This window comes from Glycine max, chromosome 14, assembly GCF_000004515.6.
Source record: "Glycine max cultivar Williams 82 chromosome 14, Glycine_max_v4.0, whole genome shotgun sequence".
NCBI classification, from domain to species: domain Eukaryota; kingdom Viridiplantae; phylum Streptophyta; class Magnoliopsida; order Fabales; family Fabaceae; genus Glycine; species Glycine max.
The window spans coordinates 13,418,532-13,490,620 of record NC_038250.2 but is presented as its reverse complement, the minus strand read 5'-3'; the positions used below and the strand labels follow the sequence as shown (position 1 = coordinate 13,490,620).

Below are 72,089 nucleotides of genomic sequence, written 5' to 3'. Positions count from 1 at the left end.
TTTTGTGTTGATTTTAGGTTCTATCATTTTTCAGTCATAATCTTCTTGTGCTGAACCTTTAGATCTAAATTTTCTTCCAAAATATTGATTAGAAAAAAAAACACAAAAGTCTAAGTGTAAATCACTTAATCCATGTCGTCTTAGAGTCATGTTTAGTCATAATAATTGTCATATTATGTTCTAAGTTTGTGTTGAATTTTGATTTTGTTGATTGAATTCTAGACACGTTTGTTCATGTATTCTTTTCATTCTTAGCCTATCTTTTGAATTTCGAGTCTAATTCATGCATGTTATTTATTTCATAACATGTTCTAAATTAATTCCTAGAAGTAGTCTTGTTGAACTTTGTTTTGTTTTCTAAGTTTCCTATATGATGCCTATGAAGAAATTGAGTTGTGGTGCTGAGTTGTGGCTGGATTTGTGAATCAAAATAAGTCTTAAGCTCTCTTTAATTTTTTTATTCAAGACATTTGAGCATAAGCAAACAAAAATTGTAATTATCCAAGCCTTAAGCAACATAAACACTACTCTTGATTTCTAGGTTGAAATCGTTGGTGTTGGTAGCTTGAACATACGAACTTGTAAACATTACTGGGAATTGGTAACTTTGAATTTTGAGCTGAAATTTATACTTACTTTTCTAGACATCTGGACCAAAATTACAAAAAAGAACCAAGTGATTTGGATAAAAGGAAAAAATACTATAAATCACACAAGTTGGCAGGAAAAATCAGTGTCCACGAAAAAAACGTGAAAGGGAAGTGTGCTTTTTGTTTTGGCTCGAAATTTGTTCTATAATTGGTGTTTATTTTATACCAATCTTAGTTCTGAAATTTCAATTGAAAATTAGTGTGGAAACAAGTGCCAAAACTAGAGGTTTCTTGAGTCTTATTTTTTTAGTTTTTTTTGCTCTACTCTAAAGCCATTCTAGGTTTCTCTTTGAGTCCTAGCTTTCTTTTGTGTGCTTTTTATTACTTTAATTGTTGAATCAAAAGGGAAGACAAAATGATGCAATCCTGCCCCCTAAGGGCATTGGATAGAAGACTCCAAGAAGATTGAGCCAGAGATGCAAGAGAAGGCCCTAGGGTTCTCATGAGCCTTAAGGTAGATTTCGGGCCATGGGCTAAGTATGAGCCCACTTATCTTTGTACATATTAAATTAAGGTTTCATTATTTTTAGGCCTTGTATTTAGGGCTCCATAATGTAGGTAGGGTACCCTAGAAATGTAGGATTTTTCAACCCTTGCATTTTAGGGCACATAGACTAGTTTTTGTATTAGGGGTAGTAGTTTTGTAATTTCACATGCATTAAGTGAATATTTGATGTGTGTGTTGGGAAATAAATTTAATTAAATTGGGAGAAGCCCAATCCAATTAAATTTTAGAGGGGGAGGTGAACATTTGCTTGCTACACCTCATTGTCACATCATATAGTCACACTTTGTGCATGTCCTTCATGATTTACATGCCTCATGACACCTAAGCACACTTAGTGGAGAATCTTGGACTTGATCTTGGATTAGTGGGCTGAATCATAGCTAAAATTCACTAATCATAATTAGTGAAATTTTGGCTCCACAAATTCAATTTCAAAATCAAGTGAAATTTGAATAGAAATTTAAATTTCCCTGCAATTTTGTGTGACACTTAGGTTGTAAATAGAGGTCATGTGTGTGAATTTTTCAACTTTGATCATTTGAGAATTACACTTCAAAGTTCAAACCTCATTTGAGGCACAAAATTCCGTGCTCCTTCTCTCCCTCTCCCTTCACTCATCTTCTCCTACCTTCAAGCTCTTATCCATTGCTTCCTATGGTGGTGAGCTTCTTCTTTACTCATATTCTCCTTGAAGTGGCGTCTCCAATCATCTCTCTTTCTTCTCCATTCCACTACCATGATCTTTAAGAAGTAAGGGACTCCATTGATAAAGAAGATCCAAGGCTTACAAGCTCCACATGGAGGTACATCACAAAAGATCTCCAGATTTTACAAAGAATGCACAAAAGTGCAATAAGGATTAATGTATAAGGCAAAAGGAGTATAGCCCAACCCAAAAGTTGAAATGAATAAAAGTACAAGTAACACTCTTGAGGTTCTTACTCAATATAATCCTTAAACACTCTTTGAGACTCTCTAATCCATTCTTTCATAGCCCTTTTACCCCTGACCACGTTACAAGCCCAATAAAGCCCATGTGGATCAAGGAATTATTAATGTTGCTTTAAAGTTGGATCCGCACACTCTTGTGATTGTTGCAAAATATATATATATATATATATATATATATATATATATATATATATATATATATATATATATATATATATATATATATATATATATATAAGTGAATCCTTGAGGTTCCGCACTTGCAAATTTGAGAAGAAAATTCATTCGACCAGGAGCTCATGAAAAATTCCCAAAGACAATTGTGATAGTAGGCTTATGCAGACTCCTTAGGATTCTTTTTAAATCCAAGGGTGGTCTTTTTTGTATAAATTCTTTTGGGATCAACCCATGTCATCAAGTTTCAGTGGGATCGACATACCCTAGGCATCACTCTATGACTTTAAATCAGGAAATTTTCACTTGGTCATATACCAAAGTGTGACAATCCATCGCCATCCATCAATGGGGTGCACGATCGATCCCAAAGCCTTATGTTTCCTTGTTGTGTAGAATAATAGAAGGTTTTAAACAAAAAGAAAGGGACGAACCCTAGGATCAATATTTAAATTAATTGATTAAATGTCAAATGGCTCCACTACCGTCATCCAAAATTGTCAAGTGATTTAATCAAAACACACACTTTGAGGGAGTCTCCGAAGATATTTGCAAAAGATAGGATGAGGTTGCATGAGTTATCACGTCTTTTATAAAAGACAGTTAGTCTGTGTTTTTTCACAAAGAAAAGGAAGAAAAAAGAAAACAAAATTAAGACCACCCAATTAGGGAGAAGTTTGCATGTCCATGCATTCCAAAACCCATTGTCGTGACCTACCCTTCGGCGGAAGGGCGACACGAGACTCACGGGAGCATCTTCCAAGGAAGGAAAACGCACGGAGTCGCCACCAACGTTTATTCGAGGAAAACGTCAGAAAAACCGAAACAAGTGGTCTACGAACTTTAAGTGTGAAAGGTTCAGGAGTTATTTTTACGCACGGGGAAGGTATTAGCACCCCACGCGTCCGTCACAATGGACGGCAACCTTTAATCAAATGTGCAATTATGACTTCAAAACTATGCATTTTCCCTTTTTATGTTTTTTTTATGTATTTTACTTTTGTGTGTTTTTTATGCTTTTTACTTTTTTGTGGTCGACAAGGGTGTTTCCCTTGCTCCTACTTATCCTCGAGTGTGATGAGGAAATCAGACCTACGTAGTTCTTTAGTAAGAACTGAACGTTGGTTAAGTTGTTTTGATCTCTTTCCATTAGATCGATTTTAACCGAACAAAAGTCGTTTAAGGCGTTGGACTTTTAAACGATCTTTTGATTTTTGAAAAGGAGAGAAATGTTATGGCGTTGGACCATTAACGATCTCTTGGTTTTGAAAGGAGAGAAACATTAAGGTGTTGGACGATTAACGATCTCTTGGTTTTTGAAAAGAGAGAAACGTTAAGGCGTTGGACCATTAACGATCTCTTGGGGTGGTCGACAAAAGTGGAGCTTTTGCTCCTACGTATCCTCAATTGCAATGAGGAACTCAGGCCTACGTAGTTCTTCGTGATTTTGGAAAAGAGAGAAACGTTAATGCATTGGACCATTAACAATCTCTTGGTTTGTTTGAAAAGGGGTGGTCGACAAAAGCAGGGTTTTTGCTCCTACGTATCCTCAATTGCGATGAGGAACTCAGACCTACGTAGTTCTTGCCAAAAGCGGTAAAGTTATGTGTTGATTTTATGATTTTGAACGGTCCATGTTAACCGATAAAAGCAAAGACGACCATCTAAGGCGTTGGACCTTAAAACGGTTTTAAGTGAATTTTGCGGACAAAGCTTGGTTTGGGAGTTGATTTTAGCCTTAGTTTCTCTTTGGTTATTAATCAATTCATTCAAGGAAACTTTCAAAGAAAAACGTCTCATTAATTTTTTATTATTATTTTATTCAAAGATATTTTGATCATTTTCTTATATTTTTTCAAAGATGTTTTGATTATTTTATTAAATTTTTTTCTAAGATATTTTGATTATTTTATTATTATTTTTGCCTTTTTTGATTTAACCGAGGTTACAGCAAGAACGATCGGTTAGCTTTTATTTCTAACACTGATTAAACGATATTACAACACAAATGATCAGTTGAAATTCATTTTATCAATTATTTGGCGAGATAACGGCTTAAATAAATGGTCAAAAGCTCGTTAAAAGCGAAAGAAAAGAATACTGAAAGTAAACGAGATGAAGAATGAAAGCGAACAAAACAAGAATGAATTGAAAGCCTCAGATTCAAAAACTTACTGGTTGAAGACCGAAGAACAAATGAAGAACGAACGAAGAACGGCGGAAAATCTTCACGAAATCGCTCATGGAAACATCTCAGAAGCGTTACAGAAGCACCTCGACTTGGATTTCCTTCCTTTTTCACTTCTTTTCGCTAAAAACAACTAAAATACAACGCATAGAGGTCAGGGGCCCTTGAAACTCAGCCTCCTCCCCCTATTTATAGGAGAAAATGGGAGGTGGTTGCCGCCCAGAGGCTTCCTAAGGAATATTTTTGAGCGCACCCCCTTTTGATAAGTTCACCCCCACCTTCAAGAGTGTTCTAGATAAAGTTTCTTGAGTGCACCCCCGCGTGTTTGATAAGTTCACCCCCCACTTTTGTATTTTTGGCTGTTTTCTTTCCAAAACATCCCGAAACTTTACGGATTCCACGGTAATGGGTATTAAACATTTTGAAGTGGTCAAACGGAGGTCACATGCTGACAAACAATGGTCCCTAGACGAAATTAGGGTATGACACCCTTGTTTCACATCAGGCTATGAGTCCATAGATTTCTCATTATATACCAATTGCCAAAATCCAATTGCATGATTCATAAGACTCAACGTCCTTTATTTTTTTCATAGGACTTAACATCCTTTGCTTTATCTACAATGTCTTTTGCTTTCATGTTTTCCAAAACTACAATGTCTTCTGCTTTATGATTGCAAAGACTACAATGTCTTTTGTCTTTTACGCTTTCAAAGACTACAATGTCATATGTTTTATGATTCCAAGACTACAATTCTTTTGCTTTATGATTTCAAAGACTACGATGTCTTTTGTCTTTCATGCTTTCAAATACTACAATGTCTTCTGCTTTATGATTCCAAGACTACAATGTCTTTTGCTTTATGATTTCAAAGACTACAATGTCTTGAGTCTTTTATGCTTTCAGGGACTACAATGTCTTCAGTCATTTACACTTTCAGAGACTACAATGTCTTCAGTCATTTATGCTGCCAGAGACTACAATGTCTTCAGTCATTTACGTTTTCAGAGACTGCAATGTCTTAAATCATTTATGCTTTCACATACTACAATGTCTTCAGTCATTTATGCTTTCAAAAACTACAACGTCTTCGTTCATTTACGCTTTTAGAGACTTCAATGTCTTTCGTCATTTTCGCTTTTACAGACTTCAATGTCTTCAGTCATTTACGATTTCAGAGACTACAATGTCTTCAGTCATTTACGATTTCAGAGACTACAATGTCTTTAGTCATTTACGCTTTTAGAGACTACAATGTCTTTAGTCATTTATGCTTTCAAAGACTAGAATGTATTCAGTCTTTTTCACTTTCAAAGACTACAATGTCTTTAGTCATTTACGCTATCAAATACTACAATGCCTTTAGTCATTTACGCTTTCAGAGACTACAATGTCTTCAGTCATTTACGCTTTCAAAGACTACAATGTCTTCAGTCATTTACGCTTTTAAAGACTACAATGTCTTCAGTCTTTTTACGCTTTCAAAGACTTCAATGTCTTCAGTCATTTACGCTTTCAAAGACAACAATGTCTTTAGTCATTTATGATTTCAAAGACTACAATGTCTTCAGTCATTTACGCTTTCAAAGACTACAATGTCTTTAGTCATTTATGCTTTCAAAGACTACAATATCTTCAGTCATTTACACTTTCAAAGACTACAATGTCTTTAGTCATTTACGCTTTCAAAGACTTCAATGTCTTCTGTCTTTTACATTTACAAGACTTTAATGTCTTCTGTCTTTTACAAAGACTTCAATATCTCTCGCCAGTCATTTACGCTTTCAAAGACAACAATGTCTTTAGTCATTTATGATTTCAAAGACTACAATGTCTTCAGTCATTTACGCTTTCAAAGACTACAATGTCTTTAGTCATTTATGCTTTCAAAGACTACAATGTCTTTAGTCATTTACGCTTTCAAAGACTACAATATCTTCAGTCATTTACACTTTCAAAGACTACAATGTCTTTAGTCATTTACGCTTTCAAAGACTTCAATGTCTTCTGTCTTTTACGATTTCAAAGACTACAATGTCCTGAGTCTTTTACACTTTCAAAGACTTCAATATCTCTCGTCTTATGTTTTACAAGACTACAATGTCTTTTGCTTTTTCGGTTTCACTTCCTCTGTTTCCTCTGGCGTCCGGTTTCAAATAGCAAGATTGCTCAGATGAAATTAGTGTCCTTATTTTTACTTACCTTTTCATTTTCAATAAAAGATAAATAAAGAGGGGCAACTATCATACCCTAATTTCGTCCAGGGAATATCGTTCGATATGATATTTTGATTTTTGCTAGTCGAATTACAATATTTGGCACCAGTTACAGTGCGAAGCAAGGAATCACTCAGTGTTTTGATCAAGAAAACAAAACCAAGGAAAGGGGCAAAAGGGTCTTTTTTTAGATTTTTCTTGACCCTAGCTCGCTCAAGCTAGCATCTGGCTTGCCTGGGCCATGAAATAGCTTCGTGCCTAAGCAACCAGCTTGCCTAGGCAAGCTCATTCCTTTAGAGCTAAGCATCAGCTCGCCAGGGCGAGCTTCAGCCGCCCCAAAATGGATTTTTCCCTATAAATAGCCATGTTGGGGGCTTTAAGGGGTTCCAAGGTTCAGGAATTGAGAGAAAAAGAAAGAGAAAGAGAGAAAGAAGAAGAAGAATGAAGAAGAAGAAATGAAGCTGAGGCATTACTGAATCGCGACCGTGGTCATTCCCTACATTGTTATCTTGTTCTGTATTCCTCATGCAACAGTCGATTAGTTTTGTTTTTAAGAGTTGAATATAATCTATGTACCCTTAGGGGTCCCCTCTGTTATTACGTGCATATTCATCTTCTCCATTTATCTTCGATGATCTCGTTCTTATTTGTAAAGTTTAATGCTAACCAATCACTAGTGCCGTAAAAAAAATTGTTGTCTTAAAAAGATTGAAAGCTAATAAACAAAAACCAAAATTAAAAAAAAAAAACAACTCATAACTAACTTCTCTCCATCAAATATCACTTGAGATCGTTTCAAAGTTCAATGCCTTAACGATCTTCTTGTCAAAAGTATAAAACCAACTCATAACTAAACTTTTCTCCATCAAACATCACTTGAGATCGTTTCAAGGTCCAACACCTTAACGTCCTTATTGCTTGTAATAAACATGAATCTTTCAAAAGCATAAAACCAACTCAACACACAAACTTTCTCACTTTAAAGAACTACGTAGGTCTGAATTCCTCATCGCACCTGAGGATACGTAGAAGCAAGGGCATCCCCCTTGTCGACCCCAAAAAAATAAAAAATATAAAAAGGGAAAAAATAAATAATTTTGAAGTCATGTTGTGTACACTCGATTAAAGGTTGTCATCCCTTATGATGGGCGCGTGTGGTGCTAATAACTTGCCCATGCATAAACAACTCCCGAACCCTTATTTTCAAAATTCGCTTATATAAGATCCTTAGTGTGAGAGATTAGATGGTTCAATTGGATGAGGACACACAAAGTTTAAGGAGACTAGCACACGCAAGATTTCTTTTGAGATGTTCCTCTATCCAGTCATTCATGTATGTTACAACCATATGAAATTATGGCGAAATATACAAGGTTAGAGTGGAGGAAGAGCTAAGTAGCCTATCTTATGGTTATGTCAGCACTAGGATCGAAATAGGTGATTAAAGGACCCATTCAATGTATGACTAAATCCTCTTCTGAAGCCAATTCTAACAAAAAAGGTGGATTGAGCAACCCTTCTTTTTGTTTCAACAACAATATTCCTTATGCCTATATAAAAAAAACTATGATAAACTTATCATTTTGAAGGATGAAACTAGTGATGTGTGTCAAGTGCGGAAGGTGGGATAGTAGATGGGTGTGAAAGTAAAAGGTATTGGTGATCATGTTGTTGAAAGGATTACTCTTTTAGAAATGAGGGATATAGAGGAAGCTAAAGATGACAAAAAGAAGCATAAGAAGGGAAATGATATTTGTGAATTATGAGAATGTTGACATATAATTTGAGGTGATTAGAGGGTGAATTGGAAATTTGTAAAAGAAGTGGTGGTTAGGGAAGATGTACAACTATTGTGTATTCAAGAGACAATGAGAGAAACTATTTCTAAAGAGATTTGTCAAGCTTTGTGGTTGGATCAAGAGGTGGAATGGGTCATGAGTTCAACCGTCAATAAAGTAGGAGGTCTACTATGTTTGTGGAGTTATGAGTATTTTTAACTCAATAACTCTTTTATTGGTAATGGCTTTATTGTACTTGAAGGAATGTGGATAAAAGATGATGTTGAGGTGGTAATTGTTAATATTTATTCACCTTGTGACTTGGGGTCAAAGAAAAGGTTATGGAAAAAGTTGGTTGAGCTTAAAAGAAGTTTGTGTAAGGTGTGGTGTATTTTGGGGGACTTCAATTGTGCTAAAAGATGTTGTGAAAAACAAGGGGAATGTGTTGTAGATGTGGGGAATGGTGAAAAAGGGAATTCAATCATTTCATTGGAGACATGGAGTTGGAAGATGCACCGGTTGTTGGGAGGAAGTTCACTTGGTTTCCTCAAAATGGTAAAGCTATGAGTAGAATTGATAAAATTCCTTGTAATAAGAGAGTGGAATGGCATATGGGAGGGATGTTCACAATATGTTTTTGATATAAATGTATCTGATCCTTGCCCATTAGTATTGAGGAATGAAAAAGTAGATTGGGACCTAAACCTTTTATGTCACTTGATTGTTGGTGGGAAAATAAGGAGTTCAGTAGTATGGTCACTACTAAATAAATAGCTTTCTATGACATTCCATCGATGACGGTTGTCAACGAAGAAAACATGATAACAATTTTGTAAATAAATTGAAGTGGACAACGATGGTTTTATAAAAACCATTTATGTTGTTGAAAGATGGTTTACAGAAAAATTGTTATTATTTGTTAGAGTTCAAAGATGGTTAACTATAAAACCATCGTGGTTTTCGAAATGTTAGCACTTGATGAGGTCGTACCATCGCTCTCACTACTCGAACCTAGCTCCCTTCTCACTTGAATCTCCCTTCCTCTCTCCCGCCTCTTCTCCATCGAAGCTCTGCACCCCTTCTTTGTTGAAGCTATGCACCCCATTCTTTTTGCACCCATGGCAGAGTCAGATCTAGAGCCTCACCCATGTCCCGTAAGCATTAATAACGCCAACGAAGCAAACCCTGATGATTCGGAAGAAGTGTTTATGGACAATGTTTTCTTAGAAAAAACCCTCAATTCTAAAACCTTAACCCTCTCCCCCATCCCACTCACCCTAAACTCGCCCCTGACTAGGCCATCCCTACCACTAAGTTCCCTAACTTTCTTCGTAGTGGATGTCCTCACATCCTTCTTAGGACTCCAACTTGATGACGGTGCAAAACCCTCAACCAAAAGCTTTGTTATTTCACTCACATTTTGTTATTAGAGTTTGAAGAAGAGGAAAAGATGGATATAGATTGATAGGTTGTTGGCTAGCGGCATCACCAACGTCATTGGATTCACAATTGCTCAAGAAAACTCTAGTTCGCAGTGGTTTGTGGAATCGATGCGATGATTTTCAAGCATTGAATTGAGAAGGAAAGTGTGTTGATACTTTGCTTAACCTTAACATTATTTCCTCTTACACTTTTGGTTCAGTATCTTCTTTTTCCCTATTTTGCAAATGAGGATTCTAGGGAAATTGATGAAGCAGCAAAATAGTTAAAGCACATTCTTTTGCAAAATACCATGGATAAACAAATGAATCAGTTGAATAAACGCTTGGAGTAGAAAGAGATTTCATTTTTATAATTTGTTAATTTTTTAAATTGTATATATAATGAGTGATTGTAAATGTCTACTAGGAAAGTCATTTTTTAATCTAATTATGCACATTTTGAATTTCATTTTGAAATATGTATGTTTAATTGTTGCATAATCAGAGAATGTGAGTTAATCAGTTAACCGTATTATTTCTCTTATACACTCCCTTAAATTTTTAGTTATGAAATCAACAATTAAATCGAAACTTTTCATTTTGTTAATGCCTTTTTATCTTTTGTGAAACAGTTGGAGTCCAAGTTTGTAATACATTTCATCATATCTGTGATGTAAGTCGTGTGACTAATTAAGCTTTTGTCCCTTTGTAGCAATTTTGGGATTGGAGTTGTCAGGAATTAGCCCTGTATGATGTTGCGGAAATGATCAATTACATTAATTCAGTAACAAACTCAAAGATATTTGTAGTTGGGCATTCACAAATATTTATAATTGTTAACATAGTCTTTTTTTTTCACTTGCTATTTGGTGGTTGCTATATAGCATACATTTTGTGTTTCCCATCCTCCATAGGGGACAATTATATCTTTTGCTGCTTTCACTCAACCGGAGATAGTAGAAAAGGTTGAGGTTGCAACTCTTCTATCTCCAATATCATACTTGGATCATGTCGGTGCACCTCTTGTACTTAGAATGGTTAAGATGCACATTGATCAGATGTTTCTTACATTGTTCTATTAATTTTCATAATTAAAGTGTATCCTTGCTATGAGAAATGATTACTATTTTTGTTCAGATGATTCTTACCATGGGCATTCATCAACTCAACTTCAAAAGGTTTTTATATTTTAATTTTCCTTTTGTTCTGTTTTTATGTTATTCTCTTGCTTAAGTTATTCAATGTATTTTTAGTTTGGGTTTGGCAGTTCAATTTATATATTTTCTTATTTCCACTTTCAACGAATGAGGGGCTAGTTTTTTGGTTTCCTTATGTGATACCCGCCTAAGTTGCAACGAAATGTTTTCATCCATAAAAGGTGCATGTCTTTCAAACTGGCCTAGCCTATGTGTCTTCTGTCTTTTTAGAAGTATTTGATTTTGAATTCATATGCTAGGATGTGAGTGTTCATGCTGAATTTAGCTATTTTTAGAAAATGTTATTTGTCTTTTTTCAATTTTGAGAACTCCAGTTTATTGTGCTTTTTAGAGTGTTAAACTATCTTATCCAACTAGTAATCTCCAAATCAAGTAGTTCTCTATTGCCATTGTTCGTGGCAGGATTAAATTGATTATAATAGAAGTATAATAAAACTTTCTAAATCTATGACCATTATCGGGCTTTGCTTCTAAGAATATATTTAAGTTTTGTATTAATTCAAGATGTATTTCTGATGGTGATCTTGGCTTTCATACTATTTAGGGTGTTGTAATAACATTTTGTTTTTAACCTTGATAAATAGGATGATTATGTTGCTTAAGATGATGAAATAATTGTTGAACAGTTCAGAACTCATACAAAATTCATGATATTATATGTTGGCCCAAGCTCTTAATCACAGACTAAGGAACAACAAAATCTTAAATTTTCTCATGTGGAATTCCAGTCTTACTTCAGCGCTCTAAAACTTGAATCTCTATAATTTTAACTATTAAATGGTATGTGTGCTTTTTATTGTAGTTTGAGTAGTTTTGACTATTAATTGATCTCTATGGCTGAATCCCTGTCTTGAGTATCTTTTAGAAATATGTTTTTATACAGTGCTATCTGTTGGTCAGTTGTGTGTATTATTTGTATCATCTATCAATATATTTTGCTATCCATTGAAGTATAGTAGTTTTTTTCTAATATCTGTGTCTCTTCTCTATCTATTTCTCTTACGGTGTCAATTAATTTTGCATGTCCAAACACTTTTTTCCTATGAATACATTGAAGAAGAAAATAAAAGGATGAAATTAAATTGTTTTATGAACTTAAAATCAACTTATATAGCTTACTTTTTCAACAAGTTATATCACATGAATTAAAAGTTGAAGTGTAAGTTGACCTTATGTTATAGAATTTTATTTATTAATTTTCGTCTACCTTAAGAATTTACAAAGAAGTTTATCTAAACAGAACATTTTATTACCTCAATTTGGAAGTTAAATGCAGATAAGCAGTCAACCTAGAAATTTTGGGTCGTTATGTTTTTCTAGGGATGACAGTTTGTACAAAGGGAGAGCATTGAGGGTTTTATGTGCGACAAACATCAATGCTTAAGCTTAGGGATTCAGAGCAGTTGAATCTTCCTTTTCCATGAATCAGAAGTGACTGGGGAACCAAATATACACTGACAATATAGTGAAAAATTATATAATTGAAAAAAGAACATTAGAGAAAAAAAGAGGGTGGATTTTGAATTCAACCATTAATTTTCTTGAGGTTCTCCCCCCTATTGAAAGGTAATTAATCACTTCACTCATGTTCAACATTGTTTCATTTTCTATCACATATAGAATGTCCTATAACTAAACAATTGACATGTTTAAAGGATAGATAATATAACACACAAGTATATTTGGTTCCAAAAATATGGTATCTAAAAAGTCCCTAGTCTCGGTGACTAACATGCTCAAATGCAACATTTGTTGTTGTTGTCACACCTATATGGGTATGGAATCATCACTACATATGGAAAGAACTTGACACGTATAAGTTTTTAACCCCTAAATTCAGTATTTGAATATGAAACACTTCTACTAGTAATAACTCTAACAACCAGCCTTGTTATGTGTTAGATAGAAGTGAAGGGAAAATTAGTTGGGTACTAGAGTAATTAGTTGGAGGGGATCAATTAGATAAATATGGGGAAAGGGTGAAACTATGAAAGGATTCATTCAGACAATTAACAAGCTTGTAAGAAAGGGAGCCTCCATAGAGGAGATTTCGTGTTTATGTTCGTTTACATTCAATAAATTAAATCATTTTTTGGGTAGCTAACAGAACTGGAATATAGCTAAGCCTCTCTAGTGAAAAATTATTTTCTCAACCTTGCCCAAGTACACACATAAAAGGATAAAGTGGGAAACAAATTCTAACTATCAAACACCATACAAACAATGTTTAATAAGTTTCAATGACGAGAAAACACAATAAAAGCACCTTTGAATCCAGCACACAACTCCATAACCACATGAACTGATTGCTTATCCTCAAAATCAATTTTCAACTCCAATATGTTGGACTATCCACCCATTGTGTAATTCTAGCCAATTGTATGTATCTCATTGTGCATCTTGTCATTATTATCATGGCTGCTCTATTTGAATCTGTGGTTGGACCTGCATAATGTTGGCCATAGATTTTCAAAACCTCATACATTTGAAGTGTCAAATTAACTGTTATGTACAATACAGTTGTTGTCAAAACAATTTTCATAAAAAAAAGTTGTTGTTTATGAGCATCTTTTGAGGTACGCTAGTCTTTGTGACACTTCTTTGTTTCGTTTGTTGTGTTTGTTGATATATGAGTATTGTTTTATATTAAAGTTATCTGCATTGTGAGTGAACCTTGGTTTCCTATTTGAGATTCAATACATTGATTAATATGGATAGTTTGGTTTAATCATTGTATTGAACCTTGAGTTGTCCATTTGGACAGTTTGGGAAGAGTCATTTTTTATAGTAGATTCATATGTATAGGTAAACTCTTTTTTCTTAAATTTGATGAAATTTTGGTATGGTGCATTTCACTTTGTTCTCTAGGTGCATACTTGATTGTAGTGAAATTCATGTCACTACTTTCATGTCGTGTACTTGGAGATCAATGCAAAATACTGTTAAAATTTTATTAAATCTAAGAAAAGAGACTTAACATTTACGCATCAATCTATTATAAAAAAATGTCTTCCTAAATGGGATAGAGCCACACCTTTAATGAAAAAAGTGAGGTTTTCATGCATATGGGATAATCTTATGAGTATGACAGCAAAGGGGAAACATGGATCGAAGTTGGATGAAAGCATCACGCATTAGTGACAAGTGTGAGAATGAGGTTGAACAATCCTTGGAATTTACTAAACGTAATGCACCATGTATAGGTCGAAAATTTTTCTATCCATGTGTTAAATGTGGGAAGGGGAGATGCCAGATAGTGAATGACAAAAGATCACATATTATGTGACAGGATCATTCTGAATTATAAAAAATGGATATAGCATGATGAATTGCAAGACATGCCAACAGTCTCTTACACTGAGTCAGTGGATGTAGACATTGGAGATCATATAGAAGACATGATACCTGATCTTGGACAAGAGCGTTTTCGGCAAGTACATGCACATTTCTATGAGAAATTACAAAGTGATTCAAAGAAGTCATTGTATTTGGGGTGCACAACCTTCACACGGTAGTCAGCAGTGTTAGACTAGTCAACTTGAAGGGAAGATTTGGGTGAAGTGACAAAAGCTTCACAAAATTGCTTGTGTTATTGAAGATGTTTCCTGAAGATAACATGTTGCCAAAAAATCACTACAAGGCGTAGAAGATATTATGTCCTATGGGTATGGAGTACCAGAAAATACATGCATGCTCTAATGATTGCATATTGTACAAAAATTAGTTTGTCGAAATGCACAAACCCCACCTATGGTGTATCACGGTACAAAGTGAAGGATGACGACTATAGTGATGATGCAATAACAACCAACGGTCGTCCAACAAAGGTGTTATGGTATCTTCCAATAATTCCAAGGTTTAAGCGATTGTTTGCTAACGAAAATGATGCAAAACACCTTAGATGGTATGCAGATGGAAGAAAAACTGATGGATTACTACAACATCCGATTGATTCTCCCCAATGGAATACAATTGATCGTTTATATCCAGATTTTAAGGAAGAGCCAAGAAACCTAAGGCTTGGTCTTGCTTCGGATGGAATGAATCCTTTTGATAAATTAAGCACTAACCAAAGTTCAATATTGAGAATCAATACCAACTAAAAGCATTCATTGTTGAAAGATATGTTGCTGAATAATCTATTGAGTTTTCTTCAGAGTACACTAAAATAGTGAAACCTGTTGGGCTTCCTCAAACTCGTCATGATTGGAGACGGGGAGGTAAGGGTACATGAGAATATAATGTTGTAACTATGAGTCGATAGGAGGTCTCACAAGCTCATTTGTATATATTGAATAACACACAAGAGGTTCTTCCATATAGATACTCACAAATAATTTATGACAGCTACTCACCCAAAAATGAACATGAAGGTGTTGCAAGAGCATAATAAAACTTTCATAAATTGGTTTAAAGATGCAATCTTGGGTGATGACAATGCTTCTAAAACATTAAGATTGTTAGTTGTTGGGCCAAATCTCAATGTCCCTACTTGGAAGGGATATGATATCAACAATTATTCCTTCTATACAAAGTCACAAGATGATAAAAAAATAGTGTGCAGAACAGTGGGGTGAGCCTTGAGGCTGATTCCGAACACTTTTGTAGTGCATCAAATAACAACCCGATTCAAGAGTTCATGCCTTACTTTGGAGTGATTGAAGAAATCTAGGAGCTTGATTACATTGAATTCAGAGTGTCTTTTTTTAAGCGTAAGTGGGTTAATGGAAATACCGGTGTACATCAAGATGAAATGAGATTTACTTTGATAGACCTTCATAAGGTGGCTCACAAGGACGAGCCTTTCATCATGGCAAAACAAGCAAGGCAAGTGTTTTATGTCCAAGATCTGTGTGACCCGAGATAGTCAATGGTTCTACAAGAAAGAACAAGTGATATCAGTCACCAGAATTATAATTCAAAACTTTATATTTGTGAGTCAACTTCTTTCTCCACACAAATGCCTTCCATAATGGAAGACCATGAAGTGGATGATGTACATGCAAATCATAATGATCATGATGAAAGTTTATGGGAGAACATTCCTACGTAACTGCATTATATGAAAGTAATGTTTATGATATTACATGATATGTAATTATTTTTTTTAATGTGCATATTTACAATTTATTACTTTTGTATCTTTGTGATTGATGCTAATTTTAAATTTGGTTTTTTTTCATAGAGTCATGGCAACACTCCCAGGGTCCCCTTCCCATTCATCAGATCCTTCGGAGTCTATGTCTAGGAGGAGTAGACAATCCACACGACTGAGAAGCGTGACTGTAAGAAACTTGGATCAACCCAGGCCAATGGTTAATGTCAATCCTACCATTGGGAAAGGATTAGGCCTACATAAAAAGAAGTTCCACAACTATTTGGGGGTAGTAGCTCAAGAAAAGATTTCTATTGTCCATTTCAATTGGAAAGTTGTACCGGAATCTCTAAGCAATCTAATATGGGATGACATTTTGGTATGTCTAGTTAACTACCTATGTTTTTGAATTTGTTTAATTTAAGTTGAAAACGTTGTGATTCACTAACTCTTACATAACAATTTCTTATGCAAGGAAAATTTGATATCCCAAAAGCATCCAATGCCAAGAAAAAGGTGATGTCATTGGTGGCCACTTGATGGAGGCAATTTAAGTCATCCCTGACCACTAAATACATATATGCAGACAATAAGGGTCAAGATAATCAGGCTCCTAGTAAAAAGTATGGTTTGGATCCAGAAACTTGGGAGGAATTTGATGTAAGCCGCAAAACCCCGAATTGGCAGGTTAGATGTGGATGTCTTTTTCTTTAAATTGAAATTGAAATTTATAATTTTATTTTATTAATTTGCTGAAATTCTATGCAATTTATCACAAGGAAATAGAAAGAAAGCTCAGGAAATTAAAAAATACAATGACTGTCCACACTTACTATCTCGCGGGGGTTATGATTTTCTTGAAAAGAAGCTCATGGAGAAGAAAAAGAAGAAAAGACAAGAGGAAGCAATGCTAATTGAGGATTCAGCAATGGTCGTCGACCCTCTATCTCCCATTGCAAGACATGTGAAGTGGAAGTTGGCCCACACAAAGTTATATAGGCAGATGACATCTAAGGCGACACAAGAAATTTTTGATAAAATTATGAGTTCATATTCAGTTTCATGTGTACTTTTTGTATAATAACAACCTCATTTGATCTATGTACATGTCGTGGTTGTTACAAGACTCCCTATAAGAACAAATGACACAAGGCAACTTTGTTCCCTATGGTCGTAAGGGATATACTCAATACTGCCATTGGGTGACTGGAACACCCAAGTCGTGTTTGAGCTACAAGAAGTGGGGTGACAATCAACCAATACTTTGGACAGGCATCACATGCCTCCAACAATTTCTTTGCATTGATCAGCCCACAACAGTTGGTTGAGATAATCAAAAACCTTAAGGAAGAGTGAATGAGAGCAGTAGAAGAGGGAAACAAACAGAGTTTGGAGAAAATGAAAGAAGAGTTGAAGAAGGTCATCAAAATGGAATTATCCCAAATGGCATCATTGCACTCAACCCCTATTGAGGCAGATATCCAAGTATTTGATGCATGTGTGAGTACAAAGGGGAGTTGTGCTAAAACTGTTGCCAATCCATCAGGGGAAGAGCATGTCGCTAATGTCAAGCCAACTATGGGGTTACACGTTCAAGATGATCATTCTACCCGCCTGGTGGCCTTGGGAAAAGTATATAAGGAGGTGTCCACCATACACAACATGCCTTATGCAGATGATGTGGTCAATGTGAGTGTTGCAAAAGTTTACGACGATAACGCTCAAGTCCTTTTTCCCACATCTGAGGTTCAGTATGTGAGGCAGAACCTGGACAAATTCATTGCATGGCCGAGACATCTTGTGAAACTTGTTTACTAACATTTGGTTAATTATTATGTTTATTAACTAAATGGGATTCACAAATTCATCCAAAGAAACAGGATGAACATGTTCAAAGGTTGAAACCTGTTGGTGGAACTGATCCCTTAGTTAATTTGATTTAAAATTTGTATGATCTTTACAAGAAGCCTCTTGAGTTGTTGTGGAATGGGACTAAATTTGGGATTCTGAATGTAGAAGCATTCTTTTTCATAACATATTCTGATGTAAATGAAATAATATCAGGTGAAAAATGTTTGAACATATTTATACTACATTTATGGATTATGTAAGTAAATTTTATTTGAAGGTGTACTTTCATTAACTAATAATTAATATTCCTTGTGATATATATGATAAACAATTTTCATTTGTGATCTTAAAAGTAGGTTTATGGATGAGTCAAGTATAAGGTTGGGTCATGGTTCCATGTATGAATTCCTTGAGCCTTAGTCCATACATAATGCAAAGGATAAACATGATGAATGTCAAAATTACATTGAAACATGGGTGAAGGAATCACAAAGAGAGATCTACCTAAGACCTTACTTTAATCAGTAAGTAAAATTTAACAAATGCATTAAATGAATGTTTGCATTATAGGTAGGTAAGTATTCTCGAATTTAGTGGCCACTGGTAGCTTGTCATTGGGTGTCCTAGGAACGACCTTGTTGTATGGTTTTGTTCCTTGCGTAAGAAGCCTGATATTCACATTAAAGCCGCACTTAACAAGTTAAGTTTTAAATTATAACTCATTTACTCTATTCTTAGCATGGATAAGTAAATTCTTTTATCCTCATATATACATTGATCTTTTTATTGGATCGAGTGGCCTCAGAATAATTAAGAAGGGGGGTTGAATTAATTATTCCTAAAACTTTACCAATAAAAATTACTCTTTTAAGGCTTTTACTTATGTTGTTAAGAGAATATGGAGTAGAAGAGAAAATTAAAAGAAAGTAAAAGCGGAAATTAAATGCACAGCGGAAAGTAAAAGAGTAGGGAAGAAGGAAACAAACACACAAGAATTTTTATACTGGTTCAGCACAAACTCGTGCCTACCTCCAGTCCCCAAGCGACCTGTGGTCCTTGAGATTTCTTTCAACCTTGTAAAAAACCTTTTACAAGCAAAGATCCACAAGGGATGTACCCTCCCTTGTTCTCTTTGAACCTAGTGGATGTACCCTCCACTAGAACTGATCCACAAGAGATGTACCCTCTCTTGTTCTCAGTCAAACCCAAGTAGATGTACCCTCTACTTGTGCCACAAAGGATGTACCCTCCAATGTGTTAAGACAAAGATCTCAGGCTGTTAAACCTTTGATACTTTGTGAATGGGGATACAAAATAATTCTTAGGCGGTTAAACCTTTGAACGCTTTTGTATTATGGAATGGGAAGAATCAAAAGAATTCTCAAACTGTGTCGTTTTGAATTCTTTGACAAGGGAGAAGGGAGACACAAAAGAATTCAGGCGGTTAGTCCTTTGTTCTTTTGGAAAAGGGAGAAGAGAGACACAAAAAGAATTCAGGCGGTTAGTCCTTGGCGAATTATTTTTGGCAAAGGGAGAAGAGAATGAAAAGGTGAATAGCACAAGTTTTCAAGGTTTGGAAAACCAGAAAACTTCAGAAAAGCTTTTGGTACAAAGAAGAAGAAGAAGTTCAAAGAGATTCAAGGCTTGTAAAGGATTGTTTGAATAAATTGGAAAAGTGTTCAAGATTGGAATGATTGATTTGAAATGCAAAACAAAGCCTTGCTTTTATAGACTCTTCATGTCTGGTCAAGAAGGCCATTCAGAAGAGTTATAACTTTTAGAAAAGCTTAAAACCCATTTGAAAAATTCAAAACCTTTTTGAAGAGTTACATCTTTAGATTTTTCAGAAACAGTCACTGGTAATCGATTATCAAATATGTGTAATCGATTACACAAAGCTTTTGAATGAAACAATGTGACTCTTCACTTTTAAATTTGAATTTCAACGTTCAAGGACACTGGTAATTGATTACCAAAACATTGTAATCGATTACAGCCTTTTGAAAATATTTGGAACGTTGTAAATTCAGTTTAAAAACATTTTCAAAACCATTTTGCTACTGGTAATCGATTACAGCAATATGGTAATCGATTACCAGAGAGTAAAAACTCTTTGGTAAATGTTTTGTCAAAAACTCATGTGCTATTCAAAGTTTTGAAAAACTTTTTAATACTTATCTTGATTGAGTCTTTTCTTCATTCTTGAATCTTGAGTCTTGATTCTTGATTCTTGAATCTTGATCTTGATTCTTGAGATCTTGAATCTTGAATCTTGATACTTGTTTGTAGGCTTTCTTCTTGAGTCTTGAGTTCTTCTTGATCTTTGAACTCTTGACTTGTTCTTGATTCACTTGAGATGTTCTTTGATCTTTTGAGCTTTTTGTTCATCACCTTTGTCATCATCTTTTCTTGACATCATTGTTATCATCAAAACACCTTTGAATCATTGTTGATTCATCATGAAGCTTTGCTTCCACACTTTTTTTAACTAGTGCAATGAAGAGATTGAAGACTAGTTTGGATGATAAATCTAATCAAGTTGCACCTCCCTAGATTGAAGTAAAAGTTAGTCATTTAATCAATGTTTTAATTCATTAGTAGGGATATTTTGTAACTTTGTAATTATCAGATTCAAATATATTTCATACTGAATTTAGAGTCATGTTCAAAGCGGAGGCTATGAGTGTGGCTATTATGTCATGCATTGGATGTGTAACATAGTCATGGGGGGTTTGAAGAATAAGTAGAACATGATATATTTACTTTAACAAATTTCAATTATTAGTGTACTACTTTTAAATCATTTTACATGTACATGACTAATTTGTATATTTTATATTTTGTAGTGGTTTGGTGATGGAAAACCATTAGACATGGAGACCATCAAAAAAATTCACAAGCAATGGGCAACACACTTTTTAGAAGTTAAAAACATGCGATTTAGAAAAATTTAGATGATATAGGAGGAATTTATATATTGTATTTTGTTGGATCGAATGGCCTTAGAATAATTAAGAAGGGAGGTTGAATTAATTATTCCTAAAACTTTAACAATTAAAAATTACTCTTTTAAGGCTTTTACTTTTGTTGTTAAGAGAATATGGAGTAGAAGAGAAACTTAACAGAAAGTAAAAGCGAAAACTAAATCCACAGCGGAATGTAAAAGAGTAGGGAAGAAGGAAACAAACACACAAAAGTTTTTATACTGGTTTGGCAACAACCCGTGCCTACCTCCAGTCCCCAAGCGACCTGCGGTCCTTGAGATTTCTTTCAACCTTGTAAAAATCTTTTTACAAGCAAAGATCCACAAGGGATGTACCCTCCCTTGTTCTCTTTGAACCTAGTGGATGTACCCTCCACTAGAACTGATCCACAAGAGATGTACCCTCTCTTGTTCTCAGTCAAACCCAAGTAGATGTACCCTCTACTTGTACCACAAAGGATGTACCCTCCAATGTGTTAAGACAAAGATCTCAGGCTGTTAAACCTTTGATACTTTGTGAATGGGGATACAAAAGAATTCTTAGGCGGTTAAACCTTTGAACGCTTTTGTATTAGGGAATGGAAAGAATCAAAAGAATTCTCAGACTGTGTCATTTTGAATTCTTTGACAAGGGAGAAGGGAGACACAAAAGAATTCATACGGTTAGTCCTTTGTTCTTTTGGAAAAGGGAGAAGAGAGACACAAAAAGAATTTAGGCGGTTAGTCCTTGGCGAATTCTTTTTGGAAAAGGGAGAAGAGAATGAAAAGGATGAATAGCACAAGTTTTCAAGGTTTAGAAAACCAGAAAACTTCATAAAGCTTTTGGTACAAAGAAGAAGAAGAAGTTCAAAGAGATTCAAGGCTTGTAAAGGATTGTATGAATAATTGTTCAAGATTGTTGTTGAAAAGATTGATTGAAAATGCAAAACAAAGTCTTGCTTTTATAGACTCTTCATGTCTGGTCAAGAAGGCCATTCAAAAGAGTTATAACTTTTAGAAAAACTTAAAACCCATTTGAAAAAGTCAAAACCTTTTTGAAGAGTTACATCTTTAGATTTTTCAAAAACAAACACTGGTAATCGATTACCAAATAAGTGTAATCGATTACACAAAGCTTTTGAGTGAAACAATGTGACTCTTCATTTTTAAATTTGAATTTCAACGTTCATGGACACTGGTAATTGATTACCAAAACATTGTAATCGATTACAGCCTTTTGAAAATATTTGGAACGTTGTAAATTCAGTTTGAAAACTTTTTCAAACTCATTTTGCTACTGGTAATCGATTACAACAATATGGTAATCGATTACCAGAGAGTAAAAACTCTTTGGTAAAGGTTTTGTCAAAAACTCATGTGCTATTCAAAGTTTTGAAAAAACTTTTTAATACTTATCTTGATTGAGTCTTTTCTTCATTCTTGAATCTTGAGTCTTGAATCTTGATCTTGATTCTTGAGATCTTGACTTGTTCTTGATTTACTTGAGATGTTCTTTGATTCACTTGAGTTGTTCTTTGATCTTTTGAGCTTTTTGTTCATCACCTTTGTCATCATCTTTTGTTGTCACCATTGTTATCATCAAAACACCTTTGAATCATTGTTGATTCATCATGAAGCTTTGCTTCCACAATCTCCCCCTTTTTGATGATGACAACTTCTGAAATCAAGAAACACACACACACTTTTTCCTAGTCGATCACTCTTATAAATGCTCCCCCTTTGTTTTTGAATTTATGCTTATCTTAAAATTAAATTGTTTACTCATGTGAGTTCTTGATTTGTCCCTATTTCTCTCCCCCTTTGGCATCAACAAAAAGCCAAAGTGCGTATCAAACTTAAAGTATGCAAATATATCTTAAACATTCATACAACATTCATAAAAAATATTAACCACAACATGAAGTAAAAACCATGAAGTAGCAATCATAAACAGATTAACTTATAAAATCCACATAGTCAAATAACATACTTGTTCAACCAAACCATGCAAATAAGGAAATAATAAATTGTTCAAATACCATAGTAATATACAAATTTATTTTGAGAAGTCACTAACATCTATTAGTCCTAATTCTCTTCTTATGTTATAGAAGGTATCTTTACTTAGTGGTTTTGTAAAGATGTCTGCAAGTTGATTTTTAGTATCTACAAATTCTAAAACAACATCACCTTTTAAAACATGATCTCTAATAAAATGATGCCTAATTTCTATATGCTTGGTTCTAGAATGAAGAACTGGATTCTTAGATATGTTTATGGCACTTGTGTTGTCACATTTTATGGGAATGTGATCTAATACTATTCCATAGTCAGATAGTTGTTGTTTCATCCACAAAATTTGTGCAGAACAACTACCGGCAGAAATATATTTTGCTTCTGCTGTGGATAAAGCTACACTATTTTGTTTCTTGCTATTCCAAGAAACAAGTGCAGACCCTATGAATTGACATGTACCACTAGTACTCTTCCTATCTGTTTTTGATCCAGCAAAGTCTGAATCTGAGTATCCTACTAGGTTACATAAAGAATTCTTAGGATACCATAATCCTAAACTAACTGTTCCTAATAGATATCTTATGATTCTTTTTACTTCCAATAAATGTGAAAACTTTGGATTTGATTGAAATCTGGCACACATGCATACACTAAACATAATATTTGGCCTACTTACAGATAAGTAAAGTAGAGATCCAATCATACCTCTGTATTGCTTCGGATCAACAGGTTGTCCAGATTCATCTTTATCAAGATAACAACTTGTATTCATAGAAGTAGGCAGGTGTTTTGAGTTTTCCATTCCAAATCTCTTAATGAGTTCTTTGCAATACTTTGCTTGATTGACGAAGATCCCATCATTTGTTTGTTTGATTTGTAGTCCAAGAAAGTAATTTAGCTCACCCATCATGGAAATCTCAAACTCACTTTGCATATCAATAGAAAACTCCTTGCACAAAGATTCATTAGTAGATCCAAAAATTATATCATCAACATAAATTTGTACTAACAAGATATCATTATCCTTCTTTTTTATGAATAAGGTAGTATCTACTTTCCCTCTAGTAAAATTCTTTTCTAATAGGAATTTACTTAATCTTTCATACCAAGCCCTAGGTGCTTGTTTTAAGCCATAAAGTGCCTTCTTTAATCTATAGACATGGTCTAGTTTTTGTGAATCTTCAAACCCAGGAGGTTGTTCCACATATACCTCCTCCTAAATTAGACCATTTAAGAAAGCACTTTTGACATCCATTTGATATAGTTTAAAATTCATAATAGATTCATATGCTAATAACATCCTAATTGCTTCTAATCTAGCTACAGGTGCAAAAGTTTCTTCATAGTCTATACCTTCTTCTTGGTTATATCCTTTTGCTACAAGTCTAGCTTTATTCCTAATTACTATACCATTTTCATCCAATTTATTTCTAAATACCCATTTAGTTCCTATGATTGGATAATCTGAAGGTTTTTCTACTAATTCCCATACATCATTTCTTTCAAATTGATTTAATTCTTCTTGCATAGCTACTATCCAATGGTCATCTATAATGGCTTCTTTAAAGTTTTTAGGTTCTATTAATGAAACAAATGCCATATTATTGCATAAATCTTTAAGAGAGTGTCTAGTTGTTACCCCTTTCGAGATATCACCGATGATGTTATCAAGAGTATGATTTCTCGAAGTTTTCCATTCTTTAGGAAGATTATCATTTTCTTGTGTTGTGTCATCTTGATCATCCTTGTCTTCATCATCTCTCTTTCTTTTCAGATTTCTTTCTTCATTTTGAGTATCTTCCAAAGTATCTGTAATATCATCAACAAACTCCTTTCTTGGGGAGGTAATGTTAGTTTCATCAAAAGTAACATGTATTGATTCCTCAATTGTCATAGTTCTTTTGTTGTATATTCTAAATGCTTTACTATGTAAGGAATACCCAAGGAAGATACCCTCATCTGCCTTGGCATCAAACTTTCCTAGACTTTCTTTACCATTGTTTAGAACAAAACATTTACATCCAAAAACATGTAAATGTGCAATATTTGGTTTTCTATTGTTAAAAAGTTCATATGGGGTTTTCTTAAGAATAGGTCTAATTAAGGCTCTGTTCATAATATAACATGCGGTGTTAACCGCTTCTGCCCAAAAGTATTTTGGAAGAGGTGTGTCATTTAAAAGAGTTCTAGCAATTTCTTGTAGGGCTCTATTTTTCCTTTCTACTACTCCATTTTGTTGAGGTGTCCTAGGTGCAGAAAAATTGTGTTCTATACCATACTCATCACAAAAAATTTCAAAATCATTGTTTTCAAATTCACCTCCATGATCACTTCTGATGGAGATGATTTTGAGATTCTTTTTGTTTTGAATAACTTTGGCAAGTCTTCTAAATGCATGAAATGCATCATTCTTATGAGTAAGAAATAAAGTCCAAGTATATCTAGAATAATCATCAACAATTACTAATGCATAGTAACTTCCACCAAAACTCATGACCCTAGATGGTCCAAACAAATCCATGTGTAATAATTGCAATGGTTGAGTGGTAGAAACAATATTTTTAGATTTAAAGGATACTTTTGTTTGTTTACCTTTTTGGCATGCATCACATAACTTATCTTTTTCAAATTTTAATCTATGCAATCAAATAACTAGATCTTTTGAAATTAACCTATTTAGATGATCCATGTTAATATGAGCAATTCTCTTATGCCATAACCATGGATCACAGTCTTTACTTAAAAAGCATCTATCATTTATAGATTTTTGTTTTAGATCAATCATGTAGACATTATTTTCTCTAAAACCTATATGTTAAATATCTTTGTCATGCTCATGCTTAATAACACATTTTTCAAAATCAAAAGATACTTTATATCCTTTATCACATAATTGACTAACACTTAATAAACTATGCTTCAAACCTTCTACAAGCAACACATTTTCAATAGGAGTAGAAGAACTCGTACCTATTTTACCTACTCCAATAATTTTGCCCTTGTTGTTGTCGTCGTATGTAACATGTCCACTTTTCTTGGGGGAAATAGTTGTGAACTTGGATACATCACCCGTCATGTGCTTGGAACATCCACTGTCTATGTACCATTTCTTCCTTATAGAATCTTCTTTGTTATTCTCATCAGATTTTGTCATAAGACATAAGTTGACTTGGTCTTCATCATGAGCTTTGAGTAACCTGTTCCTGAAAATACTTTTGAAAGACAAAGAATCTAAAGAGGTCATTAACCTTGAAGTTGTTAGACTTTCTACAAGAAATCTGCTCTGATACCACTTGTTGGATCAAGTGGCCTCAGAATAATTAAGAAGGGGGGTTGAATTAATTATTCCTAAAACTTTACCAATTAAAAATTACTCTTTTAAGGCTTTTACTTTTGTTGTTAAGAGAATATGGAGTAGAAGAGAAACATAACAGAAAGTAAAAGCGAAAATTAAATGCACAACGGAAAGTAAAAGAGTAGGGAAGAAGGAAACAAACACACAAGAGTTTTTATACTGGTTCGGCAACAACCCGTGCCTACCTCCAGTCCCCAAGCGACCTGTGGTCCTTGAGATTTCTTTCAACCTTGTAAAAATCCTTTTACAAGCAGAGATCCACAAGGGATGTACCCTCCCTTGTTCTCTTTGAACCTAGTGGATGTACCCTCCACTAGAACTGATCCACAAGAGATGTACCCTCTCTTGTTCTCAATCAAACCCAAGTAGATGTACTCTTTACTTGTACCACAAAGGATGTACCCTCCAATGTGTTAAGACAAAGATCTCAGGTTGTTAAACCTTTGATACTTTGTGAATGGGGATACAAAAGAATTCTTAGGCGGTTAAACCTTTGAACGCTTTTGTATTAGGGAATGGGAAGAATCAAAAGAATTCTCAGACTGTGTCATTTTGAATTCTTTGACAAGGGAGAAGGGAGACACAAAAGAATTCAGACGGTTAGTCCTTTGTTCTTTTGGAAAAGGGAGAAGAGAGACACAAAAAGAATTCAGGCGGTTAGTCCTTGGCAAATTCTTTTTGGCAAAGGGAGAAGAGAATGAAAAGGATGAATAGCACAAGTTTTCAAGGTTTAGAAAACCAGAAAACTTCAGAAAGCTTTTGGTACAAAGAAGAAGAAGAAGTTCAAAGAGATTCAAGGCTTGTAAAGGATTGTATGAATAATTGTTCAAGATTGTTGTTGAAAAGATTGATTGAAAATGCAAAACAAAGTCTTGCTTTTATAGACTCTTCATGTCTGGTCAAGAAGGCCATTCAGAAGAGTTATAACGTTTAGAAAAACTTAAAACCCATTTGAAAAAGTCAAAACCTTTTTAAAGAGTTACATCTTTAGATTTTTCAGAAACAAACACTGGTAATCGATTACCAAATAAGTGTAATCGATTACACAAAGCTTTTGAGTGAAACAATGTGACTCTTCATTTTTAAATTTGAATTTCAACGTTCATGGACACTGGTAATTGATTACCAAAACATTGTAATCGATTACAGCCTTTTGAAAATATTTGGAACGTTGTAAATTCAGTTTGAAAACTTTTTCAAACTCATTTTGCTACTGGTAATCGATTACAACAATATGGTAATCGATTACCAGAGAGTAAAAACTCTTTGGTAAAGGTTTTGTCAAAAACTCATGTGCTATTCAAAGTTTTGAAAAAACTTTTTAATACTTATCTTGATTGAGTCTTTTCTTCATTCTTGAATCTTGAGTCTTGAATCTTGATCTTGATTCTTGAGATCTTGACTTGTTCTTGATTTACTTGAGATGCTCTTTGATTCACTTGAGTTGTTCTTTGATCTTTTGAGCTTTTTGTTCATCACCTTTGTCATCATCTTTTGTTGTCATCGTTGTTATCATCAAAACACCTTTGAATCATTGTTGATTCATCATGAAGTTTTGCTTCCACATATTTATGTCTATTACAAACATTAATATCACTTATTAATTTATTGACAATTCTTCTCTCCATTTCTTTTCAAAATTAAAATTGACTCGTATGACCTTCTCTATCAATTTCTTTGTAAGCATCATACCTCTTCTCTCGGTTGTTTCATTTTATTACCAATTCATCAAGTGAAAGGAGCGTAGGAACTTGAGGTGATGAAAACAACAGAATATTAAAGGAAGCAACCTTATGAGATGAGGTTTTATGTTGTTCAATTTCATTGCCTCTAGTTTAAATTCTCCTATGCAAGTATCTTCTGTGTGCTTAACTAATATTGTATTCATATCATCATTCGATCCCCAATAAAATTGAATAGATATGCAGAGACATTTTGGGTAACTATGACACAATGGAGCACAAATATCTAATAGATAGAGTTGCAACAGTAGCAGATACAATTGGAATTGAAACTGATTTTGTCAAAGCATCTTTGTCTCCACAATAGAAATATGGATTTATTTCCTCTCTAAAAGTTGTCGGTCATCATGTTGCGATGGTAAGTTGGACTGATTTGTTGCCTTTGTCGTTCATATGTTTTTCTTCCTTTCCTCTCCTGTTTATCCTCCTTATATACTTTTGGTTTCTCTCTTCCAATATGTATGTGGATCATTGGGTGCTTTACTGGCATTGCAAATTGTGTTTTTAAGCCTCTCACGGAGAAATATTTATAATCTCTCTCGGTCCCCCCCCCCCCCCCTGAAACATTACAATCTATAGAGCTTCAGAAACATCTCAGTGATGAAGATCATCCGTATCATAAATTTAGTACAGGTCAGTGGTTGATTTATTTTTTTCTATTTTTTTATAAACTCAAACAACTGAACTTTGAACTTTTGCACCATACTGCTTGCATTTTTGTATGATTTATTTAGTCAAAGAACTGATAGCAAGCTATGCCTTGCTTTTGTGTGCAAAATCTAAAAACAGTGATATTGATATTTTTCCTAATTATTATTTTTATAATGAAAATAATTGGTTGTTTCATAAATGTGATGATAATGCCAAGAGCTAGATTTTATGTTTTTCCAAGTTATCTTTTTGCCTTGTCCAAGAATGAAGACATGTGGAATTTTTTTTGTCAAACCAAAAATTAGGGAGTATTTTCAAACGATGCTTTGTAATGCTTATCGTCATGTGCTTTCTTCCTTGTCCAAGTTCATTAGTTTTAAGAATTTGTCTTTCGTTGCAATTCTATCTGTTTAAATGCATTATTGTGTATTCGAATTCAAATAAATTTTGTCTACTGGGTATAGAATCAATATTTTGCTACAAATTTCTTTGAAGTACACGGGGACTGCCATGGCTATATTTTGGATATGCACAGTATATGATTTTAGATTTTCTTGGATCTTTGTCTTTTCTTTTATCATATTGATACCTGCTGACTTCTGAGCCAGCTGGTTTATAAAAATATTGAAGTTCCAAATATTGAAGTTTGTGTTTTTATTTTTTAAATAAGCACGGATTTCAAGTTTATGTGCATGAGTATTATGTCATTTTTATGATTCTGCATATAACTTGCTCTGCTGATTAGTGCTTAAAACTATGCTTAACTTCATTATAATTTGTTCTAAAAGAAATTCCCAAATGAAACTAAAATATTTGCAATAGTTATCATGTTTGCAATCTTCTTCTCATCACAATCATTACTGCATATAAAATAGTTGTTTTGTTAGGGAACTGAGACACTTTGGAAGTTAGACCAAAAGCAAAAGGATTAGACAAAAGGAATGAGCTTCTTAAATTCTATGAATAAAACTATTCTGCTAATCTAATGCATCTAGTTATATACATGAGTCGTAACAAATGTCTTGTTTACAATATATGGGTTGTATTATTTATTTATCTTTTTTGAATGGCTACAATCCTATTATTTGTGCATGGATATTTTCAGAAAGCCTTGATAAAATTCAAAACCTTGTAGAAGAAAAGTTCCAGGATATTATAAACATCAATAAAAGTTGTTTCCGTGCTCGTGTTCAGCCATGCAAATCAGAGCATTTGTGGGTGCACATTTTCTATTTGTCTTAATGGTAAAATCTAACTAATTTCTTCACATTGATTCTAATCTATTCCTTATTTTGGCTTTCTGTTTTAGATTCTTGTCAAGACTGTCCCAATAAAGCAAGGTCATAAATTGAGAATAGTATGGCCAGTAACCCCTGAAATTCATCATTACATTGAAGGGCCATGCAAGTATCTTGGTCATCTCATTGATCATGAAGGAAAAGGGTCTTTATATTACATCTTGAAAAAAAATGGGTGGGTACTCTCCATCTTTTGAATATTTCATCATTAATTTTGTGGGTATTGTCTACCTCATTTGAAATCTGATCCTTCTATTTTACATGAGATTTTGTCCGGGTTTTAAATAGCACGCTAGTGCTGTCCCTGGCCACTACAGGGGCAGCCAAAGTGTTGTGGCTGCAGCGGACCAAATAGTGGGCTGAGTAGCAACCATAGTTGGCAATGTAGCGGCCCTATGGGTTGATTCCCAAAAATCCCTCTGAACAGAGACATTAGGCTTTTTTGGAAGGCTACTTTTGGGATTTTAATTTCCAGAAATTAAAACAATAAATAATAGTGAAAATGATGCACAAGTCTTGGATTAAGAAGATGATGATGATTGATATTCCTATCTAGGAAACTTGTATTGGATCTTTGTTGGTATTGTGAATTATCTCATTTTACCCCCTAGAAAAAAATTATATTTGCAGGATGGGCTACGGGCTTGAATGTTGGCGAATCAGATTGGAGTTTGGATTTTTCTTTCTTTAAAGTTGTAATTGATCTTAATGATGCCAGCCATGGTTAGTCTTCCCTCTCCCGCCTTCCTCTATCTTTTTCTCATTTGTTGTACATATTCTCCCCTTTCAAAAAAATTTACCATGTTAATTTTAAACATGCTCTATTCATGGCATAAATTATGTGATTGTTAAATTTACCACCACAACTACTACTTCTTTTACTAAATTCAAGGTTTGTTATGTATTGTTTTGTATATTGATTGATTTTGTAAACTCATCTGTACTTTTTGCTTGGATTTCTAGAGCACGTACAAGATATAATTGGGTTGTTGTTCAAATACATTGAGCTTCCACAATAGTCCGATGTTTGCAAATTGATTTTCGAAGAGATATGGATCTAGTTTAACATTTAAAAAACAACTGTTAACTTCAAAACTTTTAAGAGAAAGAATGAAAAATATCCAAACAACTTTAACTTAAATTTTAAAGGCTCTTTTTTTAACTTTAGCCTAAAAGTAACTAGTAAGTTAAAAAAACCTAGGGCAAGTGCACTCTTACCATTGCTATCTTCGTTGATGATAGTGAATTTCATCTATGCTTCACATGTGGTAGTAGGCCTACAGTTTGCCATAGGCAAACAATTGAGCTACATTAACTTTGGAGTTAATTGCTCTCTGTTTTTCTGTTTCCACACCTAGTTTAAACAGCTTCTAATGGAATTTTCTATGTTCATGAAGCTTTCAATGGTTTGTGAGACCAAGTTTTATTATCAGGACAAAATTCGTCCTAGTGATTATGTTGTTAATATTGCATCAAATAAGCAGGTACTCCATATTTCTCTGCATAAATTACTAAATAACTTTGCAAGGGAGTTTATTGATGGAAACCATATTATTAATTGTTGTTTGTTATTTTACAGTTTTATCCTGTAAAAGATTGGTTGACAGGATCATCCTTGCCTTCCAAATTTATCCCAAGTGTTATCCAAATGGTACTAGATTAGCTTTCTCCAGACAATGTTCGGTAGGTGTGCTAAAATTAAAGCTGTAAATTTATGTATATGAAGCATGTGAAGGACCAACTCTCCTAAAAGCTTAAGTTGTTATTTCACTCAACATAGAAAAAATTATTAAGGTGTTTGAGATTTTGTATTAGTGGGGTGATAACTACGAAATATGAGCTAATTTGATAATCAATTTTGGCTAATAAATGGGTGTAATTTCTTTACTTTATTATTGTTTTTAAGGAAACAATAAAGAAATTAACATCTTTGCTATTTTTTATTAGCAGAATTCAAAAGAAGAAAATCTTTACTTGTTACTAGTCATCCATCCTCTTCCTCTATTAGCCTCTGAAGTGTAAAGCCTCTCATGTCTATGAGAGGCTAAACCCCCTCAGTTGGAGCCTAGCAGCCAAAGCATCTTGTAATGTAATTGTTCTTCTTATCTATTAATGCAATTTCAATTTCTATTATTCTTTTCTGCTTTTCATTATTATTGTGTGGTTTGACCATCCATGCATCTGTTTTTAGGGGCTATTCATTGGAAAATGGTAATGTCTAAAGGATTGGGAAAGGGCATCTCAACATTGCATTGTTAGGGATAGAGTGACTTTGTTGTGCCTCTGCATACATCTTTATACTTAATGTTGTTTATGATTCCATCTTTGCACGGGGATTTGGGAGAGATAATGCATAAATTAGACTCTTCATCGTGAGGGATTCAGGTTGAGCATATTAGTAGATGTGGGTAGAAATTGAGAAAATAATTAATAGAGAAAAACATTAATATTGAATCAAGGGTAGTTAGGCATGCTAGTTCCCAATATTATCATATTTTGAATTCATCTTTTGCATTTAAGCTATTGTTTAATTTTCTTGTTATATTTTTCCTTTGCCATTTTTACTCTCAAATTTCACACTTACAATTTCTTTTCTCTTCTACTTCTTTTATTGCTTACAAACTGGGTATTTACCAACGCAAGTACAAACAAAGTCCATGTGGACTCTACACTTGAACTTCCGTTTAATTTTTACTACTTGTGATAAAATTGATACACTTGCCAATATGTTAACAAGTTTTTGGCGTCGTTGCCGGGGACTTTGGTTTTCATACTTGGTTGTTACAAATCCCAATTTGAGAGCAATAATTCTTTATTTTTTTAATTTTATTTTATTTTATTTAAAAAAAACTATTTTCAGTTTTTCTTTATTCATTCTTATTTTATTATTTTTAAAAAAATAAAAAAATAATTAGTTTTATTTATTTTAGCTTGATAACCTACACGGTAGTGTTCTTTTTTGTGTATGCGAGGAAACAACCTTGTTCCTTTGGATTTAGAAATTGAAGCAACCTGCAGAAAGAACAATGCTACAAGAAAAAGGAGAGAACAACAAGAGGTGCAGAGGAATCAAGAAGAGGGAGGACCTTCATCATCCGAATTATCTTCTCCCTCGCTTGTGGCCAGTCCACATCCTTTCTTTGAAGAACGCATCATGGCAGAAGATCGTCCACAGAGGATGACGCTAGAGGATAACTCTAGCTCTATTATACCTCAATACTTCACCAGCATAGCCAGACCAGATGTGCGGGCGATCAACATCTCATATCCATATTCCCTTATTCAGCTGATCCAAGGGAATCTATTTCACAGCCTACCAAGTGAAGATCCGTACACACATCTGGCCACATACATCGAAATTTGTAACACGGTGAAGATAGCAGGAGTGCCAGAAGACGCCATTCGCCTCAATTTATTTTCTTTCTCTTTGGTTAGTGAAACAAAAAGATGACTTCACTCGTTCAAGGGGAATAGCCTATGGACATGGGATGAGGTGGTGGAGAAGTTCCTGAAGAAGTACTTTCTGGAATCTAAAGCAGTCGAGGGTAAGGTGGAAATCTCATCCTTCCACCAACACCCTAATGAATTGTTGAGTGAAGCACTTGCCGCTTCCATGGGTTACTCCAGAAAACTTCCACACATGGGTTCAGCGAGCCAGTTCAGCTCAACATCTTCATTGATGGCTTGTGGCCTCATTCCAAGCAACTCCTAGATGCCTCCGTCGGTGGGAAGATCAAGTTGAAGACTCCAGAAAAAGCCATGGAGCTGATAGAGAGTATGGCAGCTAGTGATCATGCCATTCTCCATGATCGAGCCTACACTCCCACAAAGAAAAGCCTTCTTGAGCTCACTTCTCAAGATGTTATGTTGGCTCAAAACAAGCTCCTGACCAAGACCTTAGAGACCCTCACAGCAACTCTGAGTAATCTCCCTCAACAACTGCATGCAGTGCAACTTTCTTCATCTTCAGTCATGCACATTGGGAGATGCAACACCTGTGGTGGCACTCTCAAGTCAGGCTCATGCATGGTCCAAGACGATGCAACTAACAAAGTTAACTACATGGCCACTCAGAATCATCAAGGATTCCATCAAGAAGGACCACCAGGATTCTATCAAAGAGGTAATTTTTCACAGGGCCAGGGTTGGAGATCTTATCTAGGAAACAATTTCAACCAAGGAGGTTCATCTCATCAGCCTCCCAGCCAAGAGCCCATTCAATAGGAGAAACCCACTAAGCTGGAGGAATTACTGGTACAGTTTATGTAGAGAACCGAGTCATATTAGAAGAGTACTGATGCAACAATCAGGAATCTGGAGGTACAAGTGGGACAATTAGCCAAACAAATGGCTGAAAGATCCACTGACAACTTTGGAGCCAATACTGAGATGAATCCCAAGGAGGAGTGCAAGGTAATCTTCATTAAGAAGGAAAGTGCTGAGAAGGAAAAGAAAATTGAGGAGGATGTGCGTGATGAGGAAAAAGAAAAGAAAGAAGAGGGAGAAAAATATAAGAGCAAGGAGAACGGTGCTAAGGTCTTAACTATTAAGACCAAGATCAAGAGCCAGTTAGCTCAAGAGGCCAGAAGAGTGATACCACCAGCTTCATCAAAGGAGGCACCGTACCCTCTGGTGCCATCAAAGAAGGACACAAAATGTTACTTCAAGCGGTTCCTTGACATATTCTAGAAGCTGGAGATTACTATCCCTTTTGGAGAGGTCATACAATAGATGTCGTTGTAGAAAAAGTTCTTAAAGGACCTCCTCATAAAAAAAGGAAAGTACATCAAGAGAGAAAACATTGTGGTAGGAGAAAATTGTGGTACAGTAATCCAAAAGCTACCTCCCAAGTTCAAAGATCGAGGAAGCGTCACCATCCCATGCTCTATTGGGAGTGTATCTGTAGGTAAGGCTCTTATTGACTTAGGAGCAAATATCAATTTGATGTCGCTTTCTATGTGCAGGGGAATGGGAAACCTGAAGATTGAACCTATAAGGATGATGCTACAATTGGCAGACCGATCCATCACAAGACCAGTCGAAGTGGTAGAAGGCGTCCTGATCAAAGTCCACCAACTCACTTTTATAATTGACTTTGTAATCATGGACATTGAAGAAGATGCTGAGATCCCCTTGATTTTGGGTCGGCCATTCATGGTGACTACAAAGCGTGTTGTGGACATGAGGAAGGGCAACTTGGAGATGAGTGTGGAAGACCAAAAAGCCACCTTCAACTTGTTTGAGGGAAGTAAGCATCCCAGTGATAGCAAGACTTGTTTTAAGGTGGAGGAAATTGAGCAAAAAGCTAACCTCGTTGAGGGGCACCTGAATTCTGTGTTCTTAGAAGAAGATGAAGCCAAACCAATTATGAATCCTATAGACTCTTCTAGTGTCTTTTTGGGGCCAAAACAAGCCAAGACCCGAGCCACTCAAGACATTCCACTAGCTCCTCCACCAATGATCCCTCCGCCAGATGTCTCTCCTCCACTTGCCGGCCAGACCTCTTAGCCTTTTTCTCAGCCGGAGCAGCTCCTCCTTATGCTGCATAGCCTCCACCATGGCGAGTACCTACTGATGCAGAGCCTCCATCATCTCTCCCTCCAGCAACTAGTGATGACACTAGAGGCATTCCTAGTCCTGTAGAAGCAAGCTTCATGATGATGAATCAAGTAATTTTGATGATGACAAAAGCCCAAAAGAATGATTTCAAGATTGAGTCAACAAGTTCAAGATCAAGATTAATTTCAAGATTCATTAGAAGAAATCAAGAAGATTCAAGATTCAAGAGAAATTGATTTTAAGATTCAAGAAAAGACATCAAGAAGAATCAAGATTCAAGAGAAGAAATCAAGAAGCAACAAGTCAAGACTTCACAAGGGAAGTATTGAAAATGATTTTTCAAAAACCAAACATAGCACAGTTATGTTTTACAAAAGAGTTTTCTCAAATTTTTCTAAGTTACCAGAGTATTTACTCTCTGGTAATCGATTACTAGTGATAAAATTTGATTTCAAAAAGTTTTTAATTGAATTTGCAACGTTCCAAATGATTTTTAAATGATGTAATCGATTACAATATATTGGTAATCAATTACCAGTATATCTGAACGTTGAAATTCAAATTCAATTGTCAAGAGTCACATCTTTTCATAAAATGCATTGTGTAATCGATTACATGATTATGGTAATCGATTACCAGTGAAAAGTTTTGAATAAAAGGTCAAGAGATGTAACTCTTGACATGATTTTCTCAAGGTTATAACTCTTCCAATGGTTTTCTTGACTAGACAATAAGAGTCTATAAAAGCAAGACCTTGGCTTGCATTCACAACAACTTCTTGAACAACTTTTGAGAAACCTTTAAACCTTTACAACCTTTAAGATTCTTTAAGAATTCTTTCCTACTCATCTTTCTTCTTCTTCCTTTGCCAAAAAGCTTTCTAAGTTTTCTATTTTCCAAACCTTGTTCTTCTGCAAGTGAAAATTTTGCAGAAAACAAAAGTGTGCTATATCTTTTCATTCTCTTCTCCCTTTGCCAAAAAGAATTCAACAAGGACTAATCGCCTGAATTCTTTTTGTGTCTCTCTTCTCCCTTTTCCAAAAGAATAGAGGGACTAATCGTCTGAATTCTTTTGTGTCTCCCTTCTCCCTTTCTAAGAGAATTCAAAGGACTAACCGCCTGAGAATTCTTTTTATTCTTCCATTTCCCTTAAACAAAAGATTTCAAAGGACTAACTGCCTGATATATCTTTTGTTTCCCCTTACAAAGATTCAAAGGACTAACCGCCTGAGAATTCTTTGTCTTAACACATTGGAGGGTACATCCTTTGTGGTACAAGTAGAGGGTACATCTACTTGGGTTGTTGTAACTGAGAACAAGAGAGGGTACATCTCTTGTGGATCAGTTCAAGTGGAGGGTACATCCACTTGGTTGTTCAAAGAGAACAAGGGAGGGTACATTCCTTGTGGATCTTTGCTTGTAAATGATTTTACAAGGTTGAAAGAAATCTCAAGAACCGGTGGTTGCTTGGGGACTGGATGTAGGCACAGATTGTTGCCGAACCAATATAAAATTCTTGTGTTTGTCTTCTTCTTCGTTACACTTTTTAATTTTCGCTGTGTACTTTACTTTTACGCTTTACTTTTGTTTAAGTTACATAACTTAGTAGTAAAGCCTAAGTGAATCTAGTAACATTAAGAAGGATAAGTTTTAATTAGTCAAGATACATTAATAATTAATTCAACTCCCCCTTCTTAATTATTCCGAGGCCATTTGATCCAACAGTCCAGGTTGCTTGGCCAAAAGGCCAACGTCCTTCTGTTAGGGGGGGTGACACCTTTGGTGTAGCTAATGATGATGCTGCAGATATTGTAGCTAATGATGATTATGTTGCGGACATCAGAGATGCTCATAGAACTTGGGATCCAGGACCCACACAGGATTGAGACCCAATTTTTTCCCAGGATTTTTTTCCTTTCTTTTCTTTATTTTTCTTGTCTTTAATTTTTCTTTCTTTATTTGTTTTTATTTATTTTAATTGCAACATTTTAATTCAAGTAGTTTAATTTCAGTCATTGAATAAAAAAAATGCATGATAAAGACAAAGGAAATTAGTAATGGGCTGTGACTTGTTCTGGATAAATTGATGCATGAGATACTGTGTACTGAGAAGATAATTGTGAAAATTCTGATTCTTGTCTGAGCAGGTGTTTTTATGAGTGATGAAGTATGAATCAAAAGCATAAGAGTGAATATCTTAGCATGTTTGAATGAAAATCATGGTGTGATAAGCTAAGTACTTCATAAATGTTCGGTGAGATGTGTGACCTTATAATTGTGAGAGAACGATTGTTCCTAATTTGTTGATTTTGCATGATTCTTGGATTGTTTGAGTACAAACATAGGGTGGAAATGATCAAGGCCTTGTTTGATTTTCTTAGCCACTTAGTCAAATAGCCAACATGTTATTTGAATAAATCCCTTGCACCTTATTCAGCCTAATGCAATTAATTGTTTTTTATCTTGAGCCTAATGAAATTAATGACCACCTTATCTTCGATTGTAGGAGAGCAAGGGTCAAGGCAAATTTACCCTTAATTTTGGGGAGCTGGAATTTTAGTTAGGTGAAAAATTTTGTTTCAAAAACATCACCAACAACACACATAAAGATAAAATATGATGAGTTGCTACAGTATCAATTCAATTTCTATTGTAAAAAAAAGAAAAAAAATTCAAAAAAAAATTCAAATAAAGAGTTGATAGCAACCTAAGTTCCAAATAAAATTTGTGTGCTGTTAGGAATAGTAGGAAAGTTGGGGAATGTGAAATATAAGTCATGGGTTATCAGGTAGATGCTTTCTTAGAACCTAATTTTTGAATCCAAAGAAAAACCATGAGTTCCTTGTGAGTCCGGTCATGTTACAAGCCAAAAAAAGTCCTTAGTGATCCACAATACGTGATGTAGCTCCATTGGAGCTTGTAGGCCTTGAATCTTCTTCATCAATGGAGTCCTTTCCTTCTTGAATTTTAATGGTAGCGAAATGGAGAAGAAGAAGAGTTGAGAGGAGATGCCACTTCAAGGAGAAGATGAGTCTAGAAGAAGCTCACCACCATAAGAAGCCATGGATAAGAGCTTGAAGGTAGAAGAAGATGAATGGAGGGAGAGGGAGAGAAAGAGCACAAAAATTTGTGCCTCAAAAGAGGTTTGAACTTTGAAGTTTAATTCTCAAATGATCAAAGTTGAAAAAATGCACACACATGACCTCTATTTATAGCCCAAGTGTCACACAAAATTGGAGGGAAATTTGAATTTCTATTCAAATTTCACTTGAATTTGAAATTGAATTTGTGGAGCCAAATTTTGGAGCAAAAATTTACTAATTATGATTAGTGAATTTCAGTTATGGTTCAGCCCACTAATCCAAGATCAAGTCCAAGATTCTCCACTAAGTGTGCTTAGGTGTCATGAGACATGTAAAGCATGAAAGACATGCACAAAGTGTAACTATATGATGTGACAATGGGGTCTAGTAAGCAAATGCTCACCTCCCCCTCTAAAATTTAATTGGATTGAGTTTCTCCTAATTCAGTTAAATTTATTTCCCAACACACACATCAAATATTCACTTAATGCATGTGAAATTATAAAACTACTCCTAATACAAAAACTAGTCTAGGTGTCCTAAAATACAAGGGCTGAAAAATCCTATATTTCTAGGGTACCCTACCTACATTATGGAGCCCTAAATACAAGGACAAAAAATAATGAAATCCTAATCTAATATGTACAAAGATAAGTGGACCCAACCTTGGCGCATGGGCTCAAAAATCTACCCTGAGGTTCATGAGAACCTTAGGACCTTCTTCAACAGCTCTAGCCCAATCCTCTTGGAGCCTTTTGCTCATGACTCTGGTAACTGGTCCCTTCCTAGGGAGGATTGCATCAATACGTGTATGATTACATTAACTGAGATGAAGTACAAAGTTGGGAATATTAATTTCAGTTGTTAGATTGAAAACACTTTTAGCCGAGACATTTGTGCGTTGAGGGAAACACTAACCTTGTGAGGAATGAAGTGTGGTAAGTCTGCCTTGATGAAGTTTCCCTTTGCTAAACTTTTGCATCTCCTTGTGTATTCCTTCATGCTTCCATCACAAGATCAAGACAAATGCAAGCACAGGATCAATCAGAGAAAGGTTTGAAAAGGTTTCACAGTTATCTCATGTGTTGATACATTCAGAATTGTCTTTTGCTTGAGGACAAACAAATGTTTTAATTTGGGGGAGTTTGATAACTGCGAAATATGAGCTAATTTGATAGTAAATTTTGGCTAATAAATGGGTGTGATTTCTTTACTTGCATTGTTTTGCAATTTTTCCTCTAAAACGTGAAGTCTGCGTGAAAAGTAAGCTACCTGGTGCCTATATAAAGAGGAGCCTAGCAGCCAAAGCCCATTGTAATGTAACTAGCTTTCTTATCTATTAATGCAATTTCAATTTCTATTGTTATTTTCTGCTTTTCATTGTTATTGTGTGGTTTGGTCATCCATGCATCTATTTTTAGGGGTTATTCATTGGGAAATGGTAAAGTCTAAAGAACTAGGAAATGACATCTCAACATTGCATTGCTAGGGATAGAGTGACTTTGTTGTACCTCTGTATGCATCTTTATACTTAATGTTGTTTATGATTCCATCTTTGCAAAAGGATTTGGGAGAGATAATACATAAATTAGGCTCTTCATCATAAGGAATCCGGATTGAGAATATTAGTAGATGTGAGTGGAAATTGAGAAAACAGTTAATAGAGAAAAACATTAATATTACATCAAGGGTAGTTAGGCATGTTAGGTCCCAACATTATCATATTCTGAATTCATCTTTTGCATTTAAGCTTTTGTTTAATTTTCTTGTTATCTTTTTCCTTTGCCCTTTTTACTCTCAAATTTTACACTTACAATTTCTTTTCTCTTCTACTTCTTCTATTGCTTACAAATTGGATATTTACCAATGCAAGTACAAACAAAGTTCCTGTGTACTCGACACTTGGACTTCCGTTTAATCTTTACTTCTTGTGATAAAATTGGTACGCTTGCCAATCTGTTAACATGAGATTGTGACTTTGTTATGATTAAATCTAAGTTAATTCATTCTCGAGCAAAATCTTTTCGGAGTCTAAAAAATTTGAAGGGCTTAATGATAAGGTGGAGCCATGGTATGGAACTAGATATTCCCTTGAAAAAATTACTGCATGTGCAATTCAGGTCTGTGCTTTTATGAACAGTTACACTTGATTTTTGGACTGGATTACTTATTTGAATAATTTTTCTGTTTGCTCTATAGGGTGTCTATTGTCAGTTATATGCTGCAATTTTCATGAAACGATGGAACTTGATAGTCCTTTAATGCTTGTATTTGCAGGGGGTTGGGTGCTTTCTGCTCCAGATGAAAATATGCATCTTCCAACTCCTAACAAATTCATTCCAATTGACTTGCCACTTAAAGTTGTGCAAGAAAAAGTATGACATATTTTTCAATTATATATATATAATTGTGTGTGTGTGTGGGGGGGGGGGGGTTTCACCATGGTTCTCTTGATCATACGATTAATACTTTGAAACAGGTAAAGTTTCCAATTTTGTTAAGCAGATCAACTTATTCAGCCTAATGGTATAAGCCAAACACATTGTTTTCTACACCCAAGGCTTATGTAAAGATTGATTTCATTGTCCATATTCTAGAAACTCTCCTGAGGTTGAAGTTTCGATGCATATTTTCACGGAGTTATTGATGGATTACTTGAATGAATATGGTAGGTTGCTAGCTTTCCGTGGACTTTACTATTAGAAAGTTACTTATGCATTATTGTGTAAACTCGGTTGCTAAATACAAGTTGAAGGAGCTCTTATTGAATTTCTTTTTTTCAGCTTATTATGCTCAGGTTGTTGGTTTACATTACAACATAAATCACACAGATGGTGGTTTCCAAATATTCTTTCAATATAATTTAGTTTGTAACATTGCAATTTTTATATTATAACTTGAGTAATCATGGCTATCTCACAGTTAGCTATAAAAAAAAAATATTAAGATAAATATTTATTTTAGCCTTTAAAAGTATCTTACACTAAAAAATTGATTTCTAAAAGTTAAAAATATCAAATTTAGTTCTTAAATATGAAAAAAGTGTTAAATATTAGTTTTGTTCATAATTCAACTTTTATGATTTATGTGTGGTGATATTTGAGTAATATATGATAGTTGACAATTATTAGGTGTCATCTATGTAATTATCATATATCTCAAAGTTATATTTTTATTTAGTTTTTAAATTTAATAATTTATTATTATTTTAGTTCCGAGCTTATCATTTACAAATATTTTAATCTCTGATTCATTTTGATAATTTTAGTATAAACATTATTATATTTTCTTATTTTCATTCTTTACTCATTTTATTACTTCCTTTGGTCTTAAATACAAATAATAAAAGTTCTTTATTTCTTTTCTTAAATATAAGTAAATTTTAATTATCTATATTTTATTTGATGAAACTATCTTTAAATATCTTTTATTTAATAAGATTAAAGACTTTTTTTAAGCTTGATATCAAGTTATAATTTAAGAAAAATATTTATTTTTAATTGAAAATGAGATAAAGTTAACCAATTTTGTGTAAAATATGTTTTTTTTTTACAATTGAGTCCCAATGAAGTATTTCTTATTAGATAAATGCTAATCAATGTTATTAGAGTATTGTTTAAAGGAAAAAATATAAATATTTACTAGAAGACAAAAAAAAATACTATTTATAATATTTTTTAATTATTTTATAATTTATATAATAAATATTTTTTTTTAATTCTATAACCTATTTACACAGGTTAGAAAGACCTTTTAACACTACACTTATTATGAGAACACGTGTGAGCGTCTCATGGGTGAAACTAAACTGCCCCTCCACTGAGAGTGAGAGAGGCAATGCCACGCACCGATTGCCCCGTGAAACCTGACGCAGTGCAGTATCAGCATGATACGCAACTTGACCAGACCATACAGCACAGCAGACCATCCACTTTCCCAAACCAGCTGTATCCACAATCAACGGCCCGCAATCGCTTCTCCCCATTACACCTGACAAATCAACGCTCCATATTCTCCCAACATCAACTCTCGTGTCAGTTTGTTGTCAGTCCCTTCTGCCTCGGATTGCTCCACCCTCACCCACTCTCCCCTCAGGTGCTGTTCGAGTGTCATCGCACTTTCTTCATTTCTCTCACTCACTCTCTCTTTCTCTCTTCTATTTAGGGTTCTCACTTCACACTTTTTGCATTTCCTCCACCTTTTGTAGGTTCCTTATTCTCTCTATCTCTCTGTTAACGGTTCTGCGGAGTGGTTTTGTTCGGAACTCTGATCGTGGAATGTTAGGGATTTTACGAGATGGAGAGCCCATGGGAGAGGAAATGTGATTCGCCGCTTCAGCCGTCGACGTCCGCCACAGTTCTGTCTGCACCGCCGCCGGAGACGGTAACTCGACGTGCTCTTCTGTTTTGCTTTTGTTTGAGCTATTTCTTTCGGTGACTGTGATTACTTGTGCGTTTCGTGAATGCTCTTATGTAAATGTAAATGCGTCGTGTAATCGTTTGTTAGTTTGTTTTGATATATCGCGTTGTTATGCAGTGTACTGTTGCATTGTTCGTCGGCGTTGACAACGTAACATTTACGTAATTTTATTATTTTACCATTTTTTTTTTTGGTCAGCAAAGATAATATATTATATATAGAAAGAGTACCAGAGGTACTGGAATACATAAGGGGGGTAGCCATGGTAATGGTTCCATAATCAGACAGAATAGTCTGAGAAGGAACCACTCTATAGGACCCAAAGAAAAAACATAGATAATGGCTAAAGTAAACCTCTAGTAGTACAAAAAGATTGTCTAATATTGCTGGACCAGTAATTAAAATGTTCTGTGAAGCCTTTCTCATAATTCCTAAGCCAGGTCCAAAGAATGAAAATTGCATCTTCAAAGACTTTGTTTGCATCGAAAGAGCATTAGAGAATACTATACTATTCCTTGTCTTCCAAATGGACCAGGTTAGGGCCAGCCACCAGCACTGCCACCTATTGCTCCTAACACCATCAACTTGGAGTCCCATATGTTGATTGAAATTCATTTTTGGGGTGAGGGGAGCAGCTCCTTTTATATTTATCCATGACATAGCTTCGCACCATAAAGGTTGAATTTTTGAGCAATGGAAAAATAGGTGTCCTGCGTTCTCTTCTTCAGTAATTTTATCAATTAGTAGTAGTAGAGTTGGATCAGTAATTTTATCAATTTATGATTTTATATGAATCAATGCAATTTAAAGGAATTATGTATTGTGTCACGTGATTCGCATATTGGTGTTTTTGTTCTTCTTCTCATGTTTAGAGGTTTCGAGTTCTTTACGAAATTCCAATAGTGGAAATGGAATCTACTTGGAATGCGTCTAAGCTTGCATGTGTTTACATTCCTTGAATACGTGACTCGTGAATTGTAATGTGGCGTGTAAAAGTGAATGATTAATCATTTGCTGTCTCTTGTAATGAAGTTTAATTTTGGATATTGCAGTAGTTTGATCGGATACACTAAGTGTTGTAAAATTTATCGTCCAAGTATAGTCCTCTGCAAGTGATAAAGCCTCTTTTTCTGTAGAAATTATGTATCTGCTCAGGCTCTGCGAATTTTTCTGGTTTTAAGTTTGAAAATAAATATTATGAGAAACAACTTATATGTTCGGAATTCTGCTGATGTATTTTTTTTATTAATAATATCCTTGCTGACAATGGACAATATTTGCAATCTATTTTTGGAATTTTTCTATGACATTGGTGATGGGCTGATGAGCAGAAGGGGCTTACATTTAGTTTGAAATTTGTATCTTGTATTATCTTTTTTGGAGCAATAGGTTATCATTCAAGTTACGGAAGTTTTATTACTACTATTAGATTGGATTGTTTTGGGTCTCATCACTGCTCCTTTAGCACAGTAATTGTAAACTATTTATGTGGCCTATGGTTTTAATTTGTTTTATGTGGAGACTGCTGCTGACTAGTAGTAGCAATTACTGGCCCAGCGATAAGATTTTTTTGAGCATGATGGGGAAGATTTTGTAGTTTTGTTTTTTGGGATTAGCACTCTTGTCTCATCTGCATGCAAAGGAATATGAACGCTTCAAAATAGTGACTTACCTGTGTTGGACACTGAGAATAATCCTAGATGTATTTTACTTTTTTTTTCTTCTTTTATTTTTGAACTTTTATAGCATTATAGATGAAAACACTACAATAATTAGATAAGTTATAGCATTTTATTATGTGTACAGTAACTAATGCACATGCACTAGTGCTCACTTTTAAAACAATGATTCTATCTTTTGATTTAAGACTGGTGTTTTATGTTAATTTTATGCTTCATATTTTGTATTATGGTTATGCAATGTCCTATTTTTTAAAATTTACAATATTCCTGTATCTATGTTGTTCTGGCATCCATGTCATATGCTGTATCTTTGCTTGATAATCTCCAGCTTTGTATGTATGAATTCTATATCTTTATATAACACTTGGTCTATGTGTTTCTCTTAAGATCATTGTGTTTTATTGGAACTCTTTTTTTTTTTTCAAACCCCTTATCTCTTGCTATTTTACATAGAAGGAGATAAACACAAGCTATTGTCTTTATCCACAAGTTGCTCATGGTTTAAGATCAAAATTTGTTGGAGGGAAGCAAGGCCATGTTTACCAAAGCTTTCCCCACTCAACTGCCCATGGATCAGGCCAAGCCGATACCAGAAATTCATTTCTGTCTCTCCTTTATGGTCCTCCATCCTTGTTACAGCATGAGTTTCGGGATTTATCTGATCGAAAGCTTTGCTTCTCATCTGGTGATTGTACTGCTGCTATTGGGAATTCTGTTGTTGGTTCCATAGAAAGTGGAACCTTCCAAACTTCTGGTGTGGGGTTGATGACAGAAAATTTAATTAACCATAACCTGCAAAGTAGGGTGACTACTTTTCCTGAGATTTCTTCCAGGGCAATGGTTGGTCTGAATAATAGTAATAATTTTGTCTTCCACGATATTCAGAGTAGCAATACTGCTATTCAGCCCCCAATTCCTGGTAGTGAGAAAGCTAGGGAGTCTTTTTCTTCTCCAGGTCAGTGCCAAGGTACAATCCCGGCATCTAGTCTAAATGTTTGCTGCTCAGATATTCAAACTACACAAACTATTGCTTTAGAACCAAGCTCATCTAAGTATGCAACTCCTTTTATGAGTGGGTGTCCTCGTGTGTTCTGCATGGGAAAAAGTGAGTGCTAGAAGCATATATTTTCCTATTAGTTAAGATTTATCCTTGGTACATATATATAGATAACTCACATTTCTATTGTCAATTTAAAGGTGGCCATCTTCTTCTTAGCAATACAGGGCTTCTTGGTATTGTTTGTTCATGCCATTGTTGCCACATGTCTGTTCTTAAGTTTTGTGAGGTAAATTCTATCAAAACTGATACTGCTCTCTTGCAATGATTAGGCACGCCCTTCTTGAACCGTTAATTTTACATGTTCTGTACAATTAATGCTTAATGGTTTGTCTGTTCTTATACTGCAGCATTCAGGGTTACATGGCATTGACCCAGGGGAGGCTGTTCGTATGGAAAGTGGGGAGACTATTTCTCAATGGCAGAAGCTATACTTCTTGAAGTTTGGGGTAAGATGTAGCTTTCATGCATTTTATTGGTTGATGTTTCCTGATACATAATGTATATATGTGGCTGTGGGCTTTTAGAGATGAGTGTTCCTGCTTGATCTTTTGATCAGAATTCCATTGGGAATTTATCAACTCCTAGGAAAAGATGCTGCTTTCTATGGTGCTGTTTTTTAATCCTCCCTCCCCAAATTATGACTATGAAATCAGAGAAGGTCCAGAAGGAAGACTCTATTTTTTTTCAATGATCTAAGAGAAATGCTTGTATCCCTGGCCCAAGCTTTTATTTACAAGGGTTTCAAATGTCTTCCGATGAATCTTTTGAGTGTGGATGCTTTCCTTTAAGTTTTTCCACTGAGCATGGAATCATGGATTTCTTTTGCATTTTTCTTTTCAATATTTGGGGGATGTCATATGTTCTGGTCCCTAAAATTTCATTCACTTACTTGCATCCTTCTCCTTTCTATTGGAAAGTTTCTGCTACACAACACTAATGTTTATTGTTTAAAGTGTGTTTGGTTGGAGGGAAATGGATTGTTGTAAACATAAATTAGCAAAACATCATTTTAGAAAACTAAGTATTTAGCACATTTTAATTTAATATTTATTTGAAATTTTGAATGAATTGTTGTAAACATGAATTAGTAAAACATCATTTTATAAAACATTACGAGTTTAAAATTTTATATATTTATGCAAATTGTCAATAAAAAGCTTTCTTTTAGATTTTGTTGTATTACTTGCTTCACACGTTTTTTACATGGTTGCTGATATTTTTTCATACATATTATTATCAGATATATTTTTTATAATCCTGTTTGATTCACATTCATACCAATGAAGCATGAACTCCATTTCTGATTCAGTCGGTCCTATTTTCAGAACATTGATGTGATTTGTTCAAGTGTATTGATGCATGGGGTAAATTAGCAGCAACAAAGTAACAATAATAACTTTAGATACTAGACTTTAGACTACTGCACAACCCAAATATGCTAATCTTATTAGTTTGTTCATACATACTAGTTTTCGTCATTCATAATAGTTATTCATTCATTTGGGCATTGCAGTACACTTTGTGAGAACACTAGCTAGCTTATTGGAAGAGAACCAAATTTCAAACTTTATGTGTACAAATTTTGATAGAATTTGTACATTCATTTTACATTTTTTGTTTTTTTTTTGTTGGCATTGAAAATTGAATTTCTTATTTGCATGTTTGAAGCAACGAGAACACTGGATGGTGATACTTTTATGATGCTTTAGATTAGGTCTCTGGGGAATGAGAATGAATGGGACTGGCCAGACGTATTATCAACAAGAGGAAGTCTGATGAGATCCAATTCATCTGCATTTGATATGTCCAAGACTAATTTGTCGCATATGTTGAGTTCGTCTGCAGTCATGTCAAGGTCTGCAAAGTCTTCTGACTATGTCATGTTTCCAAAAAATGCTCATACAGACAATTAATTTATTGGTGCATTGTCCAGAAAACAAGCGACAACAATCCAGGATGGTTGCAACATTCCACTCAAAGGTTTTACTTGTATTTCACAAAACAGCTTGTATGATCAGTTGAAAAACCAGTTAATGGTGTCTAATCTAGCTATGTATACAACTGCACCAAACTTCATTGGAACTCAACTGGATGATGGTTGTCAGCCTATACCTCCTTCCTTTGATTCTCTAAAAAGGAAAAGAAATTTGTCTAGTGCCCACTCTCCTTTGCAAACTTCAACAAGCCTTTTGAAAGACCATGATTGCATCAAAAAGAAGAATGCTAGTGATGGTCTTGTAGGCAGGGATGCAGCTTCTTCCAATATTGATCTTAGGCTTGGTCAACCACCTCAGACAGGAAATCCACTTCCATCATTTGTAGAGCCACCGCTTTTTAATGCCCTTGCCAGTCCTCCTAAATCACAACCTCTGAAGCAGATGATTACTAGTGCGTTGAACCAATATGTTGTCTTAGCTGATTGTTTGAGTGTTATATTGTATCTATTATTTATTCAGTGTATATTCCTTTTGTTTCATTTTGAAGAAACCTCTTAACAATGTACTTTGTACATTAGATGCAGACCTCAGCAGGGAGGAGGAATTACAGAATAATTTTAGCTATGCTGCTGGTTCAATCAAAATGGTTGAAGAAATGCCTCAGCTTAAACTCAAGAAATATATGTCTGCTGTGGTTAATGCTTCTGCTAGAGCTAGATCAGAAACTAAAAATGTGGCCAAGGGTTTATCCTTTTCACCATTTCTGCAATTTGATAATCAATATGGGGGAAAGACAAAAACTAGTGAAAATTTGTGGAATGATGGCAGCCCTATCATGCCCAAGAAACTGTATTCTGATTACGGCCACACAGGAAGACAATCAACCAATTCGGGCATAAGGACCAATAAATGTTTGAACAATGATAAAGGGGTGAACTTTGCTAAAGACTCTGGTGTTAAAATAAATTCTGGTTTTGGTATTGGTCAGTTAATGAAATACCCAAGCTCCATCAAGAGAGCTGTTGGTGGTAGTGATATTTCGGTTGTTAATGGAAAGATACATGAATTGAATCATGAATCAAGCTTGCCATCAGATACATCTGTGTGTGCAGATATTTTGCGTGGTTCAAACAATGTATCTTTTCTTGGACTAGAAAATCATACTCCAGAAACATCCATTTCATTTAAAGGGATTTTGAAAGGCCTTTCCCATCATGTTTCAAGTTCTGTGTCAAATCAGACTCCTACTTTGCCACAGCAGCAGCAGGGCATTAATATGGATTCTTGTTTGCTTGATGAAAACTTGAGGTTGCTTGCATTGACACAGATACTGGAGTTATCTAAACAACAGCATGCATTGTATTTTAATAATATGAATCAGAAGCAAGGGGGATCCAACAGTATTTCAAAAGTCCAGCATTATATGTATGAGGCTTCAACATCTGAGCAGGGAACTTCTGGTGCAACATTGAAATTGCTCCAAAATAGGGGGATTTATGGGAATCACGAGAGTACTGTTGGTTTAGAGAAACTAGCTTCCCTCACAGGCACGCACAATGCATTTTTTATTTTCCTATAATTTTTAGTGGTGTTTTTAGAGTTTTATTTTTCATGGATTGTGAAATTTTAATATATTTTTTGTAGTATGCACATGTAATTGTGACTTTCCTTCTTTCAGGTATGAACAGCTATTGTCATTTGTCTGGCCTATCACCAAGACCTTTACATTCTAAAGAAAAGGAATCACAATGTAATCATTCTTATGATCTTCAAAATGAAGAGACTTCTTTAAGGTGATTGCAGACAGCTATCATTTTAATGTCATAAGGATATTTGTGTTGCATCTTGCTGGAAAATTATCTTTTGTAGCTTTGATTTTAAAACCAGTCAGTGTGTTCAGTTTACAGCCTATTTTTATAGCATCTTAAGGAGTATTTTCCCTCTAATTCTATAATTAGGTTTAGGGTAATTGTTATTTTATTTAGCTCTAGAAGGTTGTGGAGGAAGATACTGAGGGTACATTTGGGAGAACTTATATGTTTGGGTTTATGAAATAGGTTATGATTCCTATTAGTTCTTTTTAGCATATTTCAATAATCTTCCTGGTGAAGCTTGTGAAAATAAATTGAATTTTACTTATTTTTTCAATATGTTCCATGGTCAAGTTTAGGAAATAAGCTTTATTACTGATGGTACATTATTTCGTTCCCATTCTTTATTCTGTCTTGTCAGATCAGAAACCTGGGTTCCATTTATACTATGTCTGCAAACTTTTCTGTCCTCTGGGAGTTACGCCTCTAACTGTTTTTGTTACTTTTTCGCTCCCCCAATTTTGATGTTGCAGCCTTGGTATAAACAAAGACAATACCAGATCAAGTGTATTTGAAAAATGCTCTGAGCAACCATCAAATATATGTTTCGGAGGCAAGTACACTTGTGCTGCTCAGATTAACTGTTGCAAGAGCAATTTTTTCTCAGGAATTGAACCCCTTTGTTATATCATAAAGCAAAAACTTGCTAATGCCAGTGGTGAAACTTCTTTGAAGATGGCTTCAGATTTGAGTAGAGATATGAATAGTTTCAAGGGCGAAAATATTGAGCAAGGTGGGAAGTTAGATGGCCAAGACTCGATCAAAATTGGCTTTCGTACACCTCAATGGAGAGATGTGCCAAGTAAGGTCAGGAAAGCAGTTTGTGATGCAACATCTTTAGGTCAGACAGCTACTGGTATGGATTGGGAAGGACAAGACAGTGTTCAACTTGGAAACATTTCTATGAAACGCTTCAAAAGAACTATTGACATGGGAGATATGTCAAAAGAGCAAGAAAATTCTAATGTTTCTTCTGGATGCTCTGCTCCTGTGGTTACTCAGGCATCTTTGGAGGTCAACAAAATTGAACCCTGCATGGGTGATGCTGTAGACACTGGCTTTGTCAACAACCTTGTAGTTGATGAAGGGTCAGGTATTGATAAAGGCTGGTCGTCAGATTTGGTTGAAAAAAGTGATGAGTTTCTAGGCTCATCCTCTGGGAGTTGCTTGAAAAATGATTATCTGAGAGTCTTAAATGATCAACCATGTTGCAATCTCCTTGATGACCTTAAACTGTTAGATTCCTTGATATGGAAGAAAGGATGGAATCAAAATAATTTTGTGCTTTCTTCTAATTGTAAAAGCAATCAATCTCAAAAAGTCAAGAAGGGCCTTAAAGGAAAAAAGCGAAAGAGAAATTTGGTGAGGATTCTAGATGCTTCATTATCTTCTGAATTCCCTTCCTTATTGCATAAAAAGAATGAAGAAGTTACTGGAATATGTAATTCCTCTTCTAGTTGTTCAAAAGAAATGCAAATGCGCCCTTTATCTAGCCTGCAAAAATCATCTAACAAGTCTTCCTTTGTTCAACCTAGTAACAAACAAAAACATACTGCATTTTCATCCAAATTTCTTTCTTGTAAGAATCATCTGAACAAGCATCAAAGTTACAAAGTTGGCTACGAGTCAGAATCAAGTTCTGATGCTGAGTTTCGCACATTGCCTGGAGTTTCTGGATCAAAGAAATTAAAAAAGGATCTCACTTCTGATTGTTTTGAGCAGTTTCAAATGCAAGAACCAGCCTATGAGGAACCTGAAAATGATAAGCTGAGGCCATTCTCTTGCAGGAAGGAAAATGCTCATAGAATCACAAGGCCAGTAGTATGTGGAAAATATGGTGAAATATCTAGCGGGCATTTGGCTAGAGAGGTGCAAAAACCAGTAAAAATTGTCTCTCTCAGGAAGGTTCTTAAATCTTCCAAAAGATGTACGGGTCATACAAATGGAAAGCCTATACCAACTTCAAAAAAGAAATGGAAGAGATTGAGCATTGGAACAAGTAGTGGACATTGCTGTGGGAACCCTGGTTTAAAAATTAAGGAACACAATGAAACCCAAAATGCAATATTTTTTAATAAAACAAATGTTGATTTGTCCATGGAAGATTTGGATAGAGGTGGCAAGCCACCTGTCGTTTACAAAGGGAAGAGAGATGCCAAAGCTAAGCAGGGTAATAGTGTTGGAAATAGAGCTTATGTTTCATTGAAGGTGAAGAACAAGGAAATTCGGAAACAGCGTAGCATTACTGAACTCACTGCTAAAGGTGAAATTTGAGCAGAGCTACATGATTATTTTTCTAAATAATGTTGTTTTAGTTTATTAATTAAAAAGAACTAAGATTGATTAGGTGTGGATCATTAACATACTCATATTTGGAGTACCTTAGCAATTCGTTTTTTGTTCATTCTTAGACATAAATGTTGGCTTACATGCTTTGTTTCATTGGCTGTCAGTATTCTACCAAACTGTTACCTGTGCAGTGTGATTTCATCAGGAGTCTAATAGAGACAACATACCAGTGATGCTTTATTAAATTTATACTTCAATATTTTATTTTGTTGTAAATAGGTATAGATTGTTATATAGACATGCATGTCGTCTTCATTTGAAATCTGGTTCCATGCTGTACTTACCTTAATCTCTTCTATAGCTTTTGTGAGTGTAGAGAGTTATTTTACTGAGAAATGCCTCCTCACGATGGTTTGTAAATGCATGCCAGAAACCAAAGTGATGGATATGATGAATAGTGCTCAAGATCAGGAGCCTGGTTTGTGTAGCACCGCAAGTAGAAAGTGAGCAAATCAAATGTTGTCCTATTTGCTTATTCTGTTTTAGAAGTATTCCATTTAAATGCCTATGCTTTCTTCACTGTATGTGTCTCATTGCTCTTGCTGTCTTGCAGCTCCATTCAAGGTCACATGAACATAGCCACCATAAATTCAGATGCTTTCTGCTGTGTGTGTCGAAGCTCAAGCAATGATAAAATCAACTATTTGTTGGAGTGTAGTCGATGTCTGATTAGAGTATGTTTATAATAAAGTAATATTCAATTGTTGAACTGTTCATATTTTTTATATGAAAGAAGAGTTTGATACTATTTCCTTTATCTTCTGTATTAGGTGCATCAAGCGTGCTATGGTGTTTCCTCATTACCCAAAAAAAGTAGTTGGTGTTGCAGGCCATGCCGAACAAACTCAAAAAATATTGTATATCCAATATGCTTTTTGAATTTTCCATATGATTTCTCAATCCTGATATAGTATAGCCTTGTTTTTGTGCTTTCCTTTTGATTATCTGAAGCGATTTATCCTTCTTCAAATTTTGTACCTGTTATATTAATTTGTTTTTCTTTACCTCTCTGTCCATGCCCTAGCTAAAGTTTTCAACTATTGATCTATTATTATTGAATATGTGATTTCTCTGCTACTATGTGTATCACCATTTATAATAAGTTCTTTATTTAGGAACTAATTTAACAGTTCTTTCCATGCATTTCATTTTGGTGGGTCCAACACCAAGGTTTGTGTCCTATGTGGTTATGGAGGTGGAGCCATGACTCGAGCAATAATGAGTCACACAATTGTCAAGAGCCTCCTGAAAGTGTGGAATGGTGAGAAAGATGGCATGCCAAAGAATACAACTTCACATGAAGTTTTTGAAAAGGAAATAGATGCATTTCTATCCTCAAAAGATGGGCAAGAAGTTGATCAAGAAAGTGTTTTGAAGCCCAAAATTGTTGATACATCAACAGATCTGATGAAAGTTACCAATCACATACAACACACCCCAACCTCTGTTTCTAATTTCAAGGTACATAACAGTATTACAGAAGCAGTTCTTGATCCAACTGTTAAACAATGGATTCATATGGTTTGTGGTCTTTGGACTCCTGGAACAAGATGCCCCAATGTTGACACCATGAGTGCTTTTGATGTATCTGGTGTTTCGCGTCCAAGAGCAGATGTGGTGAGTACCTAACAGAAATTTTATATTACTCAGCTGGTTGAGCCAACTAATTTCTAAACTAAAACCACAAGTATGCTTGTTCTCAATGGGTTGTTCTTTTTCCATTATGGATAATTTTGTGCAATTACTGTAGTTACATGTGTGTGTTTTCTATTGTCCTATATTTACTTACTGTATCTTAGTATTGCCAATATCATTGACACAAACTAATTCATAAATGAAAACACAGGGTATAAGCTGTTTTTGAAATAGATAATCAAATGTGACTCCTTTGTTTCCTCCTTTGTCTTGTCTTGTTACAGTACTGGCAGTGATTAATAGAATCTAGTCCCTCCTCCCAATAAGTACGCAAATTTGTGCCTTTTTCAGGGTTGATTTACTAATTTGTACTCTTTATTTTTACGTTCTGGGCTATATGGGTAAGCCTTGGAAATTGGAATGATGGTTGGGTCATATATGTGGGTTTGTTAGTTCGTAGAAAGTCCTAATCCATTGGATTAACACTGGACTCCAAATACAATGCTATATAGTGTTTAACTATGAAAACAGAGGAATATATTATGCCTGCAAGCTCTGACTGAACAAAGATATGTATGGTCAAACTTATTTTACAACTGTTTTAACATTATTTTGTGGCATTTAGTATTTGCTCTAGTTTTCACTACATTATTTCTCTCAGGTTTGTTACATTTGCAATCGATGGGGTGGTTCTTGTATAGAGTGCAGGATTGCTGATTGCTCTATCAAGTTTCATCCTTGGTGTGCTCATCAAAAGGTACTTTTCTTTGATAGGTGGGACTTTACATCATACAACTTTTCTGCCAATTGACGTGGTGGCTTTAATAAAACTAAATCAAAAACTATAATTTTTAGGCTTAATTGCACTTTATATCCCCAACTTTTTACTTTTTGGCATCGATATCAATATTCATTTTTAAGCCTAATTTTTATTTTTAAGGTTTGTTGTCTAATGATATTTGTTCTCTGGGAAAATGTGCATGTATCTATCTTACTAAAACATACCATGAAAATATTGAGGTTGATGCTTCCCTCCCACTAGATGTGCCTAAGGACATTTCCAAGGTCTCAGTATCAGATTTAGAGAACTGAGAGAATAAGAGAAAACATTGAGAACATAAAAAGGAAAACCTGATATTATTGATTCTGAAAAAGTTAGTTTTTAATGCAGTTACAAAGGAGGAATTTATAAACCTCTAGACCTTGAAGTTAATCACAAACTAACTAACAGAATTCTGTTAAACTAACTAACAACTAACTAACAGAATTCTGTTAGTGAAAGAAAAGTAGTTAGTTGTCTAGTAAGAGTGTTGGATCGTGAAATAGATCAGCTCCATGTTTGGACAATTTGCAGTTTGTAACCATAGGAGTAGAGATAGAGTGTGCCTCAGCCATTTGAGTTTTATGAAGTAGATCTCTGGCATACTTGCTTTGAGACATCAAAATAGACCTGTTAGGGAGATACTTAATCTCCAGCCCCAAGAAATAGTCTAAGTGACCTAGCTGTTTGAGAGAAAAGGCTGTATTCAATCTCGAAGTTAACTGTTGAATGAGAGAGTTAGAACTTCCTGTGATGATGATATCATCTACATAAACTAGAATGTAGACAGTGTGCTGTTGATGTGTATAAATGAACAAAGAGGGATCACACTTGCTTCCTACAAACCCAGTCTGTATTAGTGTTGACCTTGACCTGTCAAACCACTGCCTTGGAGCTTGCTTAAACCCATAGAGAGCCTTGTTAAGTTTACAAACCAAGGATTTTCCTTCAACTTCAAAACCTGCATGTTGAGTCATATAGACAGTCTCCTCAAGTAATCCATTTAGAAGTGCATTGTTGACATCAAGCTGAAATAAGTCCCAGCCTTGTGAGAGTGCAAGAGTTAGAACTACTCTAATTGTAACTGGTTTTACCACAGAAGAAAATGTTTCGTGAAAGTCAAAGCCATGAACTTGATGAAATCCCTTTGCAACTAGTCTAGCTTTGTACCTATTGATTGAACCATCAACATTTTCTTTTATGCTAAAGACCCACTTGCATCCTATAGCTTGTCTACCAGCTGGTAATGGAACTAAATCCCAAGTTCTGTTTCTCATTAGAGCATTAACTCCTCCTGCATAGCTGCAAACCATTCTGAACTTTCCAGGGTCTGCTTTACACTTTTAGGTTCAGAATGAGTAAGAAATAATGAAGGATGCAGCCTAGCATTGTGTATTCCAGATTTAGACCTAGTTTGCATAGGGTGAGTGTTAATGGGAATTAGAGTTAATGCAGACACAGATTCACTATGCGACATAGTATTTGATGATTGAGGATGAGTGGGAGAGGCTGCAGTTGATATAGATTCACTAGATGACACTATATTGGATGATTGAGGATGAGGGTAGGTGGATTTAGATGAGGTTTGATTTAAGGCAGTAGCAGAGAAACCAGGAGGAACAGAGGGAGCTGAAAGGAAATTGGAGGAAGGTATTTGGGAAAGTGAAGGTGTAGAGGCTGAAACAGGAGGAGATAGGTCAGGATTGAGGCTGAAATAGGAAGTAATATTCTGTGTTGAACTGGAGGAAGAGGAAAACAGATCTAAATATGGAAACCTCAACTCATTAAACAAAACATCCTTAGAAATATAAATTCTACCAGTTGAAGACAGACATTTGTAGCCTTTATGTGAAGAGGAGTACCCCAAGAAAACACACTCTTGAGACCTGAAATCTAGTTTGTGAGTATGATAGGGTTTCAACAGAGGAAAACATGCACAGCCAAATGTTTTAAGAAAGTGAAAATCAGGCTCTTGTTAAAAAGAGTGACAAATGGAATAGCAAAGTTGAGTGATGCAGTGGGTAACCTATTAATCAAATAGATTGCAGTGACAAAAGCATAATCCCAAAACTGTAGAGGTAGAGTCGCATGATGAAGTAATGTGAGTCCTAGATCAACTATATGCCTATGCTTCCTTTCAACTACACCATTTTGATGATGAGTGTGTGGGCAGATTAACCTATGCGAAATGCCATAGGAAGCTAATAAAGCAGAGAAGTGTCTATATTCACCACCCCAATCAGATTGAACACTTTTTATTGTAGTGTTAAGTTGAAGTTCAACTGATAACTTGAAAGTTTGGAAAACAAACACAGTTTCAGCTTTGGTTTTAATAGGAAATATCCAAGTATATCGTGAAAAGGCATCAATAAACGAAACTTAATATTTGAAACCAGAGTAGGACGTTAAATGAGAAGGCCCCCATAAATCTGTGAAGACAAGTTCTAAAGGAGAATAAACTGAAGTGGATTTGTAACAGTTTTTTTATACGTTCATTCTAATATTCAGGAGTACTAGTTGTCTGAGTTCTTTGGTGAGATAGGCTATTTTATTTCTATTTGTGGATTTCCTACTTATGACCTGCTTAAAGCTGAGTTGACTTTTAGTTTGAGTGGGACTGCTAGAGAATATTAGGATTACTAGTCTTACTGTTTGTGGACTTGGGTTTGTACTAGACTACTAGTAATACTAGTACTTGACCTAATTATCTGTATTTGTTCAAATAATTTGGAATATTAGGTTGGGATACTGCATCATATTAGTCAATCATATATTAAAATTTTAAAAACTACTGTTAGCTATCTTTTAGTTTTTCCTTTCTTCCCTACAAAAATCACTTGTTGGATCAATCATATATTGTTAGGTTAAAAGCTTAACTAGGAGTTAGGGTGCAACTTTTTCTACTTAAGGAAAGTCCATGGTTCAAAGAGTTTGCACATGCCGGCATGTTGCCTGGAGGTAAAGGATTAAGATCCCAAGTGTCACTTGAGTCTGAATCAGACATTTCGTCCTCCATAGCCTATTGTCAATCAGAGATAGGGCCTGGCCTGTAGTTTTAGATATAGACATAGGACAAAGAAGACAAGCGAATGATGCTAAGTCAAATGACAACCATAAGGAGCATTAAGGCTATGAGAATGTCTGTTACCTTAGCATATTGATATAGGAAGTTCTAGTTTAGGAGCCAGAGGCCAGAGCAGGAGTCTGGTGGAGCTTATAAGTTTGAAGGTGGACTTTGGATGGGTTGTGGTTGTGGCCTCTGTTAATCCCATCAAAACACACTTGGAGCTTGGATTAGAATATGCTCCATTAGAGTTGCTGTGGATCACTTGTTCTTCAATTGTAAAATGGCCACAGGGCTTTGGTGGGAATCCATGAGATGGAACCAGATGGTTGGCCCCATTGCACCTTCTCCAGCATCACATTTTGCCCAATTTTGTGAGGGTTTTGTTGCAGGGCAAAACCAATCTCATCGATATGGATGGTGGGTAGCATTGACTAGCTCCATATGGCAGCATAGGAACCAATTGGTATTCGAGGGCAATCACTTTCAACCTACTAAAGTGATGATGATGCTTTATTCCTCAAATGGTCATGGTTAAAGACCAGAGAGAAAAACTTTAGTATTTCTTTCAATCAATGGTCTTCTAACCTTGTGGAATATTTTAGCTAATATGGGCTGGGTATACTTACCCTTGTAGTGGGCTGGGTATATTTATCCTATGTAGTGGGATTAATGTTGGGTATTTGTTTATGTTGGAAGGCGACACACTAAGTGTCTTGTATTCTGTATACTTCACCAGTACCCCTGGTACTGCTATGATTCATATTAATAATATATATATTTTTGCCTTCCAAAAAAAAACAGAGTTGCTGTGGTATGCCTTCTTCTTTTCCTTGGATTTGGTACCTAAGATAAGTTGTCTAAAGTTTTATTATGCACTATATGTTTTATTGAATTTTAACATTTATTATGAAATCTTCTGTCAATTAATATTTGACGACACACATTGTGTTATACCCATTAGGGTACCATAACTCCCATGACAATTGCTTTTCAATTTCTTTTGCAGAACCTCTTGCAAAGTGAGACTGAAGGCATTGATGATGAGAAGATTGGATTTTATGGAAGATGCACGCTTCATATTATTGAACCTAGATGTCTGCCCATATATGATCCTCTTGATGAAATTGGAAGTCAAGAAGAAAAGGAATTCACCTGTGCCAGGGCAGAGGTATTTTCTGCATTCGTTGTGTTTTTTTTTTGGGACTTATTTAGGGTGAACTGGGGGGGCATTTGAGTTTTCTTTTTATATTTTTCATGTCTGACATGTAATGAAATTAAATGTCTTATTCTGGATTATTGTAGGGTTACAAGGGCCGTAGGTGGGATGGTTTTCAGAATAATCAGTGCCAAGGTGGATGCCTTGTTCCTGAGGAGCAGCTAAATGCTTGGATTCACATTAATGGGCAGAAATTATGTTCACGGGGACTTCCAAAATTCCCAGATTTAGATATTGAGCATGATTGTCGAGTATGTTTCAGTGTTATTATTTGGCCTCCAAGTTTTAATATAGATATTACATTTACTTTGCACTTTTGCTGAAATAGAAGCTTTAAAATTTTATTTACTGGTCCGTAGCTGATTGACATTTTAGATCAAGTATTTTCCTTGGATGTGTAGCTAATATATGACAATGTATTTGTTAGTATTTTGAAAAGTATCTCATCCTATCGTACCCTATCCTAGGCTATCTTTACCTTCAGTATTAATTTCCCTATTTCCTTATTATTTCTTAAGATTAGTTACCATGTTTCCTTATCTAATAATTTGTTTCTTATTTAGTTAGGATTATGATTAGTATAATGGTTAATGCTCTTGGTTTTATAGTATTTGTACATTGTAATGAGTTAATATTAATTTAATATTTCATTGTCTTTTATCTCTCTTCCTTCCTCTTCTTAAGTTCCCATATTTTTTACATTGTTCAAGTCATGAAGATCACGGTTTTAGTTTTCCCAACAAAAGTTGCATATCCATATTTATCTTTGACTTCTTAATGTAGCAGAACTACTTCAGGCCATGGAAAGCAAGTACCTTTTAAATGGAAATTTACATTTGTATCCTTGGTATTCTAATTCTAATTCTTTTGGTAAGCTTCAGCCTATTGTCCTGCGTATCTAATGTCCTACTTTATGCAGAAGGAATATGCTCGATACAAACAAGCAAAGGGATGGAAACACCTTGTTGTATACAAGTCCCGTATACATGCTCTAGGTCTTTACACTTCTCGATTCATTTCCCGGGGTGAAATGGTATGATACCAGTCTACAAGTTTTTATGTGCCACTCCACTATGATTGCAAATATGAAGTATTTCCTGTACTTCTACAGGTTGTTGAGTATATTGGTGAAATTGTGGGGCTGCGTGTGGCTGATAAAAGAGAGAAGGAATATCAATCTGGAAGGAAACTTCAGTACAAGACTGCCTGCTACTTCTTCAGGATAGACAAAGAGCATATTATTGATGCCACAAGGAAAGGGGGGATTGCTCGATTTGTGAACCACTCATGCCTGGTATATTATTTTAAAATTTGACTCTACATTTGTTTATTGTTCTTTTCATTTTTAGTTTTGTCAATTTTAGTGTGCATTCGTTAATGCCTTTGTCTATGCTTATGGATGTTTGTTTACTAGACTTGGGGGCTTGTTATGAAGTTGTTTGGGGTAGTATCCTCAGGTATATATGTTAGAATGTTATTGGTGATTTTGTACAAAAAAACTACTCTGAACCAAGAACCTTATTCTAATCGATCATTATGCCAATGCATGTTTTGCATAAAATTTGAACTCCATACTTGTGATCAATTCTTTCTTCTATCATTGATATAACTTATGTCCATGATCGTTAGAAGTCGTAATTGATGTAATGTGTTTTAACAATAGCTGTTGTTTCCGTTTGTACTTCAATTCAGCATTATAACAAAAGTTTTATTTACATGACCAGCCAAATTGCGTGGCAAAAGTGATCACCGTAAGGCATGAAAAGAAGGTAAATTGCTACTTTTGATTCAATTTACTGCATTGATAATTTGTTGGGTTAATTACGGAAATGGGTAGAATTTTCGAAAAATTACTATAATGGGTATATTTTAAAAAAATTACGAAAATGAATAAATCATATTTTGATATATGATTTCACAATGAAGAAATTGGATACCAAAGTACGGTTTCACTTTTCATTTGTTTAAAATATTTTCTCTAAGAACTGAAATCGTATGATTTTAACATATGGTTTCAACTTTTAATAATAATAAAAAAAAAATTAAAAAACTGAAATCGTATGTGTATATACAATTTCACTGAAAAACAAAATTGAGCTTTGAAGCATGATTTTTTCATTTTTGTAATTTTTTCAAAATATACCCATTTTGTAATTTTTTTTAAAAAAATTACACCATTATGGTGCAAGAGCCGTAATTTGCTACTCCCCTTCCTTCCCAGCAAGTTTTTTGACCTTATAATCAATAATGAAAAATTAAGATGCAATTAAGAAGTTAACAGTAGGGGTGAAAATGAGTCAAGGCAAGTCAAGTTTTATTAGGCTTGAGCTCGACTTGAGTTGAATACGCAAAGCTTGAGTTTGACTCATTACTTGTGATAAGCTTTTTTTAAAGGCTCGGCTCCGCTTACATAAAAACCTGGCTTGGTCTATGAGCCTATTTAAAAGTCTGCTTAAAGACATCTTTAACCAATTAATTATTTTAAAACCTAGTAAAATACTAACTAAAAAAAGAAATTAATAAAATTTCGTATAAGTAATGTACAAATTCAAAAATAATTGATAAACAAAATCATATTGAATTCAAGTTATTTAAGCACAAAGTATATCAAAAGAAAATGAAAAAAAAACAATATAATATTAAAAAATATACGTATTAGAGATGATTTATACTAATATAGTCAAATAAAAATATTTAAATTATATGAAAATGTCTTTATAAAACATTCTTTTTTTTGGAAGTATTAATCTGGTTGCATTATCCTTTTAACTTAGTCTTTTTCTTTTTAAAATTTTTTCACATGCAAGTAAAATCTCTAAGCACTTTATGTCACTGTCATCCATAATATCATAAAAATAGTATAGATAATAGTTATTATTATTATTATTACTTAAACAAGTCGACTTGTCAAACTTAACAAGTTTTTTTTTTATAGTTTGGCTTTGGCCAAAGCTTATTGTAAATAAGTTAAGCCAAGCCGAGCCTTAAATAGGTCGAGTTATAGGCCCTTAACAAGCGGCTCGACTCATTTCCATCCCTACTTAACAGTATATGGGTTTCAGGTTTCATCTTTTTTGACTGCACACTGATGAAAAAACTTGTTGGCTTTTGGTTTTGAAGGTTGTCTTCTTGGCAGAGAGGGACATATTTCCTGGTGAAGAGATTACGTATGATTACCACTTTAATCACGAAGACGAAGGAAAGATTCCATGTTACTGCAATTCAAAAAATTGCAGGCGCTATATGAACTAATTGGCAGTTGTAAATGATATAGGGTTTGTTGTATATTCGGTCCCCACGGGTAGTGCTCATGACGCTGGGAAACATTGTCTTTTTACCCATTGGAATTAGGGGTGGGGGAATCCATGTTATTGCGATGTGAACAGGGTGCAACTTTTAAGTTTGGGTATATAACTAGCAAGCGTTTGCAACGCAATCAACAAGGTGTTTAGTTTTGTAGCCTTTTGTTAAACGAGCTTCCCCTTGGTTATCAAAATTTTCATGTCTTGAATAGTTGAAATGTATTTTGCTAGCTTCAATTAGTAGACACCTTTAGGATTAATGAAAATTAAGGTGAAGCAAGTTGAACCAAAGCATTTTGTAGAAGCACCAGTGATATCAATTCCACAGGTTTGTCTCACTCACTGGTCAAACTATATTCGAAGAATGCATAAATACATAAGCAATGACGTGTACAATGCCCTTCCATTTAAAATGGCCATAGGTCCAACGCATTCTCCAACTATCGTAATTTGCAACACCTTTAACCTTCCCTATGACCACCAATTTGGAATATTTGCAGTAGCTTCATTCACCATTTTTACGAGAGTCACCTGTAAAGGTTTACAACTGAATGTTAGAGAAAACCGCCACAAAAAAGAATGAAACTGAACAAAACCACATTATCTAGTAAGAGGGAGGTGAAAACATACCACACTTTCTGGAACACCGGGTGGTGGCAATGTCAGATTCTTTGGGGGAGCAACTTTATCATAAGATCTTTTATCAAATCTCCATTCTCCAATCTTTCCATAGGTTAGCTCACCCTAAATATTTATCATACATTGAGCAACAACACTAACAATAAGAGAGAGATGTATATGTCCTGCTCCTTGAGTGATAATTCTATTATAAATCAATTTTCCTTTTCATCTTTCCTTCAATGAACATCGGAATAAAAATGTGTAGGAGCTCAATCACAACACAGTACCTTCATTGTATAGTCACAGCCATAAGTGTAGTGAATTATGTATGTCTTGCCAATTTCTTGATCCCATGGAGGCTGACACGCATAATAAACAAACAAATGTTAATAAATTCAGTTTATACAGACAATGTAAGTATGCGTTTTAGCGTAATATTAGAAAATCAAAAGCAACGAAGGATAGACCAAAAACCTTCAAATTGTAATAATAAGAAAAAAGTCTAGGTTGAAAATTGAAAATGAATTATAGCATTATTCTCGTACAATGTGACTTCTATAGCATGTTACATACATTAACAAGAAAGAAGTATGATACCAATTCTTATAAATTGTTCTAAGCTTAACATGAAGTCCTTGTATAATTTACTTATTAATACTGGTCATTAGAAAAAAATAAAATAAAAGAGAACCTTATTGAACCTGAATCATGAAGTCCTTGTATAATATGTTACGAACACCATGAAGAGCAGATGCAACAGCGTAAGCATACCTAAAAATCAATGATACAAAAGAAAAACATTAAAAAGTCAAGTTTTTAAGAAAGGGTATTATGGATTAGAGAAGGAAAACAATAAAATTACATTTCAAGCACCCATCCAAAAGCTTTATCAGTTTCAGGATCCTTCTTCATTGCCAGGGAAACATTCATCCATGTGGGAGCAATCTTCTTGAGGAATTCCTAACATTTTTCCACACAAAATTAGAAAAGTGTACCGAAATCAAGAGTATTCATTATTATCAAAGAAAACTCATTGACATATACCTTTCCAACAATAACAGGTGAATTCCCAATTGGATCAATATTGGTTATTGGTCCCTTCTCCTCAGGGAAGTACTTCCTTAGCACAGTTTCATACTTCTTAGGCTCAATATAAAAGAAAGGAAATGCAGCTCCTAGCCCATCTCTGGCTAAGTTGGGTATAGGTTTGACAATTATATGATCTGGCTCTGACATCAATATGTAACTGATATACAGTACTAACAAAAGTCAAAACCAAAATCCCAAGAGAAGAAAATGATTCCAGTTTTAAATATAGAGATTTGAAGTTAAGCAGGTCATACTCTTCTTTAATATCTGCTTGTTGAAGCCACTGCACAAATGCCCATGGTCTATTAAGGACTATGTAACCCTGTTATAGAGTAGAGATGGGTTAGAATTCATAACAATAAGGAATAAACTAATGATTTTGATCCCGGGAAATGTACCTTACTTAAAAATTACAAATCAGTCATTGACCAAAATCACTCAGAAACTCAACCCCCCACATCAAAATTTCATTTTTAAAACAACTTTTTGCATAATCACGGCACACAACACACAACCAAACCCACAAAAACATAACTTTGCAAGAACCAAAAGAATTCAATTAAGAACCCAAAACAAACCTGATCCATCCCAGCAGGCAGAGGCTGAGCAACAAAGGTGGGGATCTCATCCATGAACTGGTCAGGCTTCCCCGAGTGCAGGATCCGGGTGAAACCCCCCATCCCGGATTCGTCTCCTCCTCCATCCCTGAACTTCTTGAACCAATAGTACATCACTCTGCACTGCCACGTGTTGTACACAGAATCAGAGGCAGTGACAGCAGTGTGAAACAACCTCTTTTTTGATTTCTCCGAGGATGATGATCTGTGGAGTGGCATCTTGATGAGGGGATCCACCTTGATGGAGGGGCGTGAGGGGCCTGGGAAGTCCTGCTTGAGAGGGGCATTGGCAGAGATTATGATGTTGTATGTTATGAGTGCCACTGAGAAGGTTATGAGGACTGTGAAGAACAAATTGCCACACCCCATTTTCTTCTAGTTTTTGATGCCACTTTGGAAGAAGAAGCAAAAGAGTTGGAGAATAGAGAAGAATCTTTGTTTATGATGAAAGAGATTGGAGAGTACTTGGATTGATTGGAAAATAATAATATAGAGGGGGCTTTTAGTCTTATTTCTTTCTGTTCTGTTCTGTTCTGTTCTGTTCTGGGTCCAAGTTGTTGAATTGAAACCCTAAACAAATAGTCGTCTCCTACTACTTTTTATTTTTATATATATATCTTCAATAATAGTACTAGTATAATACGAAAATATGCCACGGTTTTATATTTTTCTCTCTTTCTCTTTCAATCTTTTTTATTTTTTTTTTATGTTTTAGATTATGCTGTTTGTTGGCAAGTGAATATTTGGTCAGCCATCGCCATCGAAGGCAAGAAGATCTCTTTCAACAATGCTTTTCACTTGAATTAATTTAATTATGTATGTATTTTTAAGAATTTATATTTTATGCATAGTCACATTTAACCAATCAGAAAATAATAATAATAAATAGAGAGAAATGATAGAAATTGGAGTGTTTGGGATGTTGAGGTATCTATATATAATTGGCCAAAATTATTTTTTTCCATTAAATTTATTTTTTCTCATATTTTATTTTTATACTCAATATAGTTATATAATTTTATTAAAAAAATATATTTTTTAAAAAACTCACATGACTTTTTAAACGGTCAATTAACATTAAATTTTGACTATTTATATTTAATTATATGATTTAAATTTAATTATGTCACTTTTATATAAGATATTTATCTCATATATATATATATATATATATATATATATATATATATATATATATATATATATATATATATATATATAATCAAAATTTACCAACTGCCTTTTTAAGAAAATATAAGAGAAAAATAGAATAATCATTTAATAAACTTTTAACGTGACTTTTTTTTGAGGTTCTAAATTTTTTTACCTCATTTATTATCATTTAATACGAACTTTTATTATGTGACTTTACTATCATTATTATCATCCACACTTTTCAACAAGGAGTTCCTTTATATTGCCACGTACACTTCAAAGAAAGATTAAACATGTTTAAACAGTAATTGACAAGTTTTCTTGTAGTATCACCTTTTAACTTAAATGTTAGAAAATACACATTGGTTGAAATTTATTAGAAATAATAAATTTTTGTATGTCTCACATCATATTTAATAATTTTATCTCCTAATTTTGTAATTCTAATAAATTTTAACTAATTAGAAAAAAAATGTATTTGAAAAAATGTGTTAGATAATGTGTTACTAAACTCCTTATTATATAATTATATTTAAGAAAGTTAGTTGAAATAATTTAATTTTACTAATATCAAGTAAAAAGATAAGGTTATTCCTAAATTATCTTTCATTGGAACTTGATATCATGAATAAAATAGAATCCTACAAAATTGAGTTGCAATTAATGAAAAGTGTTTTAGGAATGATATCATTAGATAGAGATGAAATTAATTAGATTTGTTTATATTTGAGTCGATGCAAAATAACTTTTTTGTTATATATGAATATGAGTCTAGAAAAAGTATTATCCCCCACCCCCCGGACTGGACTAAAATATAAGCAAAGAAAAATCAAATCACACCCATCAAGAAAATTAGTTAACATCATTTAATTTTAAATTAAAATAGAATATTAAATTTTATTATTAGTAGTAATAAGTATTTTATTTTATAACATGATAAATTAAAGTTATAAGGCTTTCAAAATTGTGAAACAACTTATGAAAATTGAAATTGTTTAGAGAGTAATAAGAAAAGAAAGTTGAATTGTAATGCTTGAAAACTTTTTGCTCCAAGTTTCAAATAGAGGAAAACATATTTTTGACCATTACCATCAAAGTTGCTCTTATTCTAAACTAAAATGAACAAATAAAAAAGGTAACCAAAAACCTTTTAAGAGGTAAAATCATGCAATTGCCCAAAAAGAATAAGAAAAAAAGAGTCTTGTCAAGAAGCACATTAATTAGTACCCAATTTATTAAGTATATTGCATGACTAATTGAGTATAACTACATAGAAACTTTGGAGGGGAGGATTGAATAAGCATCAAAGCATAAGCAACATTCAATATTTGTTGATGCTTTGGCCCCATTCTCCAATATTGTTGGAGTCTACATGCAACTGCATTGGTGTAGTATTCCTTTACGAGGATAATAAGAATGCGTAAGGTGTTTAACTTTAACTTATGCACTAAAATAATTTTCTACCAAAGTGACAAAATTTTGGATCTTAGATTGTGTTTCATACTTCCTATGTAAACTTACTATAGTCATCTACTATATTCAAGAAATACTGAATCAGTGGGATGTGGCCTCTAGATGCCCTGTATTTACTAATAGTATAAGGAATTATGTTAAATTTATGGTTGTAAAAGTCTTCTTATTTACTATTTACTGTTGTGATGATCTTTAATTGTCCAAGTTGGTTACTTGCGTTAGTAAGTAATGTTGGTGGGATTATATTTACTTCTATTTTGGGCAAAATTGCACTTTTAAGTTAGTGGTTGAATGTCTTTTGATGACAACATGTATGGTGTCATGATGGAATTTTATTTCTCATGTATTCGCAGTTAAATATGAATGAAAACATGCAAAACAATATTGTTCTACATCAAATACAAAAATTGCTTTGCTCTCTCATCTTTTTCTCCACTCTTTAAGTTTTATGGTTTTTATGTTCATTGTTACCTTCGTTTAATAGTGGTATCTAGAACTTTGTTCTTATAGGCGTGGGTTTGAAAAATTAAGAGTGGAAATTAAACACTTCAAGAGGAGAGACTAAACATTGGTGAGAAATAAAAATGGCTTCAGGGAGAAATGTTGTCTTTGTTGTTCCTCAATTTTCTAGAGAAAGTTATCACATATGGGTAGTCAAAATGAGATCATGCTTGAACTCTTTTGGCTTATGTGAGTATGTAGATCAAGATAAACAAGTTCCAACATTGGGAACTAATCCTACAATGGCTCAAATCAGGTAACATGAGGAAGAGACCATGAAGAAAGAGAAAAATGTTACATGTCTACATTCAGCCTAGGTGAATGATGTGTTTACCAATGTCATGCATTGAGAAACAACCAAGCAAATACGGGGTGAATTGAAGAAGAGAAAAACAACTGATGAAAGATTACATTCCATCAAGCTATTTACTCTTTAGAAGAGAGTTTGAAATGCTGAAAATGAAGGAGAATGAATCTGTTAAGGAGTGTAGTTCAAAGTTGTCACATGTGGTGAACCAAATGAGTTTGTATGGTGAAGTAGTGGATGACAACAAGGTAGTTGCAAAAATGTTGATAATGTTAGAACAAAGCTTAAAGAGCATGAAACCCTTACTTTAGTTTTTGGTTAGATAATTTTACAATGCCTAACACATTTTGATAGATGAGGCATTTGTATTGATTGTTTTTAGTCTAGCCATGTGTGTGCTTTAGTTTTTTATATGTTTCATGCTTAGTGTTTGATTAATTATGAAGTAGATGAATAATTCTTTGTCTCTAAGTTTCTTAAGAACTCATTTATGAGAATTTAAGTATACAAGTTTTGAGCATACAAGTTTTGATGATGCCAAAGTATATCCAAAACAAGATTGCTTCAAGATCAAGCAAACAAGATCAAGAAAAGATAAGGCCTTAGTCCATTTGTTAAAAGAATCTCATATTGATTGATATAAGTTTTGGCCTCAAAGTTTATTTTTGAAATGTTTTTAAAAAAGATTGATCAGTTCAAAATAAGTATTTTTGAATTGGTAATTGATTACCAGGTGTTGTAATCGATTACCAAAGATAGATTGCACATGGCTTATCAAAAGTTTTTGAAATTTGAATTTTTAAATTCTTGTAATCGATTACCAACAATGAGACTTTAGAAAATCCTCTGAAAAGGCATGACTCTTCAAAATTTAACTGTGTAATCGATTACCAGAATGTTGTAATCGATTACCAGTAAAAGAATTTCAGAAAATATTTTGAAAAGACACATCTCTTCAAAATTGTTTTTGAACAGCCACCAAAGGGCCTATATATATGTGTCTTGACTTTGAAAATATTTAGAGATTTTTCAAAATAGAATCCAATTGTCAAATTCTCTCAAAAACTACTATTTGGCCAAACACTTGCAAATCAATTGAGAATTCTTCTAAGATCTTCAATTTGTATCATCTGCTCAAAAGGAAAGAAATCTTTCTATACATCTTATAAACACAGTTGTAATCAAGAGATTGTTCGTCTCTTGGCTTGTGAGAATCTTGAACACAAGGATGAGGGATCCCAAGGTGTGTTCAAAGGTTGTAAAGAGTTTACATAGATAGTGAAAAAGATATAGATTTTTAATGGTGAAGGTTATCACTATTGGAAAACCCGTATGCAAATTTTTATAGAAGATATAGATTTAAATAAATGGGGAGCCATTGAAATTCCTTCATCCCTAGAATGGTAGTAGAAAATGCAACTATAGAAAAACCTAGAGAACAATGGGATGAAGATGAAAGAAGAATGGTTCAATATAATTTAAAGGCCAAAAATATAATTACTTCTGCATTAGGCATGGATGAATATTTTAGAGTCTCAAATTTTAGAAATGCAAAAGAAATGTGGGATACATTACAAGTAACACATGAAAGCACAACTGATGTGAAAAGATCCAGAATAAACACTCCCACACATGAATATGAACTTTTTAGAATGAATCAAAATGATACCATACAAGATATGCAAAAGAGATTTACACATATAGTTAATCATCTTGCATCATTAGGAAAAATATTTTCTAATGAGGATCTCATTTACAAAGTGTTGAGATGTTTAAGCAGGCAATGACAATCAAAGGTAACTGCAATTGCAGAATTAAAAACTCTCACCAACATGTCTCTTCAATTCTTTTTGGGAAACTTCAAGAACATGAAATGGAACTTATGAGACTCAACCAACATGAAGAAAATGACAAAAAGAAGAAAGGAATTGCACTTAAAGTCTCATCTTCTATTCGTGAAGAAAGTGACAAAGAGGACTTGAATGAACATAACAATATAGAATAAGATGATGATTTCAGTCTCTTCGTAAAAAGATTCAATAAATTTCTAAGAAACAAAGGAAATCGAAAAAGATCAAACTTCAATCCAAAGAATAAAGGAGAAGATTCCTCCTCTGTTCCAAAATGCTATGAATGCAATCAACCTGGACACCTATGAGTTGATTGTCCTATATTCAAAAGAAGAATGGAAAAATCTGACAAGAAAACCTTTAAAGATAAGAAAGGAAAGAAAACTTGTATCACTTGGGAAGATAATGACATGGATTCATCAGGTGATTCAGAAAATGAAGTTGTAAATCTAAGTCTCATGGCCAAAAACTATGAAAGTGAAGAAGAGGTAACATCTTCTAACTATGACTTATCTATTTCTTTTGATGAACTTCAAGATGCATTCAATGACTTGCATAAAGAATCTATCAAACTTGCCAAATTAGTTTCATTTTCTAAGAAAACTATTTCAAATTTAGAAAAGGAAGTTTTGAAATTAAATGTAGAATTAGAAAATCTTAAATCTGAAGTTAAAACATTAAAACCAATAGATACAAACCAATCCTTTACTAAATGTTTAATACAAGAAAGCAATGAAGCATCTCATTCATGTAAATATTGTAACATATTTAAAGAAGAAATTAAAGATTTAAAAGGTTCTCTTGCCAAATTTACTCTTGGCAAAAATAATTTAGATATTATACTAGGAAAACAAAGATGCATTTTTGATAAGGCTGGATTAGGGTATAAACCTGAAAAACGAAAAAAGATGTATAAAAATTTCTTTGCATCTCTCAAAAAACTAGTTCTCCTTTCTTGACATGCTTTTACTATGGTAAGAAAGGACATAGTGCATCAACATGTTATTTTAGGAAAAATAGTAGTAGCATTGGAAAAATGGTATGGGTTCCAAAAGGATCTTTAGTCAAAACTAACATTCAAGGACCCAAGAAAATTTGGATACCTAAATCAAAAATATAATTATATGAATGAAGGATTCTTTGAAGCAAAGCTGGTACATTGATAGCGGTTGCTCTAAACACATGACGGGAGATGCATCAAAGTTTACTCATATTTCTCCTAAGAATAGTGGACATATGACCTATGGAGACAACAACAAAGGTAAAATTCTTGGAGTTGGAAAAATAGGTACGAATCCTTTTATCTCCATAGAAAATGTCTTACTTGTTGATGGTCTTATACATAGTTTACTAAGTGTTAGTCAATTATGTGATAAAGGTTTTTTTGGTGTCATTTGATTCTCATAATTGCTTTATTGAAAGTAAACATGACAAGAAAATAAAACATGTAGGACATAGAACTAATAATGTATACATGATAAATCTAGATGAAACCCTAAATCATGCTCAATGCTTTCTAAGCAAAGAGGATGAATCATGGTTGTGGCATACGAGAATTGCTCATATAAATATGGAACATTTAAATAAATTAATTTCAAAAAATTTAGTAATTGGATTGCCAAAACTCAAATTTGAAAAGGATAGATTATGTGATGCATGTCAAAAGGGAAAACAAGTAAGGGTCTCTTTCAAATCAAAGAATATTGTTTCTACCACTCAACCCTTACAACTTTTGCACATGGACCTCTTTGGTCCTTCTAAAATTATGAGTTTTGGTGGAAATTATTATGCTCTTGTCATAGTAGATGATTATTCAATATTCACATGGACTCTATTTCTTACTCACAAAAGAGATGCATTTCTTGCTTTTAAGAAACTTACTAAAATCATTCAAAATAAGAAAAATCTCAACATTGCATCCATTAGAAGTGATCTTGGAGGAGAATTTGAGAATAAAGATTTTTAATTATTTTGTGATGAAAATGGGATAGAACATAATTTTTCTGTACCTAGAACTTCTCAACAAAATGGAGTAGTTGAGAGGAAAAATAGATCATTAGAAGAATTAGCTAGAACTTTACTTAATGATACAAATCTTCTTAAATATTTTTGGGTTGAAGTTATTAATATTGCATGTTATATAATGAATAGAGCATTAATTAGACCTATCTTAAAGAAAACACCATATGAACTATACAAAGGAAGAGAACCAAATATTTCACATCTTCATATTTTTGGATGTAAATGCTTTGTGTTAAATAATGGGAAAGACAACTTGGGCAAGTTTGATGCAAAATCAGATAAAGGTATATTTCTTGGCTATTCTTTGAATAGTAAAGCTTTCAGAATATATAATAAAAGAACTATGATTATTGAAGAATTAATTCATGTTGTTTTTTATG

The 72,089-nt window shown here is 34.2% G+C and overlaps 2 protein-coding genes and 1 pseudogene across 10 annotated transcripts; 2 read left to right on the top strand and 1 right to left on the bottom strand.

Annotated features, from left to right (window-relative positions):
* Positions 1–17,555: 17,555 nt before the first annotated feature.
* On the top strand, positions 17,556–42,986 carry LOC106795794 (insulin-degrading enzyme-like 1, peroxisomal; annotated as a pseudogene).
* On the top strand, positions 42,519–62,231 carry LOC100812602 (uncharacterized). Of its 9 annotated transcripts, none has more exons than XM_041009105.1 (21): positions 42,519–42,811; positions 42,924–43,099; positions 45,271–45,922; positions 46,015–46,103; positions 46,225–46,323; positions 47,587–47,732; positions 47,811–48,265; positions 48,393–49,361; positions 49,493–49,607; positions 50,159–51,948; positions 52,405–52,477; positions 52,588–52,708; positions 52,805–52,891; positions 53,205–53,651; positions 54,331–54,426; positions 58,563–58,724; positions 58,859–59,023; positions 59,695–59,805; positions 59,884–60,066; positions 60,497–60,541; positions 61,893–62,231. In XM_041009105.1, exons 2-21 carry the CDS (start codon positions 43,013–43,015, stop codon positions 62,022–62,024), a joined length of 6,024 nt encoding a protein of 2,007 aa, XP_040865039.1. In that variant the 5' UTR covers positions 42,519–42,811; positions 42,924–43,012; the 3' UTR covers positions 62,025–62,231. The 9 variants fall into 9 exon arrangements, with proteins under 9 accessions (XP_040865039.1, XP_006596084.1, XP_006596085.1 ...); XM_006596021.4 differs by having other exon boundaries at positions 42,520–42,811; positions 45,274–45,922; positions 59,692–59,805; XM_006596022.4 differs by having other exon boundaries at positions 42,520–42,811; positions 48,399–49,361; positions 59,692–59,805.
* A 137-nt stretch (positions 62,232–62,368) lies between these two features.
* On the bottom strand, positions 62,369–64,980 carry LOC100813136 (hydroxyproline O-arabinosyltransferase 1). Its single transcript, XM_003544555.5, has 8 exons — positions 64,363–64,980; positions 64,039–64,106; positions 63,740–63,941; positions 63,558–63,655; positions 63,397–63,466; positions 62,983–63,054; positions 62,705–62,818; positions 62,369–62,605 (listed from the first exon to the last, which is right to left on the bottom strand). The coding sequence occupies exons 1-8, from the start codon at positions 64,768–64,770 to the stop codon at positions 62,546–62,548; spliced, it is 1,092 nt and encodes a 363-aa protein (XP_003544603.1). The 5' UTR covers positions 64,771–64,980; the 3' UTR covers positions 62,369–62,545.
* Between the last annotated feature and the right edge of the window lie 7,109 nt (positions 64,981–72,089).

Coding starts and splice junctions, on each gene's coding strand:
- LOC100812602 (XM_006596020.4), top strand. CDS start 43,013: ATGGAGAGCCCATGGGAGAGGAAATGTGATTCGCCGCTTCAGCCGTCG. Junction 49,362..49,492: donor GAAACTAGCTTCCCTCACAG/GCACGCACAATG, acceptor TCCTTCTTTCAG/GTATGAACAGCTATTGTCAT. Junction 52,892..53,204: donor GAACAAACTCAAAAAATATT/GTATATCCAATA, acceptor TCCAACACCAAG/GTTTGTGTCCTATGTGGTTA.
- LOC100813136 (XM_003544555.5), bottom strand. CDS start 64,770: ATGGGGTGTGGCAATTTGTTCTTCACAGTCCTCATAACCTTCTCAGTG. Junction 63,467..63,557: donor TTTGGATGGGTGCTTGAAAT/GTAATTTTATTG, acceptor ATTGATTTTTAG/GTATGCTTACGCTGTTGCAT. Junction 62,819..62,982: donor GCTGTGACTATACAATGAAG/GTACTGTGTTGT, acceptor ATAAATATTTAG/GGTGAGCTAACCTATGGAAA.